Source organism: Ranitomeya variabilis, chromosome 5, assembly GCF_051348905.1.
Source record: "Ranitomeya variabilis isolate aRanVar5 chromosome 5, aRanVar5.hap1, whole genome shotgun sequence".
Taxonomy (NCBI): Eukaryota; Metazoa; Chordata; class Amphibia; order Anura; family Dendrobatidae; genus Ranitomeya; species Ranitomeya variabilis.
Window position 1 is genome coordinate 52,166,569 of NC_135236.1, and position 72,089 is coordinate 52,238,657.

At 46.0% G+C, this 72,089-nt stretch overlaps 1 protein-coding gene across 1 annotated transcript; it reads left to right on the top strand.

The window, feature by feature from the left end:
* Positions 1 to 4,582: 4,582 nt before the first annotated feature.
* On the top strand, positions 4,583 to 53,819 carry KLF1 (KLF transcription factor 1). Its single transcript, XM_077261964.1, has 3 exons — positions 4,583 to 5,109; positions 7,552 to 8,278; positions 52,963 to 53,819. Exons 1-3 carry the CDS (start codon positions 5,056 to 5,058, stop codon positions 53,166 to 53,168), a joined length of 987 nt encoding a protein of 328 aa, XP_077118079.1. The 5' UTR covers positions 4,583 to 5,055; the 3' UTR covers positions 53,169 to 53,819.
* Positions 53,820 to 72,089: the final 18,270 nt, after the last annotated feature.

Sequence of the window (72,089 nt, forward strand, 5' to 3'; positions counted from 1 at the left end):
AATGAATTAATGTTAAACTATTATACTTGTATGGATGTAACTATAGGGGGCTCAGGGGTCACAGATGCATTCGGGTCTCAAAGCCTAGAGGGGCCCAAAAGGTCACTTTTGCCCATACTGTTATAGACTCATGATATTTGGGGGCTGTTTTGGAAATTTTGCATTGGGACCCATGAGCTTCAGGATATGCCACTGTACGTGTATATTATATTACATGGTGCATACAGGTTTTCATATCTAGACGTTTTATCTGTGGGACCCAGTGTTAGTCCATTGCCCATGTTGCCCACATTTATTCTACAGCGGTCTCACCAGGGATTATAGAATATGCTCTTTTCCTACGGGGTTTTTTTGAGAAGGTACTTTTAACAGTCACCTACAATCTAATCATGATTTTTCCATTTGGCCACCAGGACTCTGATGTTTTTGACCACCATGGATTAAACACTGGATGATGTGCCAATGGACCATCAAGTCCTATTCCATTTCTGAAGACCTGGGCAGGACTTTCTTATCCAGAGGGTTTGTCCAGTTTGAGGCAACTTCCAGCCGATGTAGGGACTCATAGGGAGCAGGTTCCCCAAACAGCTGTCTGCAGATGGGTTTATTTTCCTTAAGGAGACTCTGGTTTGGCTTCTATTCTTGTTGCAAGGTTCAGACGGGCTCCAAAAGGTGGGACTACTGACACTTTCCTTCTACATGAAAGAGAACCAATTTGATTAGTTTTTTCCCCAGAAAAATTACAGTACATTAATAATGCAAAAGGGGTGAAGATTGGGGTCATAATATAGCAAAATAATGCGGACAAAATAAGAGTTAGGGTGATCAATGAGTGGAACAGGCTGCCACGAGAGGTGGTGGTGAGTTCTCCTTCAATGGAAGTCTTCAAACAGAGGCTGGACAGACATCTGTCTGGGATGGTTTAGTGAATCCTGCTTTGAGCAGAGGGTTGGACCAGATGACCCTGGAGGTCCGTTCCAACTCTAACATTCTATGTCCCACATTGGCGGAACTATAGTGAGTGCAGAGGTAACATTTCTCTGACACATGTTACCTCTGGTGCCAAAGGGACCCAAAAGCTCTGCTACTATTAAAGGAGTTTGGTACGTGGGATCCCTGGTAAGGATTTTGCTTTAGGGTCAAGTTACACCTTTATCTGCCCAGTTTGACCTTTCTGCAGCATTCCCTTTTGTTCTTTTCTCTTCCTCTTCTGTACTATTGGTCATTGACAACATCACAGACCACCAAGGACCCGATATAGAAAGTAGGTACAACCTGTGACCATCAAGAACCAGATGTTTGTGTAAAACTTTGAGCTTTACTTTTCAAGGGCAATTAATTCATCTAGCTTTTTCTTTCTAGAATTATGGAAAAAGAGGTTCCTTTTTAGCCTCTGTGTTCGATCCTCCGTAATGGAGGCTTACTACAAGCCTCAGATCGTTGTTAGTCATTACTAGCAAAATCGTCAAATTCTTGGGATGACTTTTGAAGTTTTTTTTTTAAATAACTTGCAGTCGTGTAACTTAACGTCACTCAGTGTTATCGGCCTTCATGTGCTGCATGTGCCACGGTGGAGTGGAGGAGATAAGAGCCATGGAGGCCTTATCTGTCTCTCCCTTAAATCTGTCCACCAAGCATTCTGGGAGCAGGTTGTGCTGAACTAGTGAAGTGCGAGTAGATGAAGAAGACGACTGCAATATTTTTACAATGTATGGAGCAATATTCAATTGTCCCTCATTTCGACCCCCTACGACGCCTCCTTAATGAGATAGTCTGGTTCTAATTACCCCATTAGAGAATCCTGACTTATTAGAAATAGGATTACCTCTTCAGAACCCTCACATTTTAGCCACAAATCGCTGTGGAGGACCCATCATTCCAACGCATTCCACAGACAACCAATTGATATCAATGGGAAACATGCAATACCTCATTTCTCCTCTGGGGTCGCTGTAGCAGAATTGTTCACTTGCTACTAGGTTTGCTGATCACATCTGATGACTGGTGGTCCAGGGGATTAGATATCCTGTAATCAGCCTATCATAGGGAGACCCTATTAATATAAAGAGTATATGATATGGGTCCAACGTGGTTTTCAAAATTATCCATTGATTCTCGATTAAAGTATTGTAAAATCAGTAACAGGGAATAAGGTTTATGCAGATTTGATCAGTCCTCGTCACTGCCTCCCTGCATTTAAAACAAATACATCATAGTATAACTATTTGAGGCGGCAGCCCCATCAGGACATCCCGTCTTTCAAATGAAGCCTCCCTAAAGATCAACTGATTGGCCCTCATCAGGTATCTGAAGTAGCGCTTGGTGTCTGTGGTGTAAGCAGGACAGAGGAGGACCCTTTAAAATGACCCCCTCATTATAACATTGGGACTTGCTACCAAGGAGAGAAGGACCGTCCCCACTAGAGATAAGTGAATAAATCCACAGGATCCTGGTCCAGTTGTTACATCGATGTTCTGTGGCCTCTAGACGGAAGCCTTGTAAACGGCTTAGTACCTGCTGGAATAGCGAGTGCCTCCTCTGATTTGTAAGCCAGTCCTACCAGTTAGAAACATCTCTGTGGGTGGTGTAAGGGAGGAGGCGTTTCGCACAGCTTCATCTGGCGGTCACGGAACACTGACGTAGCCGCTCTACCAAGGTTTTGCGAATCAGTTCTTTCACTTCTAGTCCCCAATCTTTCAAGACCTCATTAGTCAACTACTCAACTCACATTTGTGGTAAAGATGTAGGTTTTCTTCATAAGGTGGTCCAGCATAGCTTCTCACCACCCCTGAAGAACATATCAGACCAACCTGGACAGCGCCCCTTTCCTCCATGGTCCTCATTGCAGCTGCATGACATGTAATGCACAGACAACTTGGGTCCACGGGAGTAAAAATTGTTAGTGGCTTTCTACTGTGTCTGACTAAAGCAGAGAGCAGGGGAGATCCATATGTCTTAATAAGGAATAATGAGAGGGGTCGTAATAAAAGCAAAAGGGTAAAAATGTTTTTAACTTTGGACTTTCAGGCTCCATATCTCACCATCCGTTACTGCTTGGAACTTGAGACTACCATCATGTTATAGACAATCATCTTGGATATCTCATACAGAAATTTGACTTCTAACTATTTAGCATATGATTAGTTATGCAGATTCTTGTCAGGTCACTGCATTGTTACTGTTTTGATCCTGGTGGTGGAAAAATCTTTTTCTTCCTCAATACTACAAATTACAACCTGTTCTCACATTCCCTAATATCTCAGTGTGTTATTAGGCTGATTCCCAAGTGAAAGGTCATTGAATCATAGAATGGTAGAGTTGGAAGGGACCTCCTGGGTCATCTGGTCCAACCCCCTGCTCAAAGCAGGATTCACTAAGACATCCCAGACATTGGTTTGAATCGAGGAGCCATGAAGTAGATTTCCCAAGAAAAAGGGAAACAGCATCATCCAGCTCATAGATAGTGGTCTCTTCGCCAAGAAAATTACCAAACTGCATCATGTGAGCGCCATGACAGCTGGAAGAAGAGAAAACGAAGTCCATCTATCCATTCAGAATCCAAGAGGTGGACATCCAGGCAAAATATCAGAGTCAACAAGTCGGCTCATCACAAGGTTGATCAGTTCTAGTGCTACAAACACAAGAGTGGAGGCGGCTCGTAGGCTTCGTAATAGTGAGATCACAGAAGTCCATAGAAGCACATTACACAAGACTGGAGTGGTGGTCCGAAAAAAGGTGAAGATGCCTTGACTTCAGTATTGTCATATGAAAAGTGAATGGTGGAAGATTGGAAACGGGTGACTTGGAGTGATGAGATGAAAATCAATAGGCTAGGCTCTGATGGGTTACAATGGGTCTGAAAGAAACAAAAGAAAAGGGGCTAATGGATGGACACATTGAAGGAACTGTCAGGTTCGGTGGAGGAAACCTGATGATATGGGGTTGTTTCACAGCCAAAGGTGTTGGATACTTGACCGGGATTGATGGTGGTCTCAGTGCTGAGCTATATGTGAGTGTCCTACAAGACGAGTTACTTCATACACTCAAGTACTATGGGTATGAAAAGGACAACATAATGTTCCAGCAGGACAACGACCCAAAGCATACATCGAGATTGGAGAAGAAATGGTTCAGTGACAATGAACTAGAGGAGCTGTATTCCACCCACAGTCCCCAGACCTTCACCCAATCCAACACTTGTGGGTAGAGGTGAAGAAAAAGCTGTCTACAGACCCAAGTGAGGAACCAGTGTGCACCGACAATGGGAACCTGTAGAAGACACCTGGGATCAGATTTCGGTGGAGACATGCTTGAATCTGACAGAGAGCAGGAGGATTCAGGCAGCGGTGGAAGACCAAGGTGGATTTACAAAATAAAAAAATAATAAAATTTAGATTTTTAGGGGCAAAACAGTAACAATGCAGTGACATGACAAGAATCTGCATAACTAATCATATGCTAAATAGCTGTACGTACAATTTATGTATGAGATAGTCAAGATGATTGCCTATAAAATGATGGCAGTCTCAAGATCAAGGCAGTAGTGGATGGTGAGATATGGAGCCTGAAAGTCAGAAGGTCAAAACATCGTTACCCTTCTGCTCGTCAGTGTAAATAATAAAATAATTAATCTTTGCTCATTTTTGTCAGTGATACGTAGACATATTGCAGGTCTTTACGGAACATTGCTCATTTTTACTAAAATATGTCCCTGACTATTGCCATGTTGTAATGTGTCGTCTCTGCGAAAAAAAAAAAAGCACAAAATGCCATTTCTTCACTATAATTTGATGACACGGCGAGCGAGAAAGGGCGGAGAGAGTAACACAGGGGCGGGGCTTCCTCTCACTTTCCACCAATCAGATACACTCTTCAAAACCACAAAATTTCTTGAGAAAAAAAAAAAAAAAGCAAATAGAAAACACAACGTTCCCTGCTCTGGTTATCTTATGGCAAACTGAATGAAGACGACAGAGAGCGGGGAAATGCAGTGCTAAGAGATATACGTATACTACTATATATACCGGTCTGTACGTACAGCTGTGTATAGGGAGTATGGCGCTAGCTTCCTGCGATTTTCAGGGTCAGTTCATATACGACAATAATCAGGTAAGTAACCTCTGTACACATTATAGCGGGGATTTTTATATTTTGGTAGTGGATAGACATGTGCGTATATATACAGTATATATATATTATTAATTAGTCACTGTATGTAGGTGCTATTTCAGCACTATATGTAGGTATTATTTGTTTTCTGTACATAGGTATTAATTGATCACTGTTTGGGAACTCTAGGTATTATTTGGAAACTGTATGTAGGTATTATCTGGCACTGTATCTACGTATTATTTAGTCACTGTATATAGGTATTATTTGGGAACTGTATCTAGGCATTATTTGGTCACTGTATGTAGGTTTTATTTGAGCACTGTGTATAGATATTATTTGGGAACTGTATGTAGGTATTATTTGAGCACTGTATATAGGTATCATTTGGGAACTGCATATAGATATTATTTGGGAACTGTACGTAGGTATTATTTGGGAACTGTGTATAGATATTATTTGGGAACTGTATGTAGGTTTTATTTGGTCACTGTATGTAGGTTTTATTTGAGCACTGTATATAGATATTATTTGGTTACTGTATATAGATATTATTTGGGAACTGTATCTAGGTATTATTTGGTCACTGTATGTAGGTTTTATTTGAGCACTGTATATAGATATTATTTGGTTACTGTATATAGATATTATTTGGGAACTGTATCTAGGTATTATTTGGTCACTGTATGTAGGTTATATTTGAGCACTGTATATAGATATTATTTGGTTACTGTATATAGATATTATTTGGGAACTGTGTGTAGGTATTATTTGAGCACTGTATATAGGTATTATTTGGTTACCGTATGTAAGTTTTATTTGATCACTGTATATAAGTATTATTTGATCACTGTATGTAGGAACTATCTCAGCACTATATGTAGGTATAATTTGTTCGCTGTATTCGGGTATTATTTGGGAACTGTATGTAGCTTTTATTTGAGCACTGTACACAGGTATTATTTAATCATTGTATGTAGATGTTATTTGGGACCTTTATGTAGCTATTATTGAAGTACTGTACATAAGCATTATTTGGTTACTATATGTAGGCATTATTTAAGCACTGTATATATGCATTATTTGGTAATGTATCTAGGTATTATTGGATCACTGTATATAAGTATTATTTATTCACTGTACGTAGGAGCTATTTCAGTACCATATGTAGATATTATTTGGTCACTGTATTCATGTATTATTTGAAGACTCTCAGTAGCTTTTATTTGAGCACTGTACACAGGTATTATTTGATCATTGTATGTAGGTATTTTTAAGCACTCGGTGATAATTACTGCTACTTTGTCACCGTACAGAACGTTATTTTTGCAGTGTATAGCGTTAGTAGCACTGTATAGTATTGTTATTTAGACCTCAATATGGATGTTTTATTTGTTCTCGCTCACTGTGCTTGGGTATAATACCGTATGGTGCTTATATTTGGGCTCTGTATAGTCAATTACACACTGGAAAGTAAATAACCCCATAAGGAGAGGGCACCAACACGGGTACGGGACCAAAATCTATAAAACATAGGACTACCCTGACGAAGTATTAACATGGATCAGACAGTCTCGAAAAAAATACTTCATACTAATATTTTTTTTTTGTTTCCAATATTTGAAATTTTGGAATATTTTTATTCACAAGGGCTCCCTTTATTTTCCATTACTAGACACCCCCTGACTACTAACTTCAGGGCCCCATATAAAATAAAAACATTGGATACTGATTGGCTGCTGATTATCTGTAACTCATCAATATTCCGGCTTCACTTGACCAGCAGTCGGTGATTGGCTGCAGCAGTACCGTGACACAACAAGTAATATCTCTGGAATGACGTTACTATCGAAGATGAGTATTTTTACTTTAAATGGGACCTGAAGTACTTTAGCGGGGGTTGTTTAGTAGTAAATAACCTCTTTAGTAATTTCTATGGACACATACAGTGCTTCTGATTTTACAGAAAGGCATGCAAGTTTTTTTGTTTTTTTTTTCACTTAGTCCTTAAAGGGGTTGCGCAGAAGTAGTAAAACATGACAATGACTTTAAGGAACAGCGCCACACCTGTCGTGGTTTGAGTCTGGTATTGCAACTGAACTTCTCTCATTCCAAAACTTTTTCTTTAAATTTTCTTTTTTACTTTTGTTTTTTATATTTCTTCTTCTTTATATTATTATCATCATCATTATTACTTTTATTATTATATTTAGGTCTATTTTATTTCGGAATGATCTGCACAATGCAAATTAGAATGTGAATAAAAAAAAAAAATAAGAATAAAGACAGTGAGCAGGGTATATAGGGCAGCAAACTCAATCTTTACTCCTTGGATAAAAAAAAAGCCGAGATAGATAAAAAAATAATGATAAAAAAAAATCGACAAGCTCTTCACAAAACCTGCTGCTTCCCCTGACTAATGAGATTGTTTTTCATCTTCAGATATGGAATTGTGCCGCGTCAGAGCCGGGGCCGGAGATATACCCAGCGCCCCCTGGTTGTCAGTATTCACACTCCGCTCCTCCAGATGTTACCACATTCCAAAAAAAAGAAGAATCCAATTGGGATGTGGATTTCCTCGATTTTTTAGAACAGTCAGCAGATGGCGGCTATTCTTCACAGGCGCCAGTTACCCAGGGTCACCCGCAGGGGTTCACAGATATGTGCCCGCCTGACGCCATTAATACCCTGCTCCTTCCCTTTGAAGACGACCTCGCAGAACCAGCATCTTTAGATGGACCTTCAGAAATGATTCCCAAGACTGTGCCATCAACCAATACCAACCCGATCAACCAACCCACAGACAATGCCAATTACTCCATACTACAATCTATGGGCTACGTGTATTCCCTGCCACCCAAACAAGACCTAATGCCGCCAGGGATTCCCAGCACCCACTATTCAACGATTCCAGTGCCAATTTTACCAAGGACTTCGTTTTCTGTTCTAGAAGGGCAATCTTACCAGTCCTTCCCCTCCACAATGTCCTACTATGTATTACCACAACCAACGGCACATTCACTGGCCTACACCCAAAAGGAAAAAAAGCAAAAGCAAGGAAAACGCACATCAAACCGAACTGTCACCAGTCACAGCTGTACCCACGAAGGATGCTACAAAACCTACACCAAGAGCTCACACCTGAAAGCTCATCTACGTACCCACACTGGTGAGAGACAGTAATGGCTGTGTACACGCTGAGCGTCGCATTACCACCCCTCCCCCGCCAGTAATACGAATAGTAATACTGTAACTACAGTAACCCGGCTCCTGAGCCTCTTATTACCATGTAACCTCTTATTACAGTAACCCGGCTCCTGAGCCTCTTATTACCCTGTAACCTCTTATTACAGTAACCCGGCTCCTGATCCTCTTATTACCCTGTAACCTCTTATTACAGTAACCCGGCTCCTGATCCTCTTATTACCCTGTAACCTCTTATTACAGTAACCCGGCTCCTGATCTCTTATTACCCTGTAACCTCTTATTACAGTCACCCGGCTCCTGAGCCTCTAATTACAGTAACCCGGCTCCTGAGCCTCTTATTACCCTGTAACCTCTTATTACAGTAACCCGGCTCCTGATCCCCTTATTACCCCTGTAACCTCTTATTACAGTAACCGGCTCCTGATCCTCTTATTACCCCTGTAACCTCTTATTACAGTAACCTGGCTCCTGATCCTCTTATTACCCTGTAACCTCTTATTACAGTAACCCGGCTCCTGAGCCTCTTATTACCCTGTAACCTCTTATTACAGTAACCCGGCTCCTGAGCCTCTTATTACCCTGTAACCTCTTATTACAGTAACCCGGCTCCTGAGCCTCTTATTACCCCTGTAACCTCTTATTACAGTCACCCGGCTCCTGATCCTCCTATTAGCCTGTAACCTCTTATTACAGTAACCTGGCTCCTGATCTCTTATTACCCTGTAACCTCTTATTACAGTAACCCGACTCCTGATCTCTTATTACCCTGTAACCTCTTATTACAGTCACCCGGCTCCTGAGCCTCTAATTACAGTAACCCGGCTCCTGAGCCTCTTATTACCCTGTAACCTCTTATTACAGTAACCCGGCTCCTGATCCCCTTATTACCCCTGTAACCTCTTATTACAGTAACCGGCTCCTGATCCTCTTATTACCTCTGTAACCCCTTATTACAGTAACCTGGCTCCTGATCCTCTTATTACCCTGTAACCTCTTATTACAGTAACCCGGCTCCTGATCCTCTTATTACCCTCTAACCTCTTATTACAGTAACCCGGCTCCTGATCCTCTTATTACCTCTGTAACCCCTTATTACAGTAACCTGGCTCCTGATCCTCTTATTACCCTGTAACCTCTTATTACAGTAACCCGGCTCCTGATCCCCTTATTACCCTGTAACCTCTTATTGCAGTAACCCGGCTCCTGATCCTCTTATTACCCTGTAACCTCTTGTCACGATCCACTCCGTGACTGTCAATATCCCTCAGCCGCTGCCCACAATATGTCACGGATTGGGGTGACTTTAAACCAACAGACGGCTATCACATGTGCAGGGGGCTTATCCCAGGTATCCCTCCACTGCCACAATGTGATGAAAAAACACACACGAGGCTATTGACCTCTTAGTTTACAGCAGGGGCTTATTCTAGGTATCCCACTGCTCTTCAATATACCATGAACTGCAGGGATTTGTGTCTATCCCGCTTACAGTTCCACTTAACACTTGCAGCTCTCTGGCGCCCCCCTTTTCCTCAGGTCAGATTAGGTACTGCACCTGGGGTAATTAGTCGCCAGAAAGGCTGCCTGCTATGTACTGGCTATTGGGCGCACTGCAGCAACGCGATAACTACTCCCACTCAGGCAGGAACAATAATTATCAAGCCGCAGTCGCTACAGGGACCCCCAAAAGCCGGCACACGGTCGCTGCCACCAGCTCCAATTGAACGGGTCTGGAGCAAACCCCCAAAAAAACAGTAGCGTAATTCCCTTCAGAGACAGGGTACGGTTTAGGGCAGGAAGAACGAACTAGTATTAAATAATATACCCCATAAATGATTGTTAGGCAGTGTTTATAAAAATATTTTACAAAGGTGTTACAAATGAGACAATTGCAAATATGTACAAGGTAATTATGAAAATAAAAGGATTAAATGAAGAAACGATAACTCACATGTTCTTAGGTCATAGCATTACAGGCAACCAGACATCCCAATGCATGAGGTACAGCTCTCCAGGTCAGACTCAAAATCTGCCTCCTGAAAGTCTCCCAGCAACTTAAAACCTGCAGTCTGTGACCTCACAGAAAGGGCTGGCTTTTCCAGATCCTCCTACCTCTTCGGTTTCACTAACTGGGCATTAAATATATCTGATGCCCGTATCTTCGCTACAGAACATAAAATAATCGCACCATACCCATCGTTCATCTCGCAGTACCGTGGGCACTCCGACGAGACCAAACAAGTCCTATTTGTCACGCACACTGACTGAGAAATCCCTACTTCTTCACCAGATGGAGCTACATGCCTGTGATTATAGTGATGCGTAGATCCTCCGAGTGTGATTATGACGATATATTTTGGTGTTCGTAACTTAAACGGTTTGCATAATATCTTTCAAAAACAGAACAAAGGATTTTCATGATTCTAGAAGTTTCTCTAACAGTTCCTGCTAACACAAATTTCTCTTGCAGCTATGCTAGTCGTAAATACCTTTCGTCAATAAAACTCCCCCACCAGGCAAGCTCTTCTACACAGACAGATAGAAACACAGGGAAGGAAAGAGAACCAGAGAGAGGGGGGGGGTTTTAGCCCCCGCATGCTAGCAAGAAAACTAACTTATGATATTTCATACCATATCGTGACACCTCCCCCTTTTGGCGTGCGCTCCGGCGGCAGGACCTCTCGGTATGCCTCCATGCGCACCTCCGTGGGTTCACCCTGGCGGGAGAGTCCATCTGCATTACCATGCTCTTTGCCCGCTTTGTGTTTAACGGTGAAGTCAAATTGCTGAAGGGCAAGGCTCCAGCGTAGCAACCTGCCGTTGGTTCCACACATGGTGCTTAGCCAGCGCAAAGGGTTGTGGTCGGTCACCACCGTGAAGGTGCGACCGTACAAGTAGGGCTGCAAGCGCTGCAGGGCCCAGACTATGGCCAGGCACTCCTTCTCAATGGTGGAGTAGGCCACTTCCCTCGGCAAAAGTTTCCGGCTCAGGTACAACACGGGGTGCTCTTGGTCCTCCGAGTCAACCTGGCTGAGCACAGCACCAAGGCCAAACTCGCTGGCGTCGGTCTGTACCAAGAACGGTCGACTGCTGTCGACTGCTTTCAACACAGGGGCGTTGCACAGTGCGGTCTTCAACGCCTGGAAGGCCCCCTCACAGCCATCTGTCCAGTTGACGATGTGGGGTAGCTTCTTCCTGGTGAGGTCCGTCAAAGGTTTTGCCAGGCTACTATAGTGCTGCACGAAGCGCCTATAGTACCCTGCAGTGCCCAGGAAGGACATCACCTGTTTCTTGTTCCTGGGAGTGGGCCAGTTCACGATCACGCCCACTTTGTCAGGCTCTGGCTTTAGGGTGTTTCCACCTACCCGGTGCCCCAGGTAGTGAACCTCCCTCATGCCCATCTGGCACTTTCCCGGCTTGATAGTCAGTCCTGCTCGGTGAATTCGCCCGAGCACCTCTTCGAGATGCTGCAGGTGTTCATCCCAGGAGGGACTGAAGATGGCAATGTCATCTAAGTACGCCACGGCGTACTTCTCCAGTCCCTGAAGCAGGAGATTGACCATCCGCTGGAAAGTGGCAGGGGCATTCTTCATGCCGAAGGGCATGACCGTGGACTCGTACAGTCCAAAGGGTGTGATAAAGGCGGACTTCTCCTGCGCCTCGGGGCTCAGGGGAATCTGCCAGTATCCGCGACTCAGATCCATTATTGTCAGGTATTCTGCGCCAGCTAACTTCTCAAGCAGTTCCTCGATGCGCGGCATTGGGTGCGCGTCAGAGGCTGTAATGGCGTTGAGCCCCCTGTAGTCCACGCAGAACCGGGTGGTCCGGTCCTTCTTTGGCACGAGAACTACAGGTGAGGCCCACGCGCTCTTTGACCGTCGAATCACCCCCAACTGTAACATCTCATCGATCTCCTGGCGCATAATCTGCTGCACCTGGTCAGAGATTCGATAGGGTGTTCGCCGTAGTGGGGCGTGGTTCCCGGTGTCCACCTCATGGACCGCTAACTCAGTCCTTCCAGGCCGGTTGGAGAACACGACCCGGAAGGGTTCCAGTGTGGTTTGCAACTGCAACCGCTGTGGTTCATCTAGCGAGGCGCTTACCTCCACGTCCTCAATGGACCCACGGGCCTTGGCTTGGGCCAGCATGTCCAGGAGGGCGTCTTCCTCCCCGTCCTCGGGTGCGCTGCAGACCGGTAGGATGAAAGGTTCACGTTCGTGATGAGCCTTCATCATGTTGACGTGAAAGGCCTTTCGCCTACCCCGAGTGTGGTCAAGGGTGACCACGTAGGTGACCGGGTTGAGCTGTTGGTGGACAACGTACGGGCCGTCCCAGGCTGCCTGAAGCTTATCCGTTGGTACCGGAACCAGCACCCACACCTTTTGACCCACGTGGTAGGTCCGCTCCCGGGCGTTCTGGTCGTACCAGTGCTTCTGATCAGCCTGAGCCTGCGTCATGTTGTCATGCACCAACTGCGTCAAGGTCTGCATCTTGTCACGGAAGCGCATGACATACTCCACTATGGACACTTCGGAAGGGTTCGGCTCCTCTTCCCAGGATTCTCTTACCAACCCAAGGGGTCCCCGGACTCGCCTGCCGTACAGGAGCTCGAAGGGTGAGAACCCCGTCGAGGCCTGCGGAACCTCTCTGTAAGCGAATAGCAGGTGTGGGAGGTACCGCTCCCAGTCGCGCCCTTGTGTCTCAACCAGCATGCGTAGCATCTGTTTGAGGGTACCATTGAAGCGTTCACACAAGCCATTGGTCTGTGGGTGATACGCACTCGATACCAGGTGCTTCACCTGCATTTTCTCACAGAGAGCCTCCATTAGGTGAGACATAAATTGGGTCCCTCGATCAGTAAGCATTTCCCTGGGAAATCCTACCCGTGAAAAGATGGCCAACAGGGCATCCGCCACCTTATCTGCCCTAGTTGACGACAGAGCTACTGCCTCTGGGTACCGGGTAGCGTAGTCTACCACAGTAAGAATAAATCGCTTTCCAGAGCTGCTGGAGACGGCCAGCGGGCCCACAATGTCCACCGCAATCCTCTGGAAAGGCTCCTCTATCACTGGCAAAGGGATCAGGGGAGCCTTAAGAGCAGGCCCCGCCTTCCCCACTCTTTGACAGGTGACACAGGAGCGGCAGTAGTTTGACACCTCTGTCCCCATCTTAGGCCAATAGAAGTGTTGAGACAGCCGGGCCTTAGTTTTGCTGATACCCAAGTGTCCAGCTAGCGGGATCTCATGGGCAATCCGCAACAACTCACCCCGGAATTGCTGTGGGACGACCAGCTGTCTTTCCCTCAACCACTCCTTTTGTGATTCTCCGGGTACTGTCTCCCGGTACAACCTTCCTCTTTCCCAGAACACCTTCTCCTTATCAGTTTCAGAGAATGACGTCCCGGCGAGTTGTCTCAAACTCTCTAGGCTCGCATCTGTGTGCAGAGCGGCCTGAAACTCCTGGCTAGGGGAAGCCAAAAGCGATGTCAGGGTCCCTTCCCCACGGGAACCCTCTGGGACCTGCTCTGGGTCCACCTCTGGTTCAGTCACAATGATGACTGAGAAGGGTCCGGAAGGCAGACAGTTATCTGCGTTCCGGGCACTCTGACTGCGGGTGACAGCAGCTACGTAGGCTGTCTCCCCGGGGATTTCTACAGACCCAACAGCCGACGCTGCTATAGGCTCTACCTCCCCATCCACCCCCATTACCTCAGGAGCATTGCTACTTATGGGCCAGTTACCTTCCTCGGTGGCACTGGTCAATTGCATGGCATCACCTTCCTCGCGGTTCCCATGTATTTCCCCATTTCTTGTAGCACCGACACTTGCCCCTGCTAGGGGTTCCTCAGCCGTCTCACTCCGCAGAGCAACGTGGCTGAGCACTCCTGTACCTATGGACACATCAACTTTCACAGAAACATCATTATCAGATACAGTTGGCACAGGTACAACATTTTCACCATCACTCCTAGGGAAAAAATGGTTAGCAGATGCATCACTACAAGATAAAGCATGGTCAGGTAACACATGCGATTTCCCATCATCATCATCATCATCATCAGGGTTAACGTTACCCTTATTAGTAGATTGGGGAGGGGTGTCAGGGACGTAGTATGCAAACAACCTCCCCAAATCAGTCCCCAACAAAACATCAGTGGGCAAATTATCAGACAGCCCCACTTCTTTCACCCCACTCCCGGCACCCCAATCAATAAAAACCCGGGCCATCGGTAAGGGACAGCTGATGCCCCCAATCCCAGTGACAGTCAGGGTTTTCCCCGGAATGATTTCTTCAGGGGCCGCCAGTTCGGGTCGGATGAGGGTTCGTTCAGCCCCGGTGTCCTTGAGGCCTGTAGCAACACGACCTCCCACAGTGACGGGCTGTACGTTGTCACACACCCTCCCAGCCACACCACCCACCAAAAGAACTGCTGCATTAGGCCCTGGGGCCTGGGATGAGGAGTTCTTCTGCTTGGCTTGACATTGGTGACTGAGGTGTCCAGTCTGCCTGCAGTGGTAACACTGGCGAAGTTCGGTGGTAGGTCTGGTGCTGTTGGCCACGGGGACAGGACCTCTGGTGTGTTGGCTGGCAGGGGTACTGGCGTTGGCTGCAGGCTTACCCCCTCTCCAGCTGGTGGTGACTGGCTTCCGCACTTCCGATCTACGGTTGGCCTCATAGGCATCGGCAATCTGCGCTGCTTTCATCACATCGTTGGGTTCTCTGTCCATCACGAACTGTCGCACTTCAGTTGGGCAAAGACGGAAGAACTGGTCTTTGATCATCAGGTCTCGCAGCTGTGTAAAGGTGGTCACTGACAGTCCTTGGGTCCACTGGTCAAAGTGGGTCCCCAGTCTATGCACCACATCACTGTAACTGTCGTGTGGGCCACGTAGGAGGGTCCGAAACTTTTTACGGTACACCTCGGGTGTAAGCTGGTACTTAGCTATGAGAGCCTGCTTGATGGCCTCATAGTCACCATCTTGTTCTTGAGGGAGTGCAGCAAACGCCTCCAGGGCTTTTCCTCTCAGCCCTGGTGTCAGGTACCGTGCCCATTCTTGTGTAGGCAGCTGGTACTGTCTGCAGGCTTTCTCAAAGGCCCGCAGAAACGTGTCCAAGTCCCCATCCTTTTCCATAACAGGAAAGTGGTCGGGCCGGGGCTTTGGTGTCTGAGCGCTGCTGGATTCACGGCTCTGGGACGACCCCTGCATTTGCAGTTGGGCCATCTGCAGCTGGTACTCCCTCTCCGCTTGCTGGGCCTCTCGCTCGGCTCGGGCCTCTCGCTCGGCTCGCTGGGCCTGGGCCTCTCGCTCAGCTCTCTCTTGGTATTGCTGGATCAGCTGCAGACGTCGGTCCAGGTCATCTGCGGAGCATTGTTGCAGAGCCAGCTGCAGGAGGAGGTCTGCGCCCCCTTGGTTGCCAGTAGGGCCCGTATTCAGTGGTTGGACCTCTACTGCAGCACCATGTTCGCTTGTGCTGGCATCTGCGGCTTCTGGGCTCTGTGAGTGGTCTAGAGCGGCTTCCCATTGCATCAGGGCTGCGACCAGTTCGCTTTTGTTTTTGCTTGCATAGTCAATGTGCTGTGACTTGCATAAGGCAACAAGGGTGTCTCTGGTCTGCTGTTCATAAAAGGCTTCTCCCAGCCCAACCATGGTTGCCAAATAAAAGATAGGATAGAAAAACGAAGAGAAAGGGAAGGGATAATTACCAGTACACAATTGTCTCACAACTAATAAACACTGAGTTCGTTCTCCAAACTTATTTGCGCAGAGTTCTCGCAAGAACTTTCTGCAAGTTTTTAGTGAGAGGAATGATTGCTCAAACCAAATCACTAATGCTCTAATATCCCACCGCCTTGCCACCAATATGTCACGATCCACTCCGTGACTGTCAATATCCCTCAGCCGCTGCCCACAATATGTCACGGATTGGGGTGACTTTAAACCAACAGACGGCTATCACATGTGCAGGGGGCTTATCCCAGGTATCCCTCCACTGCCACAATGTGATGAAAAAACACACACGAGGCTATTGACCTCTTAGTTTACAGCAGGGGCTTATTCTAGGTATCCCACTGCTCTTCAATATACCATGAACTGCAGGGATTTGTGTCTATCCCGCTTACAGTTCCACTTAACACTTGCAGCTCTCTGGCGCCCCCCTTTTCCTCAGGTCAGATTAGGTACTGCACCTGGGGTAATTAGTCGCCAGAAAGGCTGCCTGCTATGTACTGGCTATTGGGCGCACTGCAGCAACGCGATAACTACTCCCACTCAGGCAGGAACAATAATTATCAAGCCGCAGTCGCTACAGGGACCCCCAAAAGCCGGCACACGGTCGCTGCCACCAGCTCCAATTGAACGGGTCTGGAGCAAACCCCAAAAAAAACAGTAGCGTAATTCCCTTCAGAGACAGGGTACGGTTTAGGGCAGGAAGAACGAACTAGTATTAAATAATATACCCCATAAATGATTGTTAGGCAGTGTTTATAAAAATATTTTACAAAGGTGTTACAAATGAGACAATTGCAAATATGTACAAGGTAATTATGAAAATAAAAGGATTAAATGAAGAAACGATAACTCACATGTTCTTAGGTCATAGCATTACAGGCAACCAGACATCCCAATGCATGAGGTACAGCTCTCCAGGTCAGACTCAAAATCTGCCTCCTGAAAGTCTCCCAGCAACTTAAAACCTGCAGTCTGTGACCTCACAGAAAGGGCTGGCTTTTCCAGATCCTCCTACCTCTTCGGTTTCACTAACTGGGCATTAAATATATCTGATGCCCGTATCTTCGCTACAGAACATAAAATAATCGCACCATACCCATCGTTCATCTCGCAGTACCGTGGGCACTCCGACGAGACCAAACAAGTCCTATTTGTCACGCACACTGACTGAGAAATCCCTACTTCTTCACCAGATGGAGCTACATGCCTGTGATTATAGTGATGCGTAGATCCTCCGAGTGTGATTATGACGATATATTTTGGTGTTCGTAACTTAAACGGTTTGCATAATATCTTTCAAAAACAGAACAAAGGATTTTCATGATTCTAGAAGTTTCTCTAACAGTTCCTGCTAACACAAATTTCTCTTGCAGCTATGCTAGTCGTAAATACCTTTCGTCAATAAAACTCCCCCACCAGGCAAGCTCTTCTACACAGACAGATAGAAACACAGGGAAGGAAAGAGAACCAGAGAGAGGGGGGGGGGTTTTAGCCCCCGCATGCTAGCAAGAAAACTAACTTATGATATTTCATACCATATCGTGACACCTCTTATTACAGTAACCCGGCTCCTGATCCTCTTATTACCCTCTAACCTCTTATTACAGTAACCCGGCTCCTGATCCTCTTATTACCCTGTAACCTCTTATTACAGTAACCCGGCTCCTGATCCTCTTATTACCCCTGTAACCTCTTATTACAGTAACCCGGCTCCTGATCCTCTTATTACCTCTGTAACCCCTTATTACAGTAACCTGGCTCCTGATCCTCTTATTACCCTGTATCCTCTTATTACAGTAACCCGGCTCCTGATCCTCTTATTACCTCTGTAACCCCTTATTACAATAACCCGGCTCCTGATCCTCTTATTACCCTGTAACCTCTTATTACAGTAACCCGGCTCCTGATCCTCTTATTACCCTGTAACCTCTTATTACAGTAACCCGGCTCCTGATCCCCTTACTACCCTGTAACCTCTTATTATTGTAACCCGGCTCCTGGTCCTCTTATTAACCTGTAACCTCTTATTACAGTAACCCGGCTCCTGATCCTCTTATTACCCCTGTAACCTCTTATCACAGTAACCCGGCTCCTGGTCCTCTTATTACCCTGTAACCTCTTATTACAGTAACCCGGCTCCTGGTCCTCTTATTACCCTGTAACCTCTCATTACAGTAACCCGGCTCCTGATCCTCTTATTACCCTGTAACCTCTTATTACAGTAACCCGGCTCCTGATCCCCTTACTACCCTGTAACCTCTTATTACTGTAACCCGGCTCCTGGTCCTCTTATTACCCCTGTAACCTCTTATTACAGTAACCCGGCTCCTGATCCTCTTATTACCTCTGTAACCTTATTACAGTAACCGGGCTCCTGATCCTCTTATTACCCTGTAACCTCTTATTACAGTAACCCGGCTCCTGATCCTCTTATTACCCTGTAACCTCTTATTACAGTAACCCGGCTCCTGATCCCCTTATTACCCCTGTAACCTCTTATTACAGTAACCCGGCTCCTGATCCTCTTATTACCTCTGTAACCCCTTATTACAGTAACCCGGCTCCAGATCCTCTTATTACCCTGTAACCTCTTATTACAGTAACCCGGCTCCTGATCCTCTTATTACCCTGTAACCTCTTATTACAGTAACCCGGCTCCTGATCCCCTTATTACCCTGTAACCTCTTATTGCAGTAACCCGGCTCCTGATCCTCTTATTACCCTGTAACCTCTTATTACAGTAACCCGGCTCCTGATCCTCTTATTACCCTCTAACCTCTTATTACAGTAACCCGGCTCCTGATCCTCATATTACCCTGTAACCTCTTATTACAGTAACCCGGCTCCTGATCCTCTTATTACCCCTGTAACCTCTTATTACAGTAACCCGGCTCCTGATCCTCTTATTACCTCTGTAGCCCCTTATTACAGTAACCTGGCTCCTGATCCTCTTATTACCCTGTATCCTCTTATTACAGTAACCCGGCTCCTGATCCTCTTATTACCTCTGTAACCCCTTATTACAGTAACCCGGCTCCTGATCCTCTTATTACCCTGTAACCTCTTATTACAGTAACCCGGCTCCTGATCCTCTTATTACCCTGTAACCTCTTATTACAGTAACCCGGCTCCTGATACCCTTACTACCCTGTAACCTCTTATTACTGTAACCCGGCTCCTGGTCCTCTTATTACCCTGTAACCTCTTATTACAGTAACCCGGCTCCTGATCCTCTTATTACCCCTGTAACCTCTTATCACAGTAACCCGGCTCCTGGTCCTCTTATTACCCTGTAACCTCTTATTACAGTAACCCGGCTCCTGGTCCTCTTATTACCCTGTAACCTCTTATTACAGTAACCCAGCTCCTGATCCTCTTATTACCCTGTATCCTCTTATTACAGTAACCCGGCTCCTGATCCTCTTATTACCCTGTAACCTCTTATTACAGTAACCCGGCTCCTGATCCCCTTACTACCCTGTAACCTCTTATTACTGTAACCCGGCTCCTGGTCCTCTTATTACCCCTGTAACCTCTTATTACAGTAACCCGGCTCCTGATCCTCTTATTACCTCTGTAACCTTATTACAGTAACCGGGCTCCTGATCCTCTTATTACCCTGTAACCTCTTATTACAGTAACCCGGCTCCTGATCCTCTTATTACCCTGTAACCTCTTATTACAGTAACCCGGCTCCTGATCCTCTTATTACCCCTGTAACCTCTTATTACAGTAACCCGGCTCATGATCCCCTTATTACCCCTGTAACCTCTTATTACAGTAACCCGGCTCCTGATCCTCTTATTACCCTGTAACCTCTTATTACAGTAACCCGGCTCCTGATCCTCTTATTACCTGTAACCTTTTATTATAGTAACCCGGCTCCTGATCCTCTTATTACCCCTGTAACCTCTTATTACAGTAACCCGGCTCCTGATCCTCTTATTACCCTGTAACCTCTTATTACAGTAACCCGACTCCTGATCCTCTTATTACCCTGTAACCTCTTATTACAGTAACCCGGCTCCTGATCCTCTTATTACCCTGTAACCTCTTATTACAGTAACCCGGCTCCTGATCCTCTTATTACCCCTGTAACCTCTTATTACAGTAACCCGGCTCCTGATCCTCTTATTACCCCTGTAACCTCTTATTACAGTAACCCGGCTCCTGATCCTCTTATTACCCTGTAACCTCTTATTACAGTAACCCGACTCCTGATCCTCTTATTACCCTGTAACCTCTTATTACAGTAACCCGGCTCCTGATCCTCTTATTACCCTGTAACCTCTTATTACAGTAACCCGGCTCCTGATCCCCTTATTACCCCTGTAACCCCTTATTACAGTAACCCGGCTCCTGAGCCTCTTATTACCCTGTAACCTCTTATTACAGTAACCCGGCTCCTGATCCTCTTATTAGCCTGTAACCTCTGATTACAGTAACCCGGCTCCTGATCCTCTTATTACCCTGTTACCTCTTATTACTGTAACCCGGCTCCTGGTCCTCTTATTACCCTGTAACCTCTTATTACAGGAACCCGGCTCCTGATCCTCTTATTACCCCTGTAACCTCTTATCACAGTAACCTGGCTCCTGGTCCTCTTATTACCCTGTAACCTCTTATTACAGTAACCCGGCTCCTGGTCCTCTTATTACCCTGTAACCTCTTATTACAGTAACCCAGCTCCTGATCCTCTTATTACCCTGTATCCTCTTATTACAGTAACCCGGCTCCTGATCCTCTTATTACCCTGTAACCTCTTATTACAGTAACCCGGCTCCTGATCCCCTTACTACCCTGTAACCTCTTATTACTGTAACCCGGCTCCTGGTCCTCTTATTACCCCTGTAACCTCTTATTACAGTAACCCGGCTCCTGATCCTCTTATTACCCTGTAACCTCTTATTACAGTAACCCGGCTCCTGATCCTCTTATTACCCTGTAACCTCTTATTACAGTAACCCGGCTCTTGATCCTCTTATTACCCCTGTAACCTCTTATTACAGTAACCCGGCTCCTGATCCTCTTATTACCCCTGTAACCTCTTATTACAGTAACCCGGCTCATGATCCCCTTATTACCCCTGTAACCTCTTATTACAGTAACCCGGCTCCTGATCCTCTTATTACCCTGTAACCTCTTATTACAGTAACCCGGCTCCTGATCCTCTTATTACCTGTAACCTTTTATTATAGTAACCCGGCTCCTGATCCTCTTATTACCCCTGTAACCTCTTATTACAGTAACCCGGCTCCTGATCCTCTTATTACCCTGTAACCTCTTATTACAGTAACCCGACTCCTGATCCTCTTATTACCCTGTAACCTCTTATTACAGTAACCCGGCTCCTGATCCTCTTATTACCCTGTAACCTCTTATTACAGTAACCCGGCTCCTGATCCTCTTATTACCCCTGTAACCTCTTATTACAGTAACCCGGCTCCTGATCCTCTTATTACCCCTGTAACCTCTTATTACAGTAACCCGGCTCCTGATCCTCTTATTACCCTGTAACCTCTTATTACAGTAACCCGACTCCTGATCCTCTTATTACCCTGTAACCTCTTATTACAGTAACCCGGCTCCTGATCCTCTTATTACCCTGTAACCTCTTATTACAGTAACCCGGCTCCTGATCCCCTTATTACCCCTGTAACCCCTTATTACAGTAACCCGGCTCCTGAGCCTCTTATTACCCTGTAACCTCTTATTACAGTAACCCGGCTCCTGATCCTCTTATTAGCCTGTAACCTCTGATTAGAGTAACCCGGCTCCTGATCCTCTTATTACCCTGTTACCTCTTATTACAGTAACCCGGCTCCTGATCCTCTTATTACCCTGTAACCTCTTATTACAGTAACCCGGCTCCTGATCCTCTTATTGCTCCTGTAACCTCTTATTACAGTAACCCGGCTCCTGATCCTCTTATTGCCCTGTAAACTCTTATTACAGTAACCCGGCTCCTGATCCTCTTATTACCCCTGTAACCTCTTATTACAGTAACCCGGCTCCTGATCCTCTTATTACCCCTGTAACCTCTTATTACAGTAACCCGGCTCCTGATCCTCTTATTACAGTAACCTGACTCCTGATCTCTTATTACCCTGTAACCTCTTATTACAGTCACCCGGCTCCTGAGCCTCTAATTACAGTAACCCGGCTCCTGAGCCTCTTATTACCCTGTAACCTCTTATTACAGTAACCCGGCTCCTGATCCCCTTATTACCCCTGTAACCTCTTATTACAGTAACCGGCTCCTGATCCTCTTATTACCTCTGTAACCCCTTATTACAGTAACCTGGCTCCTGATCCTCTTATTACCCTGTAACCTCTTATTACAGTAACCCGGCTCCTGATCCTCTTATTACCCTGTAACCTCTTATTACAGTAACCCGGCTCCTGATCCTCTTATTACCCTCTAACCTCTTATTACAGTAACCCGGCTCCTGATCCTCTTATTACCTCTGTTACCCCTTATTACAGTAACCTGGCTCCTGATCCTCTTATTACCCTGTAACCTCTTATTACAGTAACCCGGCTCCTGATCCCCTTATTACCCTGTAACCTCTTATTGCAGTAACCCGGCTCCTGATCCTCTTATTACCCTGTAACCTCTTATTACAGTAACCCGGCTCCTGATCCTCTTATTACCCTCTAACCTCTTATTACAGTAACCCGGCTCCTGATCCTCTTATTACCCTGTAACCTCTTATTACAGTAACCCGGCTCCTGATCCTCTTATTACCCCTGTAACCTCTTATTACAGTAACCCGGCTCCTGATCCTCTTATTACCTCTGTAACCCCTTATTACAGTAACCTGGCTCCTGATCCTCTTATTACCCTGTATCCTCTTATTACAGTAACCCGGCTCCTGATCCTCTTATTACCTCTGTAAACCCTTATTACAGTAACCCGGCTCCTGATCCTCTTATTACCCTGTAACCTCTTATTACAGTAACCCGGCTCCTGATCCTCTTATTACCCTGTAACCTCTTATTACAGTAACCCGGCTCCTGATCCCCTTACTACCCTGTAACCTCTTATTATTGTAACCCGGCTCCTGGTCCTCTTATTAACCTGTAACCTCTTATTACAGTAACCCGGCTCCTGATCCTCTTATTACCCCTGTAACCTCTTATCACAGTAACCCGGCTCCTGGTCCTCTTATTACCCTGTAACCTCTTATTACAGTAACCCGGCTCCTGGTCCTCTTATTACCCTGTAACCTCTTATTACAGTAACCCGGCTCCTGATCCTCTTATTACCCTGTAACCTCTTATTACAGTAACCCGGCTCCTGATCCCCTTACTACCCTGTAACCTCTTATTACTGTAACCCGGCTCCTGGTCCTCTTATTACCCCTGTAACCTCTTATTACAGTAACCCGGCTCCTGATCCTCTTATTACCTCTGTAACCTTATTACAGTAACCGGGCTCCTGATCCTCTTATTACCCTGTAACCTCTTATTACAGTAACCCGGCTCCTGATCCTCTTATTACCCTGTAACCTCTTATTACAGTAACCCGGCTCCTGATCCCCTTATTACCCCTGTAACCTCTTATTACAGTAACCCGGCTCCTGATCCTCTTATTACCTCTGTAACCCCTTATTACAGTAACCTGGCTCCTGATCCTCTTATTACCCTGTAACCTCTTATTACAGTAACCCAGCTCCTGATCCCCTTATTACCCTGTAACCTCTTATTGCAGTAACCCGGCTCCTGATCCTCTTATTACCCTGTAACCTCTTATTACAGTAACCCGGCTCCTGATCCTCTTATTACCCTCTAACCTCTTATTACAGTAACCCGGCTCCTGATCCTCATATTACCCTGTAACCTCTTATTACAGTAACCCGGCTCCTGATCCTCTTATTACCCCTGTAACCTCTCATTACAGTAACCCGGCTCCTGATCCTCTTATTACCTCTGTAACCCCTTATTACAGTAACCTGGCTCCTGATCCTCTTATTACCCTGTATCCTCTTATTACAGTAACCCGGCTCCTGATCCTCTTATTACCTCTGTAACCCCTTATTACAGTAACCCGGCTCCTGATCCTCTTATTACCCTGTAACCTCTTATTACAGTAACCCGGCTCCTGATCCTCTTATTACCCTGTAACCTCTTATTACAGTAACCCGGCTCCTGGTCCTCTTATTACCCTGTAACCTCTTATTACAGTAACCCGGCTCCTGATCCTCTTATTACCCCTGTAACCTCTTATCACAGTAACCCGGCTCCTGGTCCTCTTATTACCCTGTAACCTCTTATTACAGTAACCCGGCTCCTGGTCCTCTTATTACCCTGTAACCTCTTATTACAGTAACCCAGCTCCTGATCCTCTTATTACCCTGTATCCTCTTATTACAGTAACCCGGCTCCTGATCCTCTTATTACCCTGTAACCTCTTATTACAGTAACCCGGCTCCTGATCCCCTTACTACCCTGTAACCTCTTATTACTGTAACCCGGCTCCTGGTCCTCTTATTACCCCTGTAACCTCTTATTACAGTAACCCGGCTCCTGATCCTCTTATTACCTCTGTAACCTTATTACAGTAACCGGGCTCCTGATCCCCTTATTACCCCTGTAACCTCTTATTACAGTAACCGGCTCCTGATCCTCTTATTACCTCTGTAACCCCTTATTACAGTAACCTGGCTCCTGATCCTCTTATTACCCTGTAACCTCTTATTACAGTAACCCGGCTCCTGATCCTCTTATTACCTGTAACCTTTTATTATAGTAACCCGGCTCCTGATCCTCTTATTACCCCTGTAACCTCTTATTACAGTAACCCGGCTCCTGATCCTCTTATTACCCTGTAACCTCTTATTACAGTAACCCGACTCCTGATCCTCTTATTACCCTGTAACCTCTTATTACAGTAACCCGGCTCCTGATCCTCTTATTACCCTGTAACCTCTTATTACAGTAACCCGGCTCCTGATCCTCTTATTACCCCTGTAACCTCTTATTACAGTAACCCGGCTCCTGATCCTCTTATTACCCCTGTAACCTCTTATTACAGTAACCCGGCTCCTGATCCTCTTATTACCCTGTAACCTCTTATTACAGTAACCCGACTCCTGATCCTCTTATTACCCTGTAACCTCTTATTACAGTAACCCGGCTCCTGATGCTCTTATTACCCTGTAACCTCTTATTACAGTAACACGGCTCCTGATCCCCTTATTACCCCTGTAACCCCTTATTACAGTAACCCGGCTCCTGAGCCTCTTATTACCCTGTAACCTCTTATTACAGTAACCCGGCTCCTGATCCTCTTATTAGCCTGTAACCTCTGATTACAGTAACCCGGCTCCTGATCCTCTTATTACCCAGTTACCTCTTATTACAGTAACCCGGCTCCTGATCCTCTTATTACCCTGTAACCTCTTATTACAGTAACCCGGCTCCTGATCCTCTTATTGCTCCTGTAACCTCTTATTACAGTAACCCGGCTCCTGATCCTCTTATTACCCTGTAAACTCTTATTACAGTAACCCGGCTCCTGATCCTCTTATTACCCCTGTAACCTCTTATTACAGTAACCCGGCTCCTGATCCTCTTATTACCCCTGTAACCTCTTATTACAGTAACCCAGCTCCTGATCCTCTTATTACAGTAACCCGACTCCTGATCTCTTATTACCCTGTAACCTCTTATTACAGTAACCCGGCTCCTGATCCCCTTATTACCCCTGTAACCTCTTATTACAGTAACCGGCTCCTGATCCTCTTATTACCTCTGTAACCCCTTATTACAGTAACCTGGCTCCTGATCCTCTTATTACCCTGTAACCTCTTATTACAGTAACCCGGCTCCTGATCCTCTTATTACCCTGTAACCTCTTATTACAGTAACCCGGCTCCTGATCCTCTTATTACCCTCTAACCTCTTATTACAGTAACCCGGCTCCTGATCCTCTTATTACCTCTGTAACCCCTTATTACAGTAACCCGGCTCCTGATCCTCTTATTACCCTGTAACCTCTTATTACAGTAACCCGGCTCCTGATCCTCTTATTACCCTGTAACCTCTTTTTACAGTAACCCGGCTCCTGATCCCCTTATTACCCTGTAACCTCTTATTGCAGTAACCCGGCTCCTGATCCTCTTATTACCCTGTAACCTCTTATTACAGTAACCCGGCTCCTGATCCTCTTATTACCCTCTAACCTCTTATTACAGTAACCCGGCTCCTGATCCTCTTATTACCCTGTAACCTCTTATTACAGTAACCCGGCTCCTGATCCTCTTATTACCCCTGTAACCTCTTATTACAGTAACCCGGCTCCTGATCCTCTTATTACCTCTGTAACCCCTTATTACAGTAACCTGGCTCCTGATCCTCTTATTACCCTGTATCCTCTTATTACAGTAACCCGGCTCCTGATCCTCTTATTACCTCTGTAACCCCTTATTACAGTAACCCGGCTCCTGATCCTCTTATTACCCTGTAACCTCTTATTACAGTAACCCGGCTCCTGATCCTCTTATTACCCTGTAACCTCTTATTACAGTAACCCGGCTCCTGATCCCCTTACTACCCTGTAACCTCTTATTATTGTAACCCGGCTCCTGGTCCTCTTATTAACCTGTAACCTCTTATTACAGTAACCCGGCTCCTGATCCTCTTATTACCCCTGTAACCTCTTATCACAGTAACCCGGCTCCTGGTCCTCTTATTACCCTGTAACCTCTTATTACAGTAACCCGGCTCCTGGTCCTCTTATTACCCTGTAACCTCTTATTACAGTAACCCGGCTCCTGATCCTCTTATTACCCTGTAACCTCTTATTACAGTAACCCGGCTCCTGATCCCCTTACTACCCTGTAACCTCTTATTACTGTAACCCGGCTCCTGGTCCTCTTATTACCCCTGTAACCTCTTATTACAGTAACCCGGCTCCTGATCCTCTTATTACCTCCGTAACCTTATTACAGTAACCGGGCTCCTGATCCTCTTATTACCCTGTAACCTCTTATTACAGTAACCCGGCTCCTGATCCTCTTATTACCCTGTAACCTCTTATTACAGTAACCCGGCTCCTGATCCCCTTATTACCCCTGTAACCTCTTATTACAGTAACCCGGCTCCTGATCCTCTTATTACCTCTGTAACCCCTTATTACAGTAACCTGGCTCCTGATCCTCTTATTACCCTGTAACCTCTTATTACAGTAACCCGGCTCCTGATCCCCTTATTACCCTGTAACCTCTTATTGCAGTAACCCGGCTCCTGATCCTCTTATTACCCTGTAACCTCTTATTACAGTAACCCGGCTCCTGATCCTCTTATTACCCTCTAACCTCTTATTACAGTAACCCGGCTCCTGATCCTCATATTACCCTGTAACCTCTTATTACAGTAACCCGGCTCCTGATCCTCTTATTACCCCTGTAACCTCTTATTACAGTAACCCGGCTCCTGATCCTCTTATTACCTCTGTAACCCCTTATTACAGTAACCTGGCTCCTGATCCTCTTATTACACTGTATCCTCTTATTACAGTAACCCGGCTCCTGATCCTCTTATTACCCTGTAACCTCTTATTACAGTAACCCGGCTCCTGATCCTCTTATTACCCTGTAACCTCTTATTACAGTAACCCGGCTCCTGATACCCTTACTACCCTGTAACCTCTTATTACTGTAACCCGGCTCCTGGTCCTCTTATTACCCTGTAACCTCTTATTACAGTAACCCGGCTCCTGATCCTCTTATTACCCCTGTAACCTCTTATCACAGTAACCCGGCTCCTGGTCCTCTTATTACCCTGTAACCTCTTATTACAGTAACCCGGCTCCTGGTCCTCTTATTACCCTGTAACCTCTTATTACAGTAACCCAGCTCCTGATCCTCTTATTACCCTGTATCCTCTTATTACAGTAACCCGGCTCCTGATCCTCTTATTACCCTGTAACCTCTTATTACAGTAACCCGGCTCCTGATCCTCTTATTACCCTCTAACCTCTTATTACAGTAACCCGGCTCCTGGTCCTCTTATTACCCTGTAACCTCTTATTACAGTAACCCAGCTCCTGATCCTCTTATTACCCTGTAACCTCTTATTACAGTAACCCGGCTCCTGATCCCCTTATTACCCTGTAATCTCTTATTGCAGTAACCCGGCTCCTGATCCTCTTATTACCCTGTAACCTCTTATTACAGTAACCCGGCTCCTGATCCTCTTATTACCCTCTAACCTCTTATTACAGTAACCCGGCTCCTGATCCTCTTATTACCCTGTAACCTCTTATTACAGTAACCCGGCTCCTGATCCTCTTATTACCCCTGTAACCTCTTATTACAGTAACCCGGCTCCTGATCCTCTTATTACCTCTGTAACCCCTTATTACAGTAACCTGGCTCCTGATCCTCTTATTACCCTGTATCCTCTTATTACAGTAACCCGGCTCCTGATCCTCTTATTACCTCTGTAACCCCTTATTACAGTAACCCGGCTCCTGATCCTCTTATTACCCTGTAACCTCTTATTACAGTAACCCGGCTCCTGATCCTCTTATTACCCTGTAACCTCTTATTACAGTAACCCGGCTCCTGATCCCCTTACTACCCTGTAACCTCTTATTATTGTAACCCGGCTCCTGGTCCTCTTATTAACCTGTAACCTCTTATTACAGTAACCCGGCTCCTGATCCTCTTATTACCCCTGTAACCTCTTATCACAGTAACCCGGCTCCTGGTCCTCTTATTACCCTGTAACCTCTTATTACAGTAACCCGGCTCCTGATCCTCTTATTACCCTGTAACCTCTTATTACAGTAACCCGGCTCCTGATCCCCTTACTACCCTGTAACCTCTTATTACTGTAACCCGGCTCCTGGTCCTCTTATTACCCCTGTAACCTCTTATTACAGTAACCCGGCTCCTGATCCTCTTATTACCTCTGTAACCTTATTACAGTAACCGGGCTCCTGATCCTCTTATTACCCTGTAACCTCTTATTACAGTAACCCGGCTCCTGATCCTCTTATTACCCTCTAACCTCTTATTACAGTAACCCGGCTCCTGATCCTCTTATTACCCTGTAACCTCTTATTACAGTAACCCGGCTCCTGATCCTCTTATTACCCTGTAACCTCTTATTACAGTAACCCGGCTCCTGATCCCCTTACTACCCTGTAACCTCTTATTACTGTAACCCGGCTCCTGGTCCTCTTATTACCCCTGTAACCTCTTATTACAGTAACCCGGCTCCTGATCCTCTTATTACCTCTGTAACCTTATTACAGTAACCGGGCTCCTGATCCTCTTATTACCCTGTAACCTCTTATTACAGTAACCCGGCTCCTGATCCTCTTATTACCCTCTAACCTCTTATTACAGTAACCCGGCTCCTGATCCTCTTATTACCCTGTAACCTCTTATTACAGTAACCCGGCTCCTGATCCTCTTATTACCCCTGTAACCTCTTATTACAGTAACCCGGCTCCTGATCCTCTTATTACCTCTGTAACCCCTTATTACAGTAACCTGGCTCCTGATCCTCTTATTACCCTGTATCCTCTTATTACAGTAACCCGGCTCCTGATCCTCTTATTACCTCTGTAACCCCTTATTACAGTAACCCGGCTCCTGATCCTCTTATTACCCTGTAACCTCTTATTACAGTAACCCGGCTCCTGATCCTCTTATTACCCTGTAACATCTTATTACAGTAACCCGGCTCCTGATACCCTTACTACCCTGTAACCTCTTATTACTGTAACCCGGCTCCTGGTCCTCTTATTACCCTGTAACCTCTTATTACAGTAACCCGGCTCCTGATCCTCTTATTACCCCTGTAACTTCTTATCACAGTAACCCGGCTCCTGGTCCTCTTATTACCCTGTAACCTCTTATTACAGTAACCCGGCTCCTGGTCCTCTTATTACCCTGTAACCTCTTATTACAGTAACCCAGCTCCTGATCCTCTTATTACCCTGTATCCTCTTATTACAGTAACCCGGCTCCTGATCCTCTTATTACCCTGTAACCTCTTATTACAGTAACCCGGCTCCTGATCCCCTTACTACCCTGTAACCTCTTATTACTGTAACCCGGCTCCTGGTCCTCTTATTACCCCTGTAACCTCTTATTACAGTAACCCGGCTCCTGATCCTCTTATTACCTCTGTAACCTTATTACAGTAACCGGGCTCCTGATCCTCTTATTACCCTGTAACCTCTTATTACAGTAACCCGGCTCCTGATCCTCTTATTACCCTGTAACCTCTTATTACAGTAACCCGGCTCCTGATCCTCTTATTACCCCTGTAACCTCTTATTACAGTAACCCGGCTCATGATCCCCTTATTACCCCTGTAACCTCTTATTACAGTAACCCGGCTCCTGATCCTCTTATTACCTGTAACCTTTTATTATAGTAACCCGGCTCCTGATCCTCTTATTACCCCTGTAACCTCTTATTACAGTAACCCGGCTCCTGATCCTCTTATTACCCTGTAACCTCTTATTACAGTAACCCGACTCCTGATCCTCTTATTACCCTGTAACCTCTTATTACAGTAACCCGGCTCCTGATCCTCTTATTACCCTGTAACCTCTTATTACAGTAACCCGGCTCCTGATCCTCTTATTACCCCTGTAACCTCTTATTACAGTAACCCGGCTCCTGATCCTCTTATTACCCCTGTAACCTCTTATTACAGTAACCCGGCTCCTGATCCTCTTATTACCCTGTAACCTCTTATTACAGTAACCCGACTCCTGATCCTCTTATTACCCTGTAACCTCTTATTACAGTAACCCGGCTCCTGATCCTCTTATTACCCTGTAACCTCTTATTACAGTAACCCGGCTCCTGATCCCCTTATTACCCCTGTAACCCCTTATTACAGTAACCCGGCTCCTGAGCCTCTTATTACCCTGTAACCTCTTATTACAGTAACCCGGCTCCTGATCCTCTTATTAGCCTCTAACCTCTGATTACAGTAACCCGGCTCCTGATCCTCTTATTACCCTGTTACCTCTTATTACAGTAACCCGGCTCCTGATCCTCTTATTACCCTGTAACCTCTTATTACAGTAACCCGGCTCCTGATCCTCTTATTGCTCCTGTAACCTCTTATTACAGTAACTCGGCTCCTGATCCTCTTATTACAGTAACCCGGCTCCTGATCCTCTTATTACCCCTGTAACCTCTTATTACAGTAACCCGGCTCCTGATCCTCTTATTACCCCTGTAATCTCTTATTACAGTAATCCGTCTCCTGATCCTCTTATTACCCTGTAACCTCTTATTACAGTAACCGGGCTCCTGATCCTCTTATTACTCCTGTAACCTCTCATTACAGGAACCCGGCTCCTGATCCTCTTATTACCCTGTAACCTCTTATTACAGTAACCCGACTCCTGATCCTCTTATTACCCTGTAACCTCTTATTACAGTAACCCGGCTCCTGATCCTCTTATTACCCTGTAACCTCTTATTACAGTAACCCGGCTCCTGATCCTCTTATTACCCCTGTAACCTCTTATTACAGTAACCCGGCTCCTGATCCTCTTATTACAGTAACCCGGCTCCTGATCCTCTTATTACCCTGTAACCTCTTATTACAGGAACCCGGCTCCTGATCCTCTTATTACCTCAGTAACCTCTTATTACAGGAACCCGGCTCCTGATCCTCTTATTACCCCTGTAATCTCTTATTACAGTAATCCGTCTCCTGATCCTCTTATTACCCTGTAACCTCTTATTACAGTAACCGGGCTCCTGATCCTCTTATTACTCCTGTAACCTCTTATTACAGTAACCTGGCTCCTGATCCTCTTATTACCCTGCAACCTCTCATTACAGGAACCCGGCTCCTGATCCTCTTATTACCCTGTAACCTCTTATTACAGTAACCCGGCTCCTGATCCTCTTATTACCCTGTAACCTCTTATTACAGTAACCCGGCTCCTGATCCTCTTATTACCCTGTAACCTCTTATTACAGTAACCCGGCTCCTGATCCTCTTATTACCCCTGTAACCTCTTATTACAGTAACCTGGCTCCTGATCCTCTTATTACAGTAACCCGGCTCCTGATCCTCTTATTACCCTGTAACCTCTTATTACAGGAACCCGGCTCCTGATCCTCTTATTACCCTGTAACCTCTTATTACAGTAACCCGGCTCCTGATCCTATTATTACAGTAACCCGGCTCCTGATCCTCTTATTACCCCTGTAACCTCTTATTACAGTAACCCGGCTCCTGATCCTCTTATTACCCTGTAACCTCTTATTACAGTAACCCGGCTCCTGATCCTCTTATTACAGTAACCCGGCTCCTGATCCTCCTATTACCCTGTAACCTCTTATTACAGTAACCCGGCTCCTGATCCTCTTATTACTCCTGTAACCTCTTATTACAGTAACCCGGCTCCTGATCCTCTTATTACAGTAACCCGGCTCCTGATCCTCTTATTACTCTGTAACCTCTTATTACAGTAACCCAGCTCCCGATCCTCTTATTACCCTGTAACCTCTTATTACAGTAACCCGGCTCCTGATATTCTTATTACCCCTGTACCCTCTTATTACAGTAACCCGGCTCCCGATCCTCTTATTACTCTGTAACCTCTTATTACAGTAACCCGGCTCCTGATCCTCTTATTACCCAGTAACCTCTTATTATAGTAACCCGGCTCCTGATCCTCTTATTACCCTGTAACCTCTTATTACAGTAACCCGGCTCCTAATCCTCTTATTACCCTGTAACCTCTTATTACAGTAACCCGGCTCCTGATCCTCTTATTACTCTGTAACCTCTTATTACAGTAACCCGGCTCCTAATCCTCTTATTACCCTGTAACCTCTCATTGCAGTAACCTGGTTCCTGATCCTCTTATTACCCTGAGCCTCTTATTACCCTGTAACCTCTTATTACAGTAACCCGGCTCCTGATCCTCTTATTACTCTGTAACCTCTTATTACAGTAACCCGGCTCCTGATCCTCTTATTAGCCTGTAACCTCTGATTACAGTAACCCGGCTCCTGATCCTCTTATTACCCTGTTACCTCTTATTACAGTAACCCGGCTCCTGATCCTCTTATTACCCTGTAACCTCTTATTACAGTAACCCGGCTCCTGATCCTCTTATTGCTCCTGTAACCTCTTATTACAGTAACCCGGCTCCTGATCCTCTTATTAACCTGTAAACTCTTATTACAGTAACCCGGCTCCTGATCCTCTTATTACCCCTGTAACCTCTTATTACAGTAACCCGGCTCCTGATCCTCTTATTACCCCTGTAATCTCTTATTACAGTAATCCGTCTCCTGATCCTCTTATTACCCTGTAACCTCTTATTACAGTAACCGGGCTCCTGATCCTCTTATTACTCCTGTAACCTCTTATTACAGTAACCTGGCTCCTGATCCTCCTATTACCCTGCAACCTCTCATTACAGGAACCCGGCTCCTGATCCTCTTATTACCCTGTAACCTCTTATTACAGTAACCCGGCTCCTGATCCTCTTGTTACCCTGTAACCTCTTATTACAGTAACCCGGCTCCTGATCCTCTTATTACCCCTGTAACCTCTTATTACAGTAACCCGGCTCCTGATCCTCTTATTACAGTAACCCGGCTCCTGATCCTCTTATTACCCTGTAACCTCTTATTACAGGAACCCGGCTCCTGATCCTCTTATTACCCTGTAACCTCTTATTACAGTAACCCGGCTCCTGATCCTCTTATTACAGTAACCCGGCTCCTGATGCTCTTATTACCCCTGTAACCTCTTATTACAGTAACCCGGCTCCTGATCCTCTTATTACCCTGTAACCTCTTATTACAGGAACCCGGCTCCTGATCCTCTTATTACCCTGTAACCTCTTATTACAGTAACCCGGCTCCTGATCCTCTTATTACAGTAACCCGGCTCCTGATCCTCTTATTACCCCTGTAACCTCTTATTACAGTAACCAGGCTCCTGATCCTCTTATTACAGTAACCCGGCTCCTGATCCTCCTATTACCCTGTAACCTCTTATTACAGTGACCCGGCTCCTGACCCTCTTATTACCCTGTAACCTCTTATTACAGTAACCCGGCTCCTGATCCTCTTATTACCTCAGTAACCTCTTATTACAGTAACCTGGCTCCTGATCCTCTTATTACCCCTGTAACCTCTTATTACAGTAACCCGGCTCCTGATCCTCTTATTACCCCTGTAACCTCTTATTACAGTAACCCGGCTCCTGATCCCCTTATTACCCTGTAACCTCTTATTACAGTAACCCGGCTCCTGATCCTCTTATTACCCTGTAACCTCTTATTACAGTAACCCGGCTCCTGATCCTCTTATTACCCTGTAACCTCTTATTACAGTAACCCGACTCCTGATCCTCTTATTACCCTGTAACCTCTTATTACAGTAACCCGGCTCCTGATCCTCTTATTACTCTGTAACCTCTTAGTACAGTAATCCGGATCCTGATCCTCTTATTACCCTGTAACCTCTTATTACAGTAACCCGGCTCCTGATCCTCTTATTACCCCTGTAACCTCTTATTACAGTTACCCGGCTCCTGATCCTCTTATTACCCTGTAACCTCTTATTACAGTAACCCGGCTCCTGATCCTCTTATTACCCTGTAACCTCTTATTACAGTAACCCGGCTCCTGATCCTCTTATTACCCCTGTAACCTCTTATTACAGTAACCCGGCTCCTGATCCTCTTATTACAGTAAGCCGGCTCCTGATCCTCTTATTACTCTGTAACCTCTTATTACAGTAACCCAGCTCCCGATCCTCTTATTACCCTGTAACCTCTTATTACAGTAACCTGGCTCCTGATATTCTTATTATCCCTGTACCCTCTTATTACAGTAACCCGGCTCCCGATCCTCTTATTACTCTGTAACCTCTTATTACAGTAACCCGGCTCCTGATCCTCTTATTACCCAGTAACCTCTTATTACAGTAACCCGGCTCCTGATCCTCTTATTACCCTGTAACCTCTTATTACAGTAACCCGGCTCCTAATCCTCTTATTACCCTGTAACCTCTTATTTACAGTAACCCGGCTCCTAATCCTCTTATTACCCTGTAACCTCTTATTACAGTAACCCGGCTCCTGATCCTCTTAATACCCTGTAACCTCTTATTACAGTAACCCGGCTCCTAATCCTCTTATTACCCCGTAACCTCTTATTACAGTAACCCGGCTCCTGATCCTCTTATTACTCTGTAACCTCTTATTACAGTATCCCGGCTCCTGATCCTCTTATTACCCTGTAACCTCTTATTACAGTAACCCGGCTCCTAATCCTCTTATTACCCTGTAACCTCTCATTGCAGTAACCTGGCTCCTGATCCTCTTATTACCCTGTAACCTCTTATTACAGTAGCCCGGCTCCTGATCCTCTTATTACCCCTGTAACCTCTTATTACAGTAACCCGGCTCCTGATCCTCTTATTACCCCTGTAACCTCTTATTACAGTAACCCGGCTCCTGAGCCTCTTATTACTCTGTAACCTCTTATTACAGTAACCCGGCTCCTGATCCTCTTATTACCCTGTAACCTCTTATTACAGTAACCCGGCTCCTGATCCTCTTATTACCCCTGTAACCTCTTATTACAGTAACCCGGCTCCTGATCCTCTTATTACCCTGTAACCTCTTATTACAGTAACCCGGCTCCTGATCCTCTTATTACCCCTGTAACCTCTTATTACAGTAACCCGGCTCCTGATCCTCTTATTACCCCTGTAACCTCTTATTACAGTAACCCGGCTCCTGATCCTCTTATTACCCTGTACCCTCTTATTACAGTAACCCGTCTCCTGATCCTCTTATTACCCTATAACGTCTTATTACAGTAACCAGGCTCCTGAACCTCTTATTACCCTGTAACCTCTTATTACAGTAACCCGGCTCCTGCTCCTCTTATTACCCCTGTAACCTTATTACAGTAACCCGGCTCCTGATCCTCTTATTACCCTGTAACCTCTTATTACAGTAACCCGGCTCCTGATCCTCTTATTACCCCTGTAACCTCTTATTACAGTTACCCGGCTCCTGATCCTCTTATTACCCTGTAACCTCTTATTACAGTAACCCGGCTCCTGATCCTCTTATTACTCTGTAACCTCTTATTACAGTATCCCGGCTCCTGATCCTCTTATTACCCTGTAACCTCTTATTACAGTAACCCGGCTCCTAATCCTCTTATTACCCTGTAACCTCTTATTACAGTAACCCGGCTCCTGATCCTCTTATTACTCTGTAACCTCTTATTACAGTAACCCGGCTCCTAATCCTCTTATTACCCTGTAACCTCTCATTGCAGTAACCTGGCTCCTGATCCTCTTATTACCCTGTAACCTCTTATTACAGTAGCCCGGCTCCTGATCCTCTTATTACCCCTGTAACCTCTTATTACAGTAACCCGGCTCCTGATCCTCTTATTACCCCTGTAACCTCTTATTACAGTAACCCGGCTCCTGAGCCTCTTATTACTCTGTAACCTCTTATTACAGTAACCCGGCTCCTGATCCTCTTATTACCCTGTAACCTCTTATTACAGTAACCCGGCTCCTGATCCTCTTATTACCCCTGTAACCTCTTATTACAGTAACCCGGCTCCTGATCCTCTTATTACCCTGTAACCTCTTATTACAGTAACCCGGCTCCTGATCCTCTTATTACCCCTGTAACCTCTTATTACAGTAACCCGGCTCCTGATCCTCTTATTACCCCTGTAACCTCTTATTACAGTAACCCGGCTCCTGATCCTCTTATTACCCTGTACCCTCTTATTACAGTAACCCGTCTCCTGATCCTCTTATTACCCTATAATGTCTTATTACAGTAACCAGGCTCCTGAACCTCTTATTACCCTGTAACCTCTTATTACAGTAACCCGGCTCCTGCTCCTCTTATTACCCCTGTAACCTTATTACTGTAACCCGGCTCCTGATCCTCTTATTACCCTGTAACCTCTTATTACAGTAACCCGGCTCCTGATCCTCTTATTACCCTGTAACCTCTTATTACAGTAACCCGGCTCCTGATCCCCTTACTACCCTGTAACCTCTTATTACTGTAACCCGGCTCCTGGTCCTCTTATTACCCCTGTAACCTCTTATTACAGTAACCCGGCTCCTGATCCTCTTATTACCTCTGTAACCTTATTACAGTAACCGGGCTCCTGATCCTCTTATTACCCTGTAACCTCTTATTACAGTAACCCGGCTCCTGATCTGTCATGATCTCTGCAGGCAGAGATCATAGCAAGCCTATAGAGGGACAAGCTCTCGGAAGATGGAACTATACTGACCATGAACTAAGCCTGCCGCGCAACTAGAAATAGCCAGGTAGCATTTCCTATTTATCGCTAGATGCCCAGCACTGGCCTAAGACCTAAATAGCTAGCAGAGGGAAATATAAGACCTGGCTCACCTCTAGAGAAATATTCCAAAGAAGACAGTAGCCCCCCACATATAATGACGGTGAGTTCAGATGAAACAACAAACGCAGCAGGAAAATAGTCTTAGCAAATTTGAGGTCCGCTTACTAGATAGCAGAAGACAGATAGTATACTTTCATGGTCAGCAGAAAAACACTAACAAAACACCATCCAGAGATTACCTTAAACTCTGGCATTAACTCATAACGCCAGAGTAGCAATCCCTGATCAACGAGAGCTTTCCAGACACAGTAACAAAACTTCAGCTGTGAACTGGAACAAATAGGCAAAACAAAACATGGACAAAAGTCCAACTTATCTAGTAGTTGTCAGAAGCAGGAACAAGCACTGAGAGGCATCAGATAACATTGTTGACCGGCAAGAAACCACCAGAGAAATGAGCTTAAATAGCGACACCCACTACTGATGGAATCAGGTGAAACAGGAAAGAGGATGACAAGTCCAATTCCACAAGCGGCCACCGGGGGAGCCCAGAATCCAAATTCACAACAGTACCCCCCCCTCAAGGAGGGGGCACCGAACCCTCACCAGATCCACCAGGGCGACCAGGATGAGCCCTATGGAAGGCACGAACAAGATCAGAAGCATGAACATCAGATGCATTGACCCAAGAATTATCCTCCTGGCCGTAACCCTTCCAGTTGACCAGATACTGGAGTTTCCGTCTGGAAACACGAGAGTCCAAAATTTTCTCCACAACGTACTCCAACTCACCCTCAACCAACACCGGAGCAGGAGGCTCAACTGAAGGTACAACAGGTACCTCATACCTGCGCAATAACGACCGATGAAAAACGTTATGAATGGAAAAGGACGCAGGGAGGTCCAAACGGAAAGAAACAGGATTAAGAATCTCCAATATTCTATAAGGGCCGATGAACCGAGGTTTAAACTTAGGAGAAGAGACCCTCATAGGGACAAAACGAGAAGACAACCACACTAAATCTCCAACACAAAGCCGAGAACCAACACGACGATGACGGTTGGCAAAACGCTGAGTCTTCTCCTGGGACAACTTCAAATTGTCCATAACCTGCCCCCAGATGTGATGCAATCTCTCCACCACCGCATCCACTCCAGGACAATCCGAGGATTCCACCTGACCGGAGGAAAATCGAGGGTGAAACCCCGAATTACAGAAAAACGGGGACACCAAGGTGGAAGAACTGGCCCGATTATTGAGGGCGAACTCTGCCAATGGCAAAAAAGCAACCCAATCATCCTGGTCAGCAGAGACAAAACACCTCAGATATGTCTCAAGGGTCTGATTAGTCCGCTCGGTCTGGCCATTAGTCTGAGGGTGAAAAGCAGATGAAAAAGACAAATCTATGCCCATCCTAGCACAGAATGCCCGCCAAAATCTAGACACAAATTGGGTACCTCTGTCAGAAACAATATTCTCAGGAATACCGTGCAATCGGACAACATTCTGAAAAAACAGAGGAACCAACTCAGAAGAAGAAGGCAACTTGGGCAGAGGAACCAAATGGACCATTTTAGAGAAACGGTCACAGACCACCCAGATGACAGACATCTTCTGGGAAACAGGCAGATCTGAAATAAAATCCATCGAGATGTGTGTCCAAGGCCTCTTAGGAATAGGCAAGGGCAACAGCAGTCCGCTAGCCCGAGAACTACAAGACTTGGCCCGAGCACAAACGTCACATGACTGCACAAAGACTCGCACATCTCGTGACAGAGAAGGCCACCAGAAGGATCTTGCCACCAAATCCCTGGTACCAAAAATTCCGGGATGACCTGCCAATGCAGAAGAATGTACCTCAGAGATGACTCTGCTGGTCCAATCATCCGGAACAAACAGTCTATCAGGCGGACAACGATCCGGTCTATCCGCCTGAAACTCTTGCAAGGACCGCCGCAGATCAGGAGAAACGGCCGACAAAATTACTCCCTCCCTAAGGATACCTGTGGGTTCAGAATTACCAGGAGAGTCCGGGTCAAAACTCCTAGAAAGGGCATCTGCCTTAACATTCTTAGAACCCGGTAGGTATGACACCACAAAATTAAAGCGAGAAAAAAATAAAGACCAGCGCGCCTGTCTAGGATTCAGGCGTCTGGCAGTCTCAAGATAAATCAAATTTTTGTGGTCAGTCAATACCACCACCTGATGCCTAGCCCCCTCGAGCCAATGGCGCCACTCCTCAAACGCCCACTTCATGGCCAAAAGCTCCCGATTCCCAACATCATAATTCCGCTCTGCGGGCGAAAATTTGCGAGAAAAGAAGGCACAAGGCCTAATGACGGAGCAGTCGGAACCTTTCTGCGACAACACTGCCCCAGCTCCGATCTCCGAAGCGTCAACCTCAACCTGAAAAGGCAGATTCACATCAGGCTGACGCAACACAGGGGCAGAGGCAAAACGGCGCTTAAGCTCCTGAAAGGCCTCTACAGCATGAGGGGACCAATTAGCAACATCAGCGCCTTGTCTGGTCAAATCAGTCAGTGGTTTAACGACATCCGAAAAACCAGCAATAAATCGGCGGTAAAAGTTGGCAAAGCCCAAAAATCTCTGAAGACCCTTAAGAGAGGAGGGCTGAGTCCAGTCACAAATAGCTTGCACCTTGACGGGATCCATCTCAATGGAAGAGGGAGAAAAAATATACCCCAAAAAGGAAATTTTCTGGACCCCAAAAACGCACTTAGACCCCTTCACACATAAAGAATTAGACCGCAGAACCTGAAAAACTCTCCTGACCTGCTGGACATGAGAGTCCCAGTCATCAGAAAAAATCAGAATATCATCCAGATATATTATCATAAATTTATCCAGAAAATCGCGGAAAATATCATGCATAAAAGACTGGAAAACTGAAGGGGCATTAGAAAGACCAAAAGGCATGACCAAATACTCAAAGTGGCCCTCGGGCGTATTAAATGCGGTCTTCCACTCATCCCCCTGCCTGATCCGCACCAAATTATACGCCCCACGAAGATCAATTTTAGAGAACCACTTAGCACCCTCTATACGAGCAAACAAATCAGTAAGCAATGGCAATGGGTATTGATACTTAACAGTGATCTTATTCAGAAGCCGATAATCAATACATGGTCTCAAAGAGCCGTCTTTTTTTGAGACAAAGAAAAACCCAGCTCCCAAGGGAGAAGAAGATGGACGAATATGTCCCTTTTCCAAAGACTCCTTTATATATTCCCGCATAGCAGCATGTTCCGGCACAGACAAATTAAACAAACGACCCTTTGGATATTTACAACCCGGTATCAAATCTATGGCACAATCGCACTCACGGTGCGGAGGTAACGACCCAAGCTTGGGTTCGTCAAAGACGTCTTGATAATCAGAGAGGAACTCAGGGACTTCAGAGGGAATGGACGACGAAATAGAAACCAAAGGTACGTCCCCATGAATACCCTTACATCCCCAGCTCAACACAGACATTGCTCTCCAGTCCAAGACTGGGTTGTGAGACTGCAACCATGGCAATCCCAGTACCACATCGTCATGTAAATTATACAGCACCAGGAAACGAATAATCTCCTGGTGACCCGGATTGATACGCATGGTTACTTGTGTCCAGTATTGTGGTTTATTATTAGCCAATGGGGTGGAGTCAATCCCCTTCAGAGGAATAAGAGTCTCCAAAGGCTCTAAATCAAAACCACAACGATTGGCAAAGGACCAATCCATAAGACTCAGAGCGGCGCCAGAGTCAACATAGGCGTCCGTGGCAATGGATGACAAAGAGCAAATCAGGGTTACAGACAAAATAAACTTAGACTGAATGGTGCCAATGGAAACAGACTTATCAAGCTTCTTTGTACGCCTAGAGCATGCCGATATAACATGAGTAGAATCCCCACAATAGAAACACAATCCATTCTTCCGTCTAAAATTCTGTCGCTCGCTCCTGGACAGAATTCTATCACACTGCATACTTTCTGGCGTCTTTTCCATAGACACCGCCAGATGGTGCACCGGTTTGCGCTCCCGCAGACGCCTATCAATCTGAATAGCCATTGTCATGGACTCATTCAGACCTGCAGGCAAAGGGAACCCCACCATAACATCCTTAACGGCATCAGAGAGACCTTCTCTGAAAGTTGCCGCCAAGGCGCACTCATTCCACTGAGTAAGCACAGACCATTTACGGAATTTTTGGCAGAAAACTTCAGCTTCGTCTTGCCCCTGAGATAGTGCCATCAAAGTTTTTTCTGCCTGAAGTTCCAAATGAGGTTCCTCATAAAGCAAGCCCAAGGCCAGAAAAAACGCATCCACATCGCGTAACGCAGGATCCCCTGCTGGCAATGAGAAGGCCCAATCTTGAGGGTCACCCCTGAGCAAGGAAATCACAATCCTAACCTGCTGAGCAGGGTCTCCAGCTGAACGAGACTTCAGGGACAAATAAAGCTTACAATTATTTCGGAAATTCTGGAAGCTAGCTCTATTCCCTGTGAAGAACTCCGGCAAAGGAATTCTCGGCTCAGATACCGGAGCATGTACCACAAAATCTTGTAAATTTTGTACTTTCGTGATGAGATTATTCAAACCCGCAGTTACACTCTGGAGATCCATTATTGTCAGGTGCACACAGAGCATACAGAGATTAGGAGGAGAGAGAGAAAAAAGACTGCAGCAAGGCAGACTGGAGGAAAAAAAAAAAAAAAAAAAAAAAAAAAAAATTCCAGCAGACTTCTTATAACTCTCCTTTCTCAACCTGGGTCTTGAACACTTTAGAGGCCGGTCAAACTGTCATGATCTCTGCAGGCAGAGATCATAGCAAGCCTATAGAGGGACAAGCTCTCGGAAGATGGAACTATACTGACCATGAACTAAGCCTGCCGCGCAACTAGAAATAGCCAGGTAGCATTTCCTATTTATCGCTAGATGCCCAGCACTGGCCTAAGACCTAAACAGCTAGCAGAGGGAAATATAAGACCTGGCTCACCTCTAGAGAAATATTCCAAAGAAGACAGTAGCCCCCCACATATAATGACGGTGAGTTCAGATGAAACAACAAACGCAGCAGGAAAATAGTCTTAGCAAATTTGAGGTCCGCTTACTAGATAGCAGAAGACAGATAGTATACTTTCATGGTCAGCAGAAAAACACTAACAAAACACCATCCAGAGATTACCTTAAACTCTGGCATTAACTCATAACGCCAGAGTAGCAATCCCTGATCAACGAGAGCTTTCCAGACACAGTAACAAAACTTCAGCTGTGAACTGGAACAAATAGGCAAAACAAAACATGGACAAAAGTCCAACTTATCTAGTAGTTGTCAGAAGCAGGAACAAGCACTGAGAGGCATCAGATAACATTGTTGACCGGCAAGAAACCACCAGAGAAATGAGCTTAAATAGCGACACCCACTACTGATGGAATCAGGTGAAACAGGAAAGAGGATGACAAGTCCAATTCCACAAGCGGCCACCGGGGGAGCCCAGAATCCAAATTCACAACACTGATCCTCTTATTACCCTGTAACCTCTTATTACAGTAACCCGGCTCCTGATCCCCTTATTACCCCTGTAACCTCTTATTACAGTAACCCGGCTCCTGATCCTCTTATTACCCTGTAACCTCTTATTACAGTAACCCGGCTCCTGATCCCCTTATTACCCTGTAACCTCTTATTGCAGTAACCCGGCTCCTGATCCTCTTATTACCCTGTAACCTCTTATTACAGTAACCCGGCTCCTGATCCTCTTATTACCCTCTAACCTCTTATTACTGTAACCCGGCTCCTGATCCTCATATTACCCTGTAACCTCTTATTACAGTAACCCGGCTCCTGATCCTCTTATTACCCCTGTAACCTCTTATTACAGTAACCCGGCTCCTGATCCTCTTATTACCTCTGTAACCCCTTATTACAGTAACCTGGCTCCTGATCCTCTTATTACCCTGTATCCTCTTATTACAGTAACCCGGCTCCTGATCCTCTTATTACCTCTGTAACCCCTTATTACAGTAACCCGGCTCCTGATCCTCTTATTACCCTGTAACCTCTTATTACAGTAACCCGGCTCCTGATCCTCTTATTACCCTGTAACCTCTTATTACAGTAACCCGGCTCCTGATACCCTTACTACCCTGTAACCTCTTATTACTGTAACCCGGCTCCTGGTCCTCTTATTACCCTGTAACCTCTTATTACAGTAACCCGGCTCCTGATCCTCTTATTACCCCTGTAACTTCTTATCACAGTAACCCGGCTCCTGGTCCTCTTATTACCCTGTAACCTCTTATTACAGTAACCCGGCTCCTGGTCCTCTTATTACCCTGTAACCTCTTATTACAGTAACCCAGCTCCTGATCCTCTTATTACCCTGTATCCTCTTATTACAGTAACCCGGCTCCTGATCCTCTTATTACCCTGTAACCTCTTATTACAGTAACCCGGCTCCTGATCCCCTTACTACCCTGTAACCTCTTATTACTGTAACCCGGCTCCTGGTCCTCTTATTACCCCTGTAACCTCTTATTACAGTAACCCGGCTCCTGATCCTCTTATTACCTCTGTAACCTTATTACAGTAACCGGGCTCCTGATCCTCTTATTACCCTGTAACCTCTTATTACAGTAACCCGGCTCCTGATCCTCTTATTACCCTGTAACCTCTTATTACAGTAACCCGGCTCCTGATCCTCTTATTACCCCTGTAACCTCTTATTACAGTAACCCGGCTCCTGATCCTCTTATTACCCCTGTAACCTCTTATTACAGTAACCCGGCTCATGATCCCCTTATTACCCCTGTAACCTCTTATTACAGTAACCTGGCTCCTGATCCTCTTATTACCCTGTAACCTCTTATTACAGTAACCCGGCTCCTGATCCTCTTATTACCTGTAACCTTTTATTATAGTAACCCGGCTCCTGATCCTCTTATTACCCCTGTAACCTCTTATTACAGTAACCCGGCTCCTGATCCTCTTATTACCCTGTAACCTCTTATTACAGTAACCCGACTCCTGATCCTCTTATTACCCTGTAACCTCTTATTACAGTAACCCGGCTCCTGATCCTCTTATTACCCTGTAACCTCTTATTACAGTAACCCGGCTCCTGATCCTCTTATTACCCCTGTAACCTCTTATTACAGTAACCCGGCTCCTGATCCTCTTATTACCCCTGTAACCTCTTATTACAGTAACCCGGCTCCTGATCCTCTTATTACCCTGTAACCTCTTATTACAGTAACCCGACTCCTGATCCTCTTATTACCCTGTAACCTCTTATTACAGTAACCCGGCTCCTGATCCTCTTATTACCCTGTAACCTCTTATTACAGTAACCCGGCTCCTGATCCCCTTATTACCCCTGTAACCCCTTATTACAGTAACCCGGCTCCTGAGCCTCTTATTACCCTGTAACCTCTTATTACAGTAACCCGGCTCCTGATCCTCTTATTAGCCTGTAACCTCTGATTACAGTAACCCGGCTCCTGATCCTCTTATTACCCTGTTACCTCTTATTACAGTAACCCGGCTCCTGATCCTCTTATTACCCTGTAACCTCTTATTACAGTAACCCGGCTCCTGATCCTCTTATTGCTCCTGTAACCTCTTATTACAGTAACTCGGCTCCTGATCCTCTTATTACAGTAACCCGGCTCCTGATCCTCTTATTACCCCTGTAACCTCTTATTACAGTAACCCGGCTCCTGATCCTCTTATTACCCCTGTAATCTCTTATTACAGTAATCCGTCTCCTGATCCTCTTATTACCCTGTAACCTCTTATTACAGTAACCGGGCTCCTGATCCTCTTATTACTCCTGTAACCTCTTATTACAGTAACCCGGCTCCTGATCCTCTTATTACCCTGTAACCTCTTATTACAGTAACCGGGCTCCTGATCCTCTTATTACTCCTGTAACCTCTCATTACAGGAACCCGGCTCCTGATCCTCTTATTACCCTGTAACCTCTTATTACAGTAACCCGGCTCCTGATCCTCTTATTACCCTGTAACCTCTTATTACAGTAACCCGGCTCCTGATCCTCTTATTACCCTGTAACCTCTTATTACAGTAACCCGGCTCCTGATCCTCTTATTACCCCTGTAACCTCTTATTACAGTAACCCGGCTCCTGATCCTCTTATTACAGTAACCCGGCTCCTGATCCTCTTATTACCCTGTAACCTCTTATTACAGGAACCCGGCTCCTGATCCTCTTATTACCTCAGTAACCTCTTATTACAGGAACCCGGCTCCTGATCCTCTTATTACCCCTGTAATCTCTTATTACAGTAATCCGTCTCCTGATCCTCTTATTACCCTGTAACCTCTTATTACAGTAACCGGGCTCCTGATCCTCTTATTACTCCTGTAACCTCTTATTACAGTAACCTGGCTCCTGATCCTCTTATTACCCTGCAACCTCTCATTACAGGAACCCGGCTCCTGATCCTCTTATTACCCTGTAACCTCTTATTACAGTAACCCGGCTCCTGATCCTCTTATTACCCTGTAACCTCTTATTACAGTAACCCGGCTCCTGATCCTCTTATTACCCTGTAACCTCTTATTACAGTAACCCGGCTCCTGATCCTCTTATTACCCCTGTAACCTCTTATTACAGTAACCTGGCTCCTGATCCTCTTATTACAGTAACCCGGCTCCTGATCCTCTTATTACCCTGTAACCTCTTATTACAGGAACCCGGCTCCTGATCCTCTTATTACCCTGTAACCTCTTATTACAGTAACCCGGCTCCTGATCCTCTTATTACAGTAACCCGGCTCCTGATCCTCTTATTACCCCTGTAACCTCTTATTACAGTAACCCGGCTCCTGATCCTCTTATTACCCTGTAACCTCTTATTACAGTAACCCGGCTCCTGATCCTCTTATTACAGTAACCCGGCTCCTGATCCTCCTATTACCCTGTAACCTCTTATTACAGTAACCCGGCTCCTGATCCTCTTATTACTCCTGTAACCTCTTATTACAGTAACCCGGCTCCTGATCCTCTTATTACAGTAACCCGGCTCCTGATCCTCTTATTACTCTGTAACCTCTTATTACAGTAACCCAGCTCCCGATCCTCTTATTACCCTGTAACCTCTTATTACAGTAACCCGGCTCCTGATATTCTTATTACCCCTGTACCCTCTTATTACAGTAACCCGGCTCCCGATCCTCTTATTACTCTGTAACCTCTTATTACAGTAACCCGGCTCCTGATCCTCTTATTACCCAGTAACCTCTTATTATAGTAACCCGGCTCCTGATCCTCTTATTACCCTGTAACCTCTTATTACAGTAACCCGGCTCCTAATCCTCTTATTACCCTGTAACCTCTTATTACAGTAACCCGGCTCCTGATCCTCTTATTACTCTGTAACCTCTTATTACAGTAACCCGGCTCCTAATCCTCTTATTACCCTGTAACCTCTCATTGCAGTAACCTGGTTCCTGATCCTCTTATTACCCTGAGCCTCTTTTTACCCTGTAACCTCTTATTACAGTAACCCGGCTCCTGATCCTCTTATTACTCTGTAACCTCTTATTACAGTAACCCGGCTCCTGATCCTCTTATTAGCCTGTAACCTCTGATTACAGTAACCCGGCTCCTGATCCTCTTATTACCCTGTTACCTCTTATTACAGTAACCCGGCTCCTGATCCTCTTATTACCCTGTAACCTCTTATTACAGTAACCCGGCTCCTGATCCTCTTATTGCTCCTGTAACCTCTTATTACAGTAACCCGGCTCCTGATCCTCTTATTAACCTGTAAACTCTTATTACAGTAACCCGGCTCCTGATCCTCTTATTACCCCTGTAACCTCTTATTACAGTAACCCGGCTCCTGATCCTCTTATTACCCCTGTAATCTCTTATTACAGTAATCCGTCTCCTGATCCTCTTATTACCCTGTAACCTCTTATTACAGTAACCGGGCTCCTGATCCTCTTATTACTCCTGTAACCTCTTATTACAGTAACCTGGCTCCTGATCCTCCTATTACCCTGCAACCTCTCATTACAGGAACCCGGCTCCTGATCCTCTTATTACCCTGTAACCTCTTATTACAGTAACCCGGCTCCTGATCCTCTTGTTACCCTGTAACCTCTTATTACAGTAACCCGGCTCCTGATCCTCTTATTACCCCTGTAACCTCTTATTACAGTAACCCGGCTCCTGATCCTCTTATTACAGTAACCCGGCTCCTGATCCTCTTATTACCCTGTAACCTCTTATTACAGGAACCCGGCTCCTGATCCTCTTATTACCCTGTAACCTCTTATTACAGTAACCCGGCTCCTGATCCTCTTATTACAGTAACCCGGCTCCTGATGCTCTTATTACCCCTGTAACCTCTTATTACAGTAACCCGGCTCCTGATCCTCTTATTACCCTGTAACCTCTTATTACAGGAACCCGGCTCCTGATCCTCTTATTACCCTGTAACCTCTTATTACAGTAACCCGGCTCCTGATCCTCTTATTACAGTAACCCGGCTCCTGATCCTCTTATTACCCCTGTAACCTCTTATTACAGTAACCCGGCTCCTGATCCTCTTATTACAGTAACCCGGCTCCTGATCCTCCTATTACCCTGTAACCTCTTATTACAGTGACCCGGCTCCTGACCCTCTTATTACCCTGTAACCTCTTATTACAGTAACCCGGCTCCTGATCCTCTTATTACCTCAGTAACCTCTTATTACAGTAACCTGGCTCCTGATCCTCTTATTACCCCTGTAACCTCTTATTACAGTAACCCGGCTCCTGATCCTCTTATTACCCCTGTAACCTCTTATTACAGTAACCCGGCTCCTGATCCCCTTATTACCCTGTAACCTCTTATTACAGTAACCCGGCTCCTGATCCTCTTGTTACCCTGTAACCTCTTATTACAGTAACCCGGCTCCTGATCCTCTTATTACCCTGTAACCTCTTATTACAGTAACCCGACTCCTGATCCTCTTATTACCCTGTAACCTCTTATTACAGTAACCCGGCTCCTGATCCTCTTATTACCCTGTAACCTCTTAGTACAGTAATCCGGATCCTGATCCTCTTATTACCCTGTAACCTCTTATTACAGTAACCCGGCTCCTGATCCTCTTATTACCCCTGTAACCTCTTATTACAGTTACCCGGCTCCTGATCCTCTTATTACCCTGTAACCTCTTATTACAGTAACCCGGCTCCTGATCCTCTTATTACCCTGTAACCTCTTATTACAGTAACCCGGCTCCTGATCCTCTTATTACCCTGTAACCTCTTATTACAGTAACCCGGCTCCTGATCCTCTTATTACCCCTGTAACCTCTTATTACAGTAACCCGGCTCCTGATCCTCTTATTACAGTAAGCCGGCTCCTGATCCTCTTATTACTCTGTAACCTCTTATTACAGTAACCCAGCTCCCGATCCTCTTATTACCCTGTAACCTCTTATTACAGTAACCTGGCTCCTGATATTCTTATTACCCCTGTACCCTCTTATTACAGTAACCCGGCTCCCGATCCTCTTATTACTCTGTAACCTCTTATTACAGTAACCCGGCTCCTGATCCTCTTATTACCCAGTAACCTCTTATTACAGTAACCCGGCTCCTGATCCTCTTATTACCCTGTAACCTCTTATTACAGTAACCCGGCTCCTAATCCTCTTATTACCCTGTAACCTCTTATTTACAGTAACCCGGCTCCTAATCCTCTTATTACCCTGTAACCTCTTATTACAGTAACCCGGCTCCTGATCCTCTTAATACCCTGTAACCTCTTATTACAGTAACCCGGCTCCTAATCCTCTTATTACCCCGTAACCTCTTATTACAGTAACCCGGCTCCTGATCCTCTTATTACTCTGTAACCTCTTATTACAGTATCCCGGCTCCTGATCCTCTTATTACCCTGTAACCTCTTATTACAGTAACCCGGCTCCTAATCCTCTTATTACCCTGTAACCTCTCATTGCAGTAACCTGGCTCCTGATCCTCTTATTACCCTGTAACCTCTTATTACAGTAGCCCGGCTCCTGATCCTCTTATTACCCCTGTAACCTCTTATTACAGTAACCCGGCTCCTGATCCTCTTATTACCCCTGTAACCTCTTATTACAGTAACCCGGCTCCTGAGCCTCTTATTACTCTGTAACCTCTTATTACAGTAACCCGGCTCCTGATCCTCTTATTACCCTGTAACCTCTTATTACAGTAACCCGGCTCCTGATCCTCTTATTACCCCTGTAACCTCTTATTACAGTAACCCGGCTCCTGATCCTCTTATTACCCTGTAACCTCTTATTACAGTAACCCGGCTCCTGATCCTCTTATTACCCCTGTAACCTCTTATTACAGTAACCCGGCTCCTGATCCTCTTATTACCCCTGTAACCTCTTATTACAGTAACCCGGCTCCTGATCCTCTTATTACCCTGTACCCTCTTATTACAGTAACCCGTCTCCTGATCCTCTTATTACCCTATAACGTCTTATTACAGTAACCAGGCTCCTGAACCTCTTATTACCCTGTAACCTCTTATTACAGTAACCCGGCTCCTGCTCCTCTTATTACCCCTGTAACCTTATTACAGTAACCCGGCTCCTGATCCTCTTATTACCCTGTAACCTCTTATTACAGTAACCCGGCTCCTGATCCTCTTATTACCCCTGTAACCTCTTATTACAGTTACCCGGCTCCTGATCCTCTTATTACCCTGTAACCTCTTATTACAGTAACCCGGCTCCTGATCCTCTTATTACTCTGTAACCTCTTATTACAGTATCCCGGCTCCTGATCCTCTTATTACCCTGTAACCTCTTATTACAGTAACCCGGCTCCTAATCCTCTTATTACCCTGTAACCTCTTATTACAGTAACCCGGCTCCTGATCCTCTTATTACTCTGTAACCTCTTATTACAGTAACCCGGCTCCTAATCCTCTTATTACCCTGTAACCTCTCATTGCAGTAACCTGGCTCCTGATCCTCTTATTACCCTGTAACCTCTTATTACAGTAGCCCGGCTCCTGATCCTCTTATTACCCCTGTAACCTCTTATTACAGTAACCCGGCTCCTGATCCTCTTATTACCCCTGTAACCTCTTATTACAGTAACCCGGCTCCTGAGCCTCTTATTACTCTGTAACCTCTTATTACAGTAACCCGGCTCCTGATCCTCTTATTACCCTGTAACCTCTTATTACAGTAACCCGGCTCCTGATCCTCTTATTACCCCTGTAACCTCTTATTACAGTAACCCGGCTCCTGATCCTCTTATTACCCTGTAACCTCTTATTACAGTAACCCGGCTCCTGATCCTCTTATTACCCCTGTAACCTCTTATTACAGTAACCCGGCTCCTGATCCTCTTATTACCCCTGTAACCTCTTATTACAGTAACCCGGCTCCTGATCCTCTTATTACCCTGTACCCTCTTATTACAGTAACCCGTCTCCTGATCCTCTTATTACCCTATAACGTCTTATTACAGTAACCAGGCTCCTGAACCTCTTATTACCCTGTAACCTCTTATTACAGTAACCCGGCTCCTGCTCCTCTTATTACCCCTGTAACCTTATTACAGTAACCCGGCTCCTGATCCTCTTATTACCCTGTAACCTCTTATTACAGTAACCCGGCTCCTGATCCTCTTATTACCCCTGTAACCTCTTATTACAGTTACCCGGCTCCTGATCCTCTTATTACCCTGTAACCTCTTATTACAGTAACCCGGCTCCTGATCCTCTTATTACTCTGTAACCTCTTATTACAGTATCCCGGCTCCTGATCCTCTTATTACCCTGTAACCTCTTATTACAGTAACCCGGCTCCTAATCCTCTTATTACCCTGTAACCTCTTATTACAGTAACCCGGCTCCTGATCCTCTTATTACTCTGTAACCTCTTATTACAGTAACCCGGCTCCTAATCCTCTTATTACCCTGTAACCTCTTATTACAGTAACCCGGCTCCTGATCCTCTTATTGCTCCTGTAACCTCTTATTACAGTAACCCGGCTCCTGATCCTCTTATTAACCTGTAAACTCTTATTACAGTAACCCGGCTCCTGATCCTCTTATTACCCCTGTAACCTCTTATTACAGTAACCCGGCTCCTGATCCTCTTATTACCCCTGTAATCTCTTATTACAGTAATCCGTCTCCTGATCCTCTTATTACCCTGTAACCTCTTATTACAGTAACCGGGCTCCTGATCCTCTTATTACTCCTGTAACCTCTTATTACAGTAACCTGGCTCCTGATCCTCCTATTACCCTGCAACCTCTCATTACAGGAACCCGGCTCCTGATCCTCTTATTACCCTGTAACCTCTTATTACAGTAACCCGGCTCCTAATCCTCTTATTACCCTGTAACCTCTCATTGCAGTAACCTGGCTCCTGATCCTCTTATTACCCTGTAACCTCTTATTACAGTAGCCCGGCTCCTGATCCTCTTATTACCCCTGTAACCTCTTATTACAGTAACCCGGCTCCTGATCCTCTTATTACCCCTGTAACCTCTTATTACAGTAACCCGGCTCCTGAGCCTCTTATTACTCTGTAACCTCTTATTACAGTAACCCGGCTCCTGATCCTCTTATTACCCTGTAACCTCTTATTACAGTAACCCGGCTCCTGATCCTCTTATTACCCCTGTAACCTCTTATTACAGTAACCCGGCTCCTGATCCTCTTATTACCCTGTAACCTCTTATTACAGTAACCCGGCTCCTGATCCTCTTATTACCCCTGTAACCTCTTATTACAGTAACCCGGCTCCTGATCCTCTTATTACCCCTGTAACCTCTTATTACAGTAACCCGGCTCCTGATCCTCTTATTACCCTGTACCCTCTTATTACAGTAACCCGTCTCCTGATCCTCTTATTACCCTATAACGTCTTATTACAGTAACCAGGCTCCTGAACCTCTTATTACCCTGTAACCTCTTATTACAGTAACCCGGCTCCTGCTCCTCTTATTACCCCTGTAACCTTATTACAGTAACCCGGCTCCTGATCCTCTTATTACCCTGTAACCTCTTATTACAGTAACCCGGCTCCTGATCCTCTTATTACCCCTGTAACCTCTTATTACAGTTACCCGGCTCCTGATCCTCTTATTACCCTGTAACCTCTTATTACAGTAACCCGGCTCCTGATCCTCTTATTACCCCTGTAACCTCTTATTACAGTAACCCGGCTCCTGATCCTCTTATTACCCTGTAACCTCTTAGTACAGTAACCCGGCTCCTGATCCTCTTATTACCCTGTAACCTCTTATTACAGTAACCCGGCTCCTGATCCTCTTATTACCCCTGTAACCTCTTATTACAGTAACCCGGCTCCTGATCCTCATATTACCCTGTAACCCCTTATTACAGTAACCCGGCTCCTGATCCTCCTATTTCCCTGTAAAGTACTGTTACATTAATAGTATTATTTTAAAATTAATAATAATAATAATAATGATGATAATAATAATGTATGAATGCAAATAAACTTTCACGTTATTTTGCAGGAGAGAAACCTTATGTATGTGAATGGGATGGTTGCGGTTGGAAATTTGCCCGTTCTGATGAACTTACCCGTCATATACGGAAGCACACTGGTGTTCGCCCTTTCCATTGTTTTTTATGTGAACGAACTTTTGCCCGTTCTGACCATCTGGCTCTACATATGAAGAGGCATGAATATAAGAGTAACGGGAAGGAAATGATAAAATGATCTCTATTACTATTATCTGTCTGTCAGATCTCCTGTTATTATAGAAGTTCTATTTTTGTATATAATACATATATGTGGTTTTTTTAACTAATCCTATCACAGGAACTGTACAAGTTCAGGCTTTGCCCTATGTCCCCACTTCTTCTTCATACCATAATTGTATAGAGTAATGTACATATAAGTGACCATGCGTGTAGATATTCCATATGTGTGATTTTACTGCATCACCACTAGGGGCAGCTGCCTTTTTTATTTTTTGTGATTTTTTTGGAACAATCTTTTTTTAATTTTGCAGCAATAAACTAATTCTGATGATTATTTTTGTGCTTTTTTCTTTTGAATTTGTTTGTATACTCTGATTGTGTCAATGATACTCAAGGGCGACCTGCCCAAGGGGAATGTATGAGTCTGATCCACTGCCCCGGTCATCATCCCCAATCTAATACCTAGTAAATGTGGGTTGGTGCGTTTATTTTAAGAATAGTGAATGACATCATGATTATGATATGACATCATTAATGGATGTAGCTACCAATGACAATGGTCTTAAAGAGTAACTGTTGTTGTTTTTTTATTTCATAATTTTGTACTTGAAAATAAGCAACTTTGTCAGGTATCTTATCAGAGAAATCCTCCGATAAGCAGTTGGTGCTTTTAAAATTCTATGGAGTAGGGAGGAGTTGGAGGCAGACACATCCATAAAGGAGGGAGGAGCTGGAGGAAGACACAGCCATAAAGGAGGGAGGAGCTGGAGGAAGACACAGCCATAAAGGAGGGAGGAGCTGGAGAAAGACACAGCCATAAAGGAGGGAGGAGCTGGAGGAAGACACAGCCATAAAGGAGGGAGGAGCTGGAGGCAGACACAGCCATAAAGGAGGGAGGAGCTGGAGGAAGATACAGCCATAAAGGAGGGAGGAGCTGGAGGAAGACACAGCCATAAAGGAGGGAGGAGCTGGAGGAAGACACAGCCATAAAGGAGGGAGGAGCTGGAGGAAGACACAGCCATAAAGGAGGGAGGAGCTGGAGGCAGACACAGCCATAAAGGAGGGAGGAGACACAGCCATGAAGGAGGGAGGAGCTGGAGGAAGACACAGCCATAAAGGAGGGAGGAGCTGGAGGAAGACACAGCCATAAAGGAGGGAGGAGCTGGAGGAAGACACAGCCATAAAGGAGGGAGGAGCTGGAGGAAGACACAGCCATAAAGGAGGGAGGAGCTGGAGGCAGACACAGCCATAAAGGAGGGAGGAGCTGGAGGAAGACACAGCCATAAAGGAGGGAGGAGCTGGAGGAAGACACAGCCATAAAGGAGGGAGGAGCTGGAGGAAGACACAGCCATAAAGGAGGGAGGAGCTGGAGGAAGACACAGGCATAAAGGAGGGAGGAGCTGGAGGAAGACACAGGCATAAAGGAGGGAGGAGCTGGAGGAAGACACAGCCATAAAGGAGGGAGGAGCTGGAGGAAGACACAGCCATAAAGGAGGGAGGAGCTGGAGGCAGACACAGCCATAAAGGAGGGAGGAGCTGGAGGAAGACACAGCCATAAAGGAGGGAGGAGCTGGAGGAAGACACAGGCATAAAGGAGGGAGGAGCTGGAGGAAGACACAGCCATAAAGGAGGGAGGAGCTGGAGGAAGACACAGGCATAGAGGAAAACGATAAAGGTTGCACCATAATTTTACCAAGAATGATTACTGTAGAACATTGATAATGCATTACTGCCATAGAAAATAGGAGAAAAGTGCTATATAATGCACACATACAATATTTATCTGCAAAAATTGCTATGAAAAAAAGAAGGTACTTCGCGCATAGATTGGTTCAATATATGTGAGCGCAATTGCCGCGTCAAGGCGTCCTTCAGCAATTGGGCTCACATATATTGGCCAAGCTATGCGCGAAGTACCTTCCTTTTTTCAAATTTTGCAGATAAATATTTAATGTGTACATTATATAGCACTTTTTTCCTATTTTCTATGGCAGTAATGCATTTTGAATGTTCTTGAGTAATCATTCTTGGTAAAATAATGTTGCAACCTTTATCGTTTTTCAACTTATGTTGTTTTTGTTGGATCTGTTCACACTAGCTTGGATGTGCTGGTCTTGTACTTTATTTGTGCAGGCATAGAAGAGGAAGGAGCTGGAGGCAGACACAGACATAGAGGAGGGAGGAGCAGGAGGCAGACACAGACATAGAGGAGGGAGGAGCAGGAGGCAGACACAGACATAGAGGAGGGAGGAGCAGGAGGCAGACACAGACATAGAGGAGGGAGGAGCAGGAGGCAGACACAGACATAGAGGAGGGAGGAGCAGGAGGCAGACACAGACATAGAGGAGGCAGGAGCAGGAGGCAGACACAGACATAGAGGAGGGAGGAGCAGGAGGCAGACACAGGCATAGAGGAGGGAGGAGCAGGAGGCAGATACAGACATAGAGGAGGCAGGAGCAGGAGGCAGACACAGACATAGAGGAGGGAGGAGCAGGAGGCAGACACAGACATAGAGGAGGCAGGAGCAGGAGGCAGATACAGACATAGAGGAGGGAGGAGCAGGAGGCAGACACAGACATAGAGGAGGGAGGAGCAGGAGGCAGACACAGGCATAGAGGAGGGAGGAGCAGGAGGCAGATACAGACATAGAGGAGGGAGGAGCAGGAGGCAGACACAGACATAGAGGAGGGAGGAGCAAGAGGCAGACACAGACATAGAGGAGGGAGGAGCAGGAGGCAGACAGACAGAGGAGGGAGGAGCAGGAGGCAGACACAGACATAGTGGAGGCAGGAGCAGGAGGCAGACACAGGCATAGAGGAGGGAGGAGCAGGAGGCAGACACAGACATAGAGGAGGCAGGAGCAGGAGGCAGATACAGACATAGAGGAGGGAGGAGCAGGAGGCAGACACAGACATAGAGGAGGGAGGAGCAGGAGGCAGATACAGACATAGAGGAGGGAGGAGCAGGAGGCAGACACAGACATAGAGGAGGGAGGAGCAGGAGGCAGATACAGACATAGAGGAGGGAGGAGCAGGAGGCAGACACAGGCATAGAGGAGGGAGGAGCAGGAGGCAGATACAGACATAGAGGAGGGAGGAGCAGGAGGCAGACACAGACATAGAGGAGGGAGGAGCAAGAGGCAGACACAGGCATAGAGGAGGGAGGAGCAGGAGGCAGACACAGACATAGAGGAGGGAGGAGCAAGAGGCAGACACAGACATAGAGGAGGGAGGAGCAGGAGGCAGACAGACAGAGGAGGGAGGAGCAGGAGGCAGACACAGGCATAGAGGAGGGAGGAGCAGGAGGCAGACACAGACATAGAGGAGGGAGGAGGAGAAGAAGGCAGACACAGACATAGAGGAGGGAGGAGCAGGAGGCAGACACAGACATATAGGAGGGAGGAGCAGAAGGCAGACACAGACATAGAGGAGGGAGGAGCAGGAGGCAGACACAGACATATAGGAGGGAGGAGCAGAAAGCAGACGCAGACATAGAGGAGGGAGAAGCAGAAGGCAGACACAGACATAGAGGAGGGAGGAGCAGGAGGCAGACACAGGCATAGAGGAGGGAGGAGCAGAAGGCAGACACATTCTGCTGCAAGTTCTCCTGAAATTACAGTTCTCCATAGAACCTTATAAGCACCAACTGCCATCTCTTATCTCAGTAATAGGAAATCTCTCCTTGCTAAAGATAGATTTTATCTGTAAATTAAGAATTTTAAGAATGAAAGATTAGTCCAGGAGGAGACAGAAGTGGTTTATCTGATATAATATATTATAAAGTTATTTATTTTCATGTCTTCTATTGATTTGTTAAATAAAAATAACAATGGTTACTAAAGCAATGGTACATTGTAAAAATCAAGACATAATAAGCATAGAAAAGTTGTAGGGTCCTTTAAACAATAACATACCAACTAAGCAGAAACCCCTTGGGACGGCTATTGGACCCTAGAGTCGACATTGCCTGTCATTATGTTACTACATTTTTATTTGAAACCATGTACCATCAGGCGGGGTCCAAACAGGGCCAGTGTTGGGAGTTCTTAGGAAGTTGTTAAACTGCTATTTTATATGTGATGCAATGGTTGACATCTTATTGTTATAGCTATGTAGGTGTATAAGACATTACTTGGATCAGCTCTGCTCCCCGGAGAATCGCACGCCTGAAAAATAGCTCCTGGCAATTACATAGTCAGACCCCCCGGGGAAATGACGAGCCAATCAGCTGTCAATCAGCAGCGAGGCCGGGATGTGCCAAGTTGTGTTTATGATGTGCGTCATGGAGGTAGCAGCCGGGGCAATTCCCTCTGGGACCTCAATGAATCTTCTCTAGAAACCATCACAAATGGCTCTAAATGTCCTTACTATCCTGCCAGTGCAACGCATGGTGCCCATGATAATGTACAGGATGATTCCCTCTCTGCTTTTCCCGGAAAAATTGCTGTAACTTCTAAAAGTTCGATCGTACTGAAACTCAGACTAGAAAGACCAAGAAAAGGGGAGAGAATATGATATAAGGTCAAATAATTGCATACACCATGTAGCGCTGTGTCCGGCGCCCCTGTATGGTATCCTCTTCTCGATCTATGCAGGGACCTCCTTGGCCCCACAGCATGGTTCCTTGGTGTGCACCTCGCCGTATCCGGCAGCACTCCCCTGATCTTAAAGGGGCAGTGTGCACATATAGTAAATGCCCTAAGTTTGTTGCTGAAAGGCATTTAGTATAATTGAGAACACTTGCAAGATGACTCCCTCTCCCTTAGGGTGTCGCCAAGCAAAGAGTTGAGTCATTAGATAGTTGGTGTTCTACCATCGCAGTTGTGAGGTTCCCTGGTCCCAGTGTGGCCGAATCCCTGGTTCCGGTCTGGCCAGTTTCCTGAACCCGAATCCCTGGCCCCAGTTCGTCTAGTATCCTGAACCCGAATCCATGGTCCCTGTGTTGTCAGTGCCTGAATGTTTTCCCCTGACTCCCGGTGTGGCCAGTCCTGTTCCCGAAGTCCCCATGGTCTGATGCGGCCAAGCCTGAATGTCGTTCCCTGGTCCTGGAGTGGCCAGTCCTGAATCCAAAGTCCCCTGGTACCAGTGCTGCCAGTGCCTGAACGCTGTCCCCTGGTTCTGTAGTGGCCAGTCCTGAGTTTAAAAAGGCTTGTTCCTGAAGTCCACTGGTCCCGATACGGACAGTGCCTGAAAATTGTTCCCCAGCCCTTGTGCGGCCAGTCCCTGATCCAGTATCCTAGACCGGTATGTCTGAACATAGCCCTAATCAGTGTCAGCAAATCTGATTCATGGGGTCAGCAGCTGCAGTACCGCTGTTCTGCCTAGGAGTGGTATCTGGCGGCTACCTGAAGCCCAATCTGTCTCCACCATCTGGAGCTCCAGTGAACACCTGGTAGCCGCTTAGCCCCTTCCAAGCCTCCGCTTACTCCCTTCATAGGCAGGCCCAGTCCTGTGTCACAGTGGGTCCACAAATCCACGTGAGCCACCAATGAGTGTAACAGTTTGCTTGACCATGGGCCCTGCTGATCCCTACTCCTCTCTGCACTCTAAGCTGTGTCGGCAGCTGTGCTATCAGCGAGAGACAGGATAAAATTTTATTTCATCTGATGACACTAGATGCCTGATTGGAAGCCCTGCCATCTGGACAACCTGACACTTGTGCTCCTGGAATGGAACCCGTCCTGTCTGATACACCTCGATACTATGGAGAGCTGAAGCATTGCCGTGGGTTCCTGGAGCTGTGCATGTGACATTATGAAGTTTTCTGTCCGCAGCTTTTCACTGATCGGGCCAAGGTGGGATTCCTGATGTCCTATCTAGCAGGAGAAGCCTTGGCATGGCTCAACCACCATGTTCCTACCACCTTGGACCAGGGAGCCTTCTGTATGGTCTTCAATGAACCAATCTCAGAATCTTCTGCAAAAACGTCACTTCTTTACTTTCAGGAACAGACCAGACAGGTGACGCATGTGAAGAAACCATCACGTCTGGTTGTCTTTTCAAAGACCATTCGTTCCCCAGCCTGTTTAGGTAGCTACCTGTGCTGTGCAGAACCTGTGAAGATCGACCGTGCTTGGCAGGCTGAGCAGAAGCCGGATCTCAGTCAAGAAATGGGATTGCAGTATTGATGCGGGTGTGTGGAACATCCTGATGGTCTTTGTCAAGTGAAGTCTAAGTAACTTCCAATCCTTGGGCCAGTGGGAGAGGCTGCCCTTGGTGGGAGTATTACCTCTCCATAGATGATTGTGACTGTATTCGTGGCAAGTGGAGGATTTGGTTTGGCAGGAAAGTTAGTGCTGCAAGCCATAAAGAGTCGGTATCAGATTCCTGTCCTACAGCTCCAGAATCCAGTGAGGTGTTGTCAAGGGAAGGACGAGCCCTGCTCAGACACACATGTACTTTGTGTCTCCCCCACCTCATTGTAGATTGTAAGCTCTCACGAGCAGGGTCGTATTATTGTGCTTTAATTATTGTATTATTGCTAACGCTGTTACTTATGACTGTTGTGTTTGAAACTGTTAAACTGTAAAGCGCTGCGGAATATGTTGGCGCTATATAAATAAAGATTATTATTTTTAGAAAGAGTCAATTCATGTCTGAACAATTTGAGCTCCAGATCAAAGCGTTATACACAGAGAAGATCACCTTCCATGTGCTGTCTGGTATTCCCATAGGTCGTCCAGAGCTGAGAACTCTAGTGCCTGTTCTAGTCTGGAGAACCTGTGTGGTGCTTTGTTGGGGACAGACGAGTCACAACAATTGCCGTATCCCCATACATCCAGGTCAACCAGCAGTGTCGCCATCTTCTCCACCAGGTCTGCTAGTCGCCAAGTTCCTGTGCCCTGGTGTCTCCAAAGAAATGGAAGAGTAGGCGATGTTCCACACAGTCCTAATAATAGTACCAATGATCTGCCCCCAGGAACCTCCCAGCCTTGTGGACATTTCGACTTGGAGACCAGGCTGAAGATGGACCCAGAGATGGTATCTTTAGTCTCTAGTAGGTCTGGTGAAGAGAATGTCAATGCGGTGGCATCTTCCAAGTCTCAGCTGTCCACCAACCAGGCAAAGGAACTCCAGTCGGTCCTTGAATCCTCAGGCTTGGTAGCAGATCTTACCTAATGGAGAGAAACTTCCCAAAGCCCAGTTCGTGGTACTATGCCCATTTCATTCTATGCTGAGGATGGCTTGATGGAGAGAAGAATCCTAGTTGTGAAGATGGTGAGACATGTCACGTTTGTTCTAGTAGACAGAAAATGTCGTGGTCCTAAAGAGAAATCGTGAGAGTCCATGAAGAGGTGTCGGTCTACAACGTCTCTCCAGAGAGTCCTCGTGGGCTTGAAGAAGAGGGGGCTTAAAGGGGAGTACTTTAGCTCAATGGCCAGGGCCCCTGCATGGTGTCCCCTTCTCCCTTCATGCAGGGATGCCGACTTACTCACCACTCAGACCCACAGCGTGGCTCCCTGCCGTGCTCCTTCCTCTTCCTGGTGTGCACGCACTACCCCTGGTCTTAAAGGGGCAGAACTTGCATATAGTAAATGCCCTAAGCTTGTTTCGGAGAGGCATCTTCTATATATATAATCTATATATATAATTGTCTAAGGGTTTTTCTGTCTGTCCTGGAAATCCCGCGTCTCTGATTGGACGAGGCCGCCTGGGCCTCGACCAATCAGCGACGGGCACAGTATCGACGTAGATGTCATAATGGTTGCCATGGCGATGATGATGTCATAAAGGTTGCCTTGACCAATCAGCGACGGGCACAGTCTGCCGCGAATTCTGGAATCATCATTGTCCATATACTACGGGGACATGCATATTCTAGAATACCCGATGCGTTAAGGTACCTTCACACTAAACGACTTTGCAACGATACCGATAGTGATCCGTGACGTTGCAGCGTCCTGGATAGCGATATCGTTGTGTTTGACAGGCAGCAGCGATCAGGATCCTGCTGTGATATCGCTGGTCGTTGCTGAAAGTTCAGAACTTTATTTGGTCGTCAGATCGGCGTGTATCGTTGTGTTTGACAGCAAAAGCAACGATGCCAGCAATGATTTACAATGGTAACCAGGGTAAATATCGGGTTACTAAGCGCAGGGCCACGCTTAGTAACCCGATATTTACCCTGGTTACCATTGTAAAAGTAAAAAAAAACACTACATACTCACCTTCTGATGTCTGTCACGTCCCCCGGCGTCCGCGCTGCTGCTCAGAGCTTCCTGCACTGAATGTGTCAGTGCCGGCCATAAAGCAAAGCACAGCGGTGACGTCACCGCTCTGCTGTTAGGGCCGGCGCTTACACAGTGCAGGGAAGCTGAGGCCGGGGGATGCAGCAGACACAGGAATGTAAGTATGTAGTGTTTGTTTTTTTACATTTACACTGGTAACCAGGGTAAACATCGGGTTACTAAGCGCGGCCCTGCGCTTAGTAACCCGATGTTTACCCTGGTTACCCCGGGACTTCGGCATCGTTGGTCGCTGGAGAGCTGTCTGTGTGACAGCTCTCCAGCGACCGCACAACGACGAAACAGCGACGCTGCAGCGATCGGCATCGTCGATATCGCTGCAGCGTCGCTTAATGTGACGGTACCTTTAGAATCGGGCCACAATCTAGTTTAGCATAATTGAGTACACCTGCAAGATGGCTCCCAGCCAACTGCTGGGAGTCATCCTGTATAAAAGACTCCCTCTCACTTACGGAGTCGCCAAGAAATGAGTTGAGTCTTTAGGTAGTTGGTCATCTACCAGTGCAGTTGTGAGGTCCTCTGTTCCCAGTGTGGCTAGTGTTTTGAACCCAAATTGCTGGTCCTGGTGTGGCCAGCGTCTTGAACCCGAATTGCAGCCAATGCCTGAGCACTGTCCCTTGGTCCTGGAATGGCCAGTCCTGATTTCGAAGTCCCCTAGGCCCAATCCGGCCAGTTCATGAGCATTGTCCCTGTGCTATCAGTCCCTCATCCAGTATCCTAGACCAGTGTTTCTGAACATAACCCTTATCAGTGTCAGCGAATCTGACCCCTGGGGTCAGCAGCTGCAGTACCCAGTTCTGACTTGCAGGGCCGCCATCAGGGCATTACTGCCCTGACTGACGTATGGGGCCCGATCAGCAGAGGGGTCTGCATCGGGCCCCATCTCTTCTGCTGATCGGGCCCCAGCGGCAGGATTGTGCCTGTGCAGTAACTGAACCTGCGTCTGAGACGGCCCGGCCAGGCATGGAGAAAGGGGGTTTTTTTATTGAAAGCGGCAGCCACAATATGTTTCACCGGCACAATGGAGACCCATGAATGGAATGAAAGGCAGAATGGAGACACGGGGGCAGGATCGGAGACAAGGGCAGAATGGAGACAGGGGGCAGGCTAGGAGACATGGGGCAGGCTGGAGACATGGGCAGGATGGGAGACACGGGACAGAATGGTGACAAATTGTAGAATGGAGACACGGGGCAGAATGGAGACATGGGGGCACGTTTGGAGACACAGGGGCAGGATTGGAGACACGGAGGCAGGATGGAGACAGGAAGCAGAATGGAGACATGGGGCAGAATGGAGACAGGAGGCAGAATGGAGACCCAGGGGGCAGGATGGAGGCACATGGGGCAGGATGGAGACACAGGGGACAGGATGGAGACATGGTGCAGGATGGAGACATGGGGAAGAATGGACAGTAAGTAAAAAACCTAGCACTCAACTTAAATGTATTTGCTGGAATATTTATAGTAGTATACACAAAACGTTTCGGTCCGTAGAGACCTTCATCGGTTACTACAGAAGTAAATAGAATTAAAGGTTTTCATATAAATGTACAAAAAGAATATTGAAAACATAAAACAATATTAAAATAAATGTAGAAAAACATAAAAACATGAGAAACCAAAGTATATACAAAAAATTAGTAAATGGTCATGATACATGATATAAATATATTTGCAGAGCCTAATAACCAGGTATCTCACAGAACCCTAGATCTAAAATGAGTGAAACGGAGCAGTGATGAAAAGTGGAGAGCCCAAGTGGGTGTGACGATATACCGTATTACTAATGTGCAGTAGGCAGATATACATCTGTCATTCTGTGAGCCTCAAGGGGGGCCCCAAAAATTTTGCCAGTATGGGGCCCCGAAATTCCTAGTGGTAGCCCTGCTGCCTGGGAGTGGTACCTGGCAGCTGCCTGGGAGTGGTACCTGGCAGCTACCTGCAGCTCAGTCTGTCTCCATCATCAGGAGCTCCAGTAAACACCCAGTAGCCGCTTAGCTACACCCTTTCCTAGGCAGGCCCGTACCTGTGGCACAATGAGTCCACAAATCCCCGTGCACCACCGTTGGGCATAACACACCATGTATAGTGGCAGTACAAAAGAATATTAGAAACACAAGTTGGTGTGGAGTGGAAATGCAGAAGAACGGGTGCACACACTTAAATTATTGACATAATAAAAAAAAAATGTAAAAGGTTGTAAGATACGGAGGGAAGTTGTGTGATACATACATGTGCTTCTCACAAAATTAGAAAATCAAAAAGTTAATTTATTTCAATTCTTCAATGCAAAAAGTGAAACTCATATATTAGATAGAGTCATTACAAACAGAGTGATCTATTTCAAGTGTTTATTTCTGTTAATGTTGATGATTATGGCTTACAGCCAATGAAAACCCAAAAGTCATTATCTCAGTAAATTACAATAATTAACAAAAAACACCAGCAAAGGATTGCTAAGCAGTTAAAAAAGGTCTCTTAGTCTGTTTCATTAGGCTCCACAATCATGCGGAAGACTGTTGCCTTGACAGATGTCCAGAAGGCAGTCACTGTCACACTCCACAAGGAGGGGAAGCCACAAAAGGTCATTGGTAAAGAAGATGGCTGTTAACAGAGTGCCGTTTCCAAGCATATCTGTTATGGACCTGGTGGTTAGGTGCACCTGGAATGACCTGATGGTTAAACTAGAAGACAGGACGAGCTCTGGGAAGTGGGAACTCTGCTGACCGCAAATCCTAATCCTATAACACACACACTAGAAATAGCTGTGGAGCGTACCTAACTCTCCCTAGACGCCTCTTCACAGCCTAAGAGCTAACTACCCCTAAAGATAGGAAAATAAGCCTTACCTTGCCTCAGAGAAAATTCCCCAAAGGTAAAGGCAGCCCCCCACATATATTAACTGTGAGTTAAGAGGAAAGTCACAAACACAAGGATGAAACAGGTTTCAGCAAAGGAGGCCAGACTTACTAGATAGACTGAGGATAGGAAAGGGATCTATGTGGTCAGCACAAAAAACTACAAAAAGCCACGCAGAGTGTGCAAAAAGACCCCCGCACCGACTCACGGTGCGGAGGTGCCACTCTGCAACCCAGAGCTTCCAGCTAGCAAGGCAATATCATGTTAGCAAGCTGGACTAGAACTTAGCAAGTACTAAGAAATATATTCAGTACACAATGAACAACAAATGAACTAGCAGGGACTTAGCTTCTGCTGGAGTAGACAGGTCATCAGAAAGATCCGAGAGAGATCTGAACCAGTGCTAATACATTGACAGCTGGCATGGAGTAACGATCTGAGTGGAGTTAAATAGAGAAGCCAACCTAGCCGCAAACGAGGGCAGCTGAGGAAGCAACCTCAGAACCAGCAGTTCCACTCACAGCCACCAGAGGGAGTCCACGGACAGAACTCGCCGAAGTATCATTCATGACCACAGGATGGAGTTCAAGAACGGAATTCACAACAGTACCCCCCCCTTGAGGAGGGGTCAGCGAACCCTCACCAGAGCCCCCAGGCCGATCAGGACGAGCCAAATGAAAGGCACGAACCAACTCGGCCGCATGGACATCGGAGGCAAAAACCCAGGAATTATCCTCCTGACCATAGCCCTTCCATTTGACCAGGTACTGAAGTTTCCATCTCGAAATACGAGAATCCAAAATCTTTTCCACCACATACTCCAACTCCCCCTCGACCAACACCGGAGCAGGAGGGTCAACGGAGGGAACCATAGGCGCCACATACCTCCGCAACAACGACCTATGGAACACATTATGGATGGCAAAAGAAGCTGGAAGGGACAAACGAAACGACACAGGATTGAGAATTTCAGAAATCTTATAAGGACCAATGAAACGAGGCTTAAACTTAGGAGAAGAAACCTTCATAGGGACATGACGAGACGACAACCAAACCAAATCACCAACACGAAGTCGGGGACCAACACAGCGACGGCGGTTGGCGAAACGTTGAGCCTTCTCCTGGGACAATGTCAAATTGTCCACTACATGAGTCCAAATTTGCTGCAACCTGTCCACCACAGAATCCACACCAGGACAGTCCGAAGGCTCAACCTGCCCTGAAGAAAAATGAGGATGAAAACCAGAATTACAAAAAAAAGGCAAAACCAAGGTAGCCGAACTGGCCCGATTATTAAGGGCGAACTCAGCCAATGGCAAGAAGGTCACCCAATCATCCTGATCAGCAGAAACAAAGCATCTCAGATAGGTCTCCAAAGTCTGATTAGTTCGTTCGGTTTGGCCATTTGTCTGAGGATGGAAAGCCGAAGAGAAAGACAAATCAATGCCCATCTTAGCACAAAAGGACCGCCAAAACCTTGAAACAAATTGGGAACCTCTGTCCGACACGATGTTCTCCGGAATGCCATGCAAACGAACCACATGCTGGAAAAATAGTGGAACCAAATCAGAGGAGGAAGGTAATTTAGGCAAGGGTACCAAATGGACCATCTTAGAGAAGCGATCACAAACCCCCCAGATGACCGACATCCTTTGAGAGACAGGGAGATCTGAAATAAAATCCATGGAAACATGCGTCCAAGGCCTTTTCGGGACTGGCAAGGGCAAAAGTAACCCACTGGCACGAGAACAGCAGGGCTTGGCCCGAGCACAAGTCCCACAAGGCTGCACAAAAGAACGCACATCCCGTGACAAGGAAGGCCACCAAAAGGACCTAGCCACCAAATCTCTGGTACCAAAAATCCCAGGATGACCAGCCAACACCGAACAATGAACCTCAGAGATAACTCTACTAGTCCATCTATCAGGGACAAACAGTTTTTCTGCTGGACAACGGTCAGGTCTATCAGCCTGAAACTCCTGCAGCGCCCGCCGCAAATCAGGTGAGATGGCAGACAGAATTACCCCCTCTTGGAGAATACCAGCCGGCTCAGGAACTCCCGGGGAATCAGGCACAAAACTCCTTGAAAGGGCATCGGCCTTCACATTCTTAGAACCCGGAAGGTATGAAACCACAAAATTGAAACGGGAGAAAAACAGCGACCATCGAGCCTGTCTAGGATTCAACCGCTTAGCAGACTCGAGATAAGTCAGATTTTTGTGATCCGTTAAGACCACTACGCGATGCTTGGCTCCCTCAAGCCAATGTCGCCACTCCTCGAACGCCCACTTCATAGCCAAAAACTCCTGATTGCCAACATCATAATTACGCTCAGCAGGCGAAAACTTTCTAGAAAAGAAAGCACATGGCTTCATCACAGAGCCATCAGAAGATCTTTGAGACAAAACAGCCCCTGCTCCAATCTCAGAAGCATCAACCTCGACCTGAAAAGGGAGCGAAACATCTGGCTGACACAACACAGGGGCCGAAGAGAAACAACGTTTCAACTCCCGAAAAGCCTCAACGGCCGCAGAGGAACAATTCACCACATCAGCACCTTTCTTGGTCAAATCAGTCAACGGTTTAACAACACTAGAAAAATTAGCGATGAAGCGACGGTAAAAATTAGCAAAGCCCAAGAATTTCTGAAGGCTCTTCACAGATGTAGGCTGAGTCCAATCATAAATGGCCTGAACTTTAACAGGATCCATCTCGATAGTAGAAGGGGAAAAAATGAAACCCAAAAAGGAAACTTTCTGAACTCCGAAGAGACACTTAGATCCCTTCACAAACAAAGAATTAGCACGAAGGACCTGGAACACCATTCTGACCTGCTTCACATGAGACTCCCAATCATCCGAAAAGACCAAAATATCATCCAAATATACAATAATGAATCTATCCAAATACTTTCGGAAGATATAATATATAAAGAAACCAGCAATGTAAAAATTTTTTCAAAATCATATATTAACTCAATAATAATTATAATAGTTTGACAGGACCAGAGTTATTTTTATAAAAATTACTTTATTAAACAAATGATAAAGGCTACCACAAAGGATAGCAACAATAGAAAAATGACAAAAAATATAGTAATAAATATGTTAGCATGGACTTGTACCAATGTGTAATGTGATCCCAATAATGTGCGGAAAAACGCACAGCGGTCACAGGCCCAATGGAGCAGCTGTCTGTCCTATAAATAAAAAGTGTCCACTATAAGTGACACACCGCGAAAGACAACCCCACATATGTATGTGGAGAGAGGGAAGAAAATAGAACCTCCCACATTCGATAAGGTGCTGGTAAAGTGTCGATCGCGTACCTATATGGAAAGATCAAGCTACCAAACAGTAAAAAAAGTGAAAGGTTAATTACCCATGAAGTCTGTTCTGTGATGAGGGACCGGACCGCTTTCCCCAACGCGCGTTTCGCGAGAGTAACTCTCGCTTCCTCAAGGGGGCGTGATTTTCCGCACATTATTGGGATCACATTACACATTGGTACAAGTCCATGCTAACATATTTATTACTATATTTTTTGTCATTTTTCTGTTGTTGCTATCCTTTGTGGTAGCCTTTATCATTTGTTTAATAAAGTAATTTTTATAAAAATAACTCTGGTCCTGTCAAACTATTATACTTTCGGAAGATGTCATGCATAAAGGACTGAAACACAGACGGAGCATTAGAAAGCCCGAATGGCATCACCAGGTACTCAAAATGGCCCTCAGGCATATTAAATGCTGTTTTCCATTCATCGCCCTGTTTAATACGCACCAGATTATACGCCCCTCGAAGATCTATCTTGGTGAACCAACTAGCCCCCTTAATCCGAGCAAACAAATCAGACAGTAGAGGCAAAGGGTACTGAAATTCGACCGTGATTTTATTGAGAAGGCAGTAATCTATACAAGGTGTCAGAGAACCATCCTTCTTGGCCACAAAAAAGAACCCTGCTCCCAACGGTGACGACGACGGGCGAATATGCCCTTTCTCCAAGGACTCCTTTATATAACTCTGCATAGCGGCGTGTTCTGGCACAGATAAATTGAAAAGTCATCCCTTAGGAAATTTACTACCAGGAATCAAATTAATAGCACAATCACAATCCCTATGAGGAGGTAGGGCACTGGATTTGGGCTCATCGAATACATCTCGGTAATCCGACAAAAACTCAGGGACTTCAGAAGGAGTAGAAGGAGAAATTGACAACAACGGAACGTCACCATGTACCCCTTGACAACCCCAACTGGACACAGACATTGATTTCCAATCCAATACTGGATTATGGACCTGTAGCCATGGCAAACCCAACACGACCACATCATGCAAATTATGCAACACCAAAAAGCGAACATCTTCCTGATGTGCAGGAGCCATGCACATGGTCAATTGAGTCCAGTACTGAGGCTTATTCTTGGCCAAAGGCGTAGCATCAATTCCCCTTAATGGAATAGGATACTGCAAGGGCTCCAAGAAAAAACCACAGCGCCTGGCAAACTCTAAGTCCATCAAATTCAGGGCAGCGCCTGAGTCCACAAATGCCATAACAGAGTAGGACGACAAAGAGCAAATCAGAGTAACGGACAAAAGAAATTTAGGCTGTACAGTACCAATGGTGACGGACCTAGCGAACCGCTTAGTGCGCTTAGGACAATCAGAGATAGCATGAGTGGGGTCACCACAGTAAAAACACAGCCCATTCTGACGTCTGTGTTCTTGCCGTTCAGCTCTGGTCAAAGTCCTATCACATTGCATAGGCTCAGGCCTCTGCTCAGAGGACACCGCCAATGGCGCACAACCTTGCATTCACGCAAACGCCGATCGATCTGAATGGCCAAGGACATTGATTCATTCAGACCAGCAGGCGTGGGAAACCCCACCATAACATTCTTAAGGGCTTCAGAAAGACCTTTTCTGAAAATTGCTGCAAGGGCACACTCATTCCATTGAGTAAGCACAGACCACTTTCTAAACTTCTGGCAATATACCTCCGCTTCATCCTGACCTTGACACAAAGCTAGCAAGATTTTCTCTGCCTGATCCACAGAGTTAGGTTCGTCATAAAGCAATCCAAGCGCCAGAAAAAACGCATCTACATTAAGCAATGCAGGATCTCCTGGCGCAAGGGAGAATGCCCAGTCTTGTGGGTCGCCATGTAAAAAAGAAATAATGATTTTTACTTGCTGAATGGGGTCACCAGAGGAGCGGGGTTTCAAAGCAAGAAACAGTTTACAATTATTTTTGAAATTCAGAAATGTAGATCTATCTCCAAAAAACAAATCAGGAATTGGAATTCTAGGCTCTAACATAGGATTCTGAACTACATAATCTTGAATGCTTTGTACCCTCGCAGTGAGGTGATCAACACAAGAGGACAGACCTTGAATGTCCATATCTACACCTGAGTCCTGAACCACCCAGAGGTTAAGGGGAAAAGAAAGACAAAACACACTGCAGAGAAAAAAAAATGGTCTCAGAACTTCTCTTATCCCTCTATTGAGATGCATTAACACTTTGTGGGCCAGCTGTACTGTAATGGACCTGGTGGTTAGGTACACCTGGAATGACCTGATGGTTAAACTAGAAGACAGGACGAGCTCTGGGAAGTGGGAACTCTGCTGACCGCAAATCCTAATCCTATAACACACACACTAGAAATAGCTGTGGAGCGTACCTAACTCTCCCTAGACGCCTCTTCACAGCCTAAGAGCTAACTACCCCTAAAGATAGGAAAATAAGCCTTACCTTGCCTCAGAGAAAATTCCCCAAAGGTAAAGGCAGCCCCCCACATATATTAACTGTGAGTTAAGAGGAAAGTCACAAACACAGGGATGAAACAGGTTTCAGCAAAGGAGGTCAGACTTACTAGATAGACTGAGGATAGGAAAGGGATCTATGTGGTCAGCACAAAAAACTACAAAAAGCCACGCAGAGTGTGCAAAAAGACCCCCGCACCGACTCACGGTGCGGAGGTGCCACTCTGCAACCCAGAGCTTCCAGCTAGCAAGGCAATATCATGTTAGCAAGCTGGACTAGAACTTAGCAAGTACTAAGAAATATATTCAGTACACAATGAACAACAAATGAACTAGCAGGGACTTAGCTTCTGCTGGAGTAGACAGGTCATCAGAAAGATCCGAGAGAGATCTGAACCAGTGCTAATACATTGACAGCTGGCATGGAGTAACGATCTGAGTGGAGTTAAATAGAGAAGCCAACCTAGCCGCAAACGAGGGCAGCTGAGGAAGCAACCTCAGAACCAGCAGTTCCACTCACAGCCACCAGAGGGAGTCCACGGACAGAACTCGCCGAAGTATCATTCATGACCACAGGAGGGAGTTCAAGAACGGAATTCACAACACATATCAATGCAAAGTTGAGTGGAAGGAAAAAGTGTGGTAAAAAAAGGTGCACAAGCAATCAGGATACCCGCAGCCTTGAATTGTTAAGAAAAGACCATTGAAAAATTTGTGGGAGATTCACAAGGAGCGGACTGCTGCTGGAGTCATTGCTTCAAGAGCCACCACACACAGACGTATCCAGGACATGGGCTACAAGTGTCGTATTCCTTGTATCAAGCCACTCATGATCAATAGACAACGCCAGAAGCGTTTTACCTGGGCCAAGGAGAAGAAGAACTGGACTGTTATCAGTGGTCCAAGGTGTTTTCAGATGAAAGTAAACTTTGCATTTCAATTGGAAATCAAGGTCCCAGAGTCTGGAGGAAGAGTGAAGAGGCCACAATCCTAGCTGTTTGAGGACTAGTGTGAAGTTTCCACAATCAGTGATGGTTTGTGGAGCCATGTCATCTGCTGGTGTAGGTCCACTGTGTTTTATCAAGACCAAAGTCAGCGCAGCCATCTACCAGGAAATCCCTCTGCTGACAAGCTTTTTGGAAATGGAAATTTAATTCTCCAGCAGGACTTGGCACCTGTTTACTCTGCCAAAAGTACCAATTCCTGGTTTACAACCAACCCACATTATCGCTGTGCTTGATTGGCCAGCAAACTCACCTGACCTTAACCCCATAGAGAATCTATGGGATATTGTCAGGAGGAAGATGAGACACCAGACCCAACAATGCAGACAAGCTGAAGGCTGCTATCAAAGCAACCTGGGCTTCCATAACACCTCAGCAGTGCTACAGGCTGATCGCCTCAATGCCACGCTGCATTGATGCAATAATTGATGCAAAAGGAGCCCTTACCTAGTATTGAATGAACATATACACTGCTCAAAAAATAAAGGGAACACTAAAATACCGCATCCTAGATATCTCTGAATGAAATATTCCAGTTGCAAATTTTTATTCATTGCATAGTGGAATGTGTTCATATAAAACATAGCAATTATCAAAGTAAATCAAAATGAATATCCCATGGAGGTCTGGATTTGGAATGATACTCAAAATCAAAGTGGAAAATCAAATTACAGGCTGATCCAACTTCAGTGAAAATGCCTCATGACAAAGCAAAGATGCTCAGTATTGTGTGTGTCCTCCACGTGCCTGTATGACCTCCCTACTGTACAAAACTTGGGCATGCTCCTGATGAGGCGGCGGATGGTCTCCTGAGGGATCTCCTCCCAGACCTGGACTAAAGCATCCGCCAACTCCTGGACAGTCTGTGGTGCAACTTGACGGTGGATGGCGCGAGACATGATGTCCAAGATCTGCTCAATCGAATTCAGGTCTCAAACAGATTCAGGTCTGGGGAATGGGCAGGCCAGTCCATAGCTTCAATGCCTTCATCTTGCAGGAACTGCTGACACACCCCAGCCACATGAGGTCTGGCATTGTCCTGCATTAGGAGGAACCCAGGGCC

Excerpts from the sequence above, each read along its gene's own strand:
- KLF1 (XM_077261964.1), top strand. The coding sequence starts at position 5,056 with ATGGCGCTAGCTTCCTGCGATTTTCAGGGTCAGTTCATATACGACAAT. Across the intron at positions 5,110-7,551 it reads TCATATACGACAATAATCAG|ATATGGAATTGTGCCGCGTC; the intron begins GTAAGTAACCTC and ends TTTCATCTTCAG. Across the intron at positions 8,279-52,962 it reads TCATCTACGTACCCACACTG|GAGAGAAACCTTATGTATGT; the intron begins GTGAGAGACAGT and ends GTTATTTTGCAG.